Source organism: Vipera berus (genome assembly GCF_964194415.1).
Source record: "Vipera berus genome assembly, chromosome: W".
NCBI classification, from domain to species: Eukaryota; Metazoa; Chordata; class Lepidosauria; order Squamata; family Viperidae; genus Vipera; species Vipera berus.
This window is the reverse complement of record NC_138210.1, coordinates 58,480,036-58,552,124: the sequence shown is the minus strand read 5'-3', so window position 1 is coordinate 58,552,124 and position 72,089 is coordinate 58,480,036. Positions and strand designations below refer to the sequence as shown.

Below are 72,089 nucleotides of genomic sequence, written 5' to 3'. Positions count from 1 at the left end.
TAAATTATTCAAATTGCTAATTAAGAATATTTGTATCATGATTTATATTAATTTTTTATTTAGTATCCTAGTATGTTTCTCTTCTATTGAGCTGCCTCACTATCAGCCCCCTCTACCACAAAGATCCTGCAGGAGAAGGGCAGTATGGACGTGGGATCTGGTAGGGTGAGAGCCGTCAACCACAAACACAAAGCTTTCGCTGTCTCCCTGCATAACAGGTACAGTGCCCTTGCTGACATTAACAGGGATACTAAGGTGGCAGGTCAAGCTGATTGTGATGAAGATGATAACTCAAATGAGCAGGAGATGGTGGTCTGAGATGAATTCACAGATGTTCTGGATAGGAGAAAGTGTGAATCAGGTATTACACATCAGTCAGGCAAGAAGAGCAAGGCATGTAAAAAGAGAAGCCACCTTCTGGTTGTTGATTCAATTGTAAGGGAAATCAATTTAGGAAAGGATGCAAAGCTATGGTAGGATTCAGCCAGCTTGTACCAGTTCAGTAGAACTGGTAGCTATTTTTTTGTTGCCCAGGCCCAGAATGAACTTCCGGAAGTGGTATCCACATAAAAACTGGTTATTTACATATCTGAATCCCACCACTGATGCAGAGGTTTGAAAGAGGTCACATGTCTGCCAGGTGCTTCTGCCAGCAGGGACAAGAGGCATATTTTTAAGATAGTTAAGAATGCCAGTACGGTTTGTGATATTGATGCTGTTGTACATCCTGATACAAATGATCTGTCCCAAAAAGATGTACTCTCTGTGCAGAATGATTTCCAGAGCTTGGGGCAGGAATTTAGTAGGATAGATTGTAGGCTTACTTTTTCAGAGGTTTTGCCTGTATATAAAGAAGAAAACTGCCGACTGAGCTTGTCGATCAGAAGGTCGGCAGTTTGGCGGGTCGAATCCCAAGTGCCGCATAGCAGAGTGAGCGCCTGTTACTTGTCCCAGCTTCTGCCAACCTAGCAGTTCGAAAGCACGTAAAAATGCAAGTAGAAAAATAGAGACCACTACAGTGGGAAGGTAACAGTGTTCCGTGCGCCTTTGACCATGGAGACGTCCTCGGACAAGCGCTGGCTCTTCGGCTTTGAAACAGAGATGAGCACTGGCCCCTAGAGTTGGAAATGACTAGCACGTATGTGCAGGGGAACCTTTACCTTTACCTTAAAGAAGAAAAAGAAAAAGGCCAGTGTATAGCAGAGTTCAATGTGTGTCTAAAAGAGTGGTGTAAAGTGGAAGACTTTGGTTATATTAGTCACAATGTTTGCACCTGGTCTGTTGAAAAACTGTACAAAAGAGATAGTTTGCATCCATCAAAGAAAGGGATTGAGTTACTTGGCATTAAATTCACAGATTTTCTGGAAAAACATTTAAACTAAACAATGGGGACAGAGAGTTAATTGATACAGAATATTTCTGTCTCCAGCAATCTAAAACTAATAGAATTGTCAGTGCTTATAATGTAGATGTTTGTGAGGGTAAGAATATCAACCTTGCTGTCAAGGAAAATCAAGCTTTTGATAGTGTGCCATACCACGGATACTAATTAAACAGGTGGTAAGGAAGTAGGGGAACTTAGGCACAAAACAGGTTATGTAGGATCAGTCAAAAAGAATTCAAATGTCTATATACCAATGCACAGAGTATGAGGAATAAACAGGGTGAATTAGAAATTCAAGTAAATGAAGGCAGATATGATATTGTTGCCATTACGGAAACTTGGTGGGTTAAACCCACAAATGGAATATACAGCTAAGGGATTTAAATTGTTTAAAAGAAATAGACCAAATAAAAGAGGAAGTGGAGTTGCACTATATATAGGAAATAACATCTCTGCACAAACAGAGCACAACAATGATGAAAACTATCTTGAATGCATTTGGGACAATATAAAAGGGGGGGGAGGAATGGCATTGCCATAGGTGTGTACTGTAAGCCATCCAAACAAACAGAGGAAATAGATGATCTTTTTGCTAGTCAGTTAACTAAGGTATATAGGAAGCACATCACAATAGTAATGTGGGACTTTAACTCCCCTAACATCAGCTGGGAGACAAACTCTGCACCAAGTAGAGGATTAAACAGTTTCCTGACAAACCTAGCAGACTACTTTGTCTCCCCAAAAGTAGAGAAGGGAACTAGGGGATCAGCCATATTGGACTTAAGTCTCACTAACAGAGATGAAATGATAGAAGTTGTTGAAGCTATAGGATCCTTGGGAATTGAGAGTGATCATGCAATATTGGGATTCAACATTATGCAAGCACAACAATAGAACAAAGTCAAACTAGACTTTAAGAGACCTAATTTCAATTAGCTTAGAGAGAGCTTGGGAAGGATTCCATGGATGAGAATCTTCAAGGGGAAAACAACCCAAGAAGCTTGGGAAACTTTGAAAAATGAGATTATAAAAGTCCAGTCCAGCACAATACTAATGAAGAAAAAAAATAATAGCTCTCAAAAGAAACCAGCATGGCTGCATAAAGAACTCTCTGATAAATTGAAAGACAAAAAAGACATGTATAAAAAGTGGAAACAGGGGCACATAACTAAGGCAGAATATCAGCAAACAGCCCAAGCCTGCAAAGATGAAGTGAGGAAAGCTAAGGCTCAAAATGAACTAAGGCTTGCGACAAAATTCAAAAATAGCAAAAAGGAAAAAAAAGAAAGCTTTTTCAACATGTAAAAAACAAGAAAAAGATCAAGGAAATGATTGATCCATTAATGGGAGAAGGTGGCAAGATGACAAGCAACAGGGAGAAAGCAAAACTGTGTCAGGACCCACCTCAATCCACATCTTAGGAAATAAGAACTCTTGGATGCAAGTTTAGTCCAAAAGGAAAATGTTTACTAGGATGGAATCGATTGTGGCAATACAAGATGGAATCTAACAAAGTTACATTTCAATCCTATATAAAGCATTCCCATTTCAGCCCCTCTCCTCATCCATTTGGTCAGATGTCAGGCCCTTCCATGGGAAAGGGAACTCTCCTTGGTTTTATGGTTATTGCTTCCTTTTTTGTTCAAATGTTCCCTGTTGTTTGAAGATGCCTAAAGTCTATCCTCTCCCCCCCCCTTCGGAGAGATGGCAGAATCCCCAGATTAAGCACATTGTTCTACCTATACATTTATGAAATGTGATATAGATGGATTCTGACAAACTGCTTAACTTGTTTTTTGCATCTGTCTTCACACAAAAGGAAAAAAAAGTCCAACCTATCAAAACAGTACCGTAAAAAACAGATTAGGACTACAAGTTAAAATACGCAAGAAAATGATAAGTGAGCACCTGTCCACCCTAGATGAGTTCAAATCACCAGGACCAGATGGATTACACCTCAAGATTTTGAAGAAACTGGCAGACGTGATCTCAGAACTGCTGAACTATATCTTTCAAAGATCCTGGAGCATCAGGGAACTACCAGAGGACTGGAAAAGAGCTGATGTAGTTTCCATCTTCAAAAAAAAAATGGGGGGGGGGGGTTTTGAATAGATCCAGGAAACTACAAACCTATCAACCTGATCTGAATACCTGGGAAGATTCTGGAAAAGAAAAGCCGCCCTGAGTCTTCGGAGAAGGGCAGGATATAAATGGAATTAAAATAAATAAATAAATAAAATCAGCGAACATCTAGAGGCAAACAAAGTCATAACCAAAAAGCCAACATGGGCTTGTCATAAACAGATCATGCCAGACAAATCTTATTGGCTGCATAAAGAACTCTCTGATAAACTGAAAGATAAAAAGGACAAGTATAAGAAGTGGAAAGAGGGGCACATAGCTAAGGCAGAATATCAGCAAACAGCCCGTGCCTGCAAAGATGAAGTGAGGGAAGCTAAGGCTCAAAATGAACTAAGGCTTGCAACCAAAGTCAAAAATAACAAAAAAAGCTTCTTTCAATATATAAGAAACAAGAAAAAAGTTAAGGAAATGATTGGTCCATTAGTGGGGGAAAGTGCCAAGAAGGTGACAAGCAACAGGGAGAAAGCAGAACTATTTAACTCGTTTTTTGCATCTGTCTTTACACAAAGGGAAAAAACAGACCAACCTACCAAAACCAGTGCCATAAAAAACAGAATAGAAACGCAAGTTAAGATAGGCAAGAAAATGGTAAGTGAGCACCTGTCCAGCCTAGACGAGTTCAAATCACCAGGACCAGATGGATTACACCCCAAGGTTCTCAAGGAACTGGCAGACGTGATCTCAGAACCACTGAACTATATTTTTCAAAGATCCTGGAGCACTGGGGAACTACCAGAGGACTGGAAGAGAGCTGATGTAGTTCCTATATTCAAAAAAGGGAAAAAAATAGATCCAGGACACTACAGACCTATCAGCCTGACCTCAATACCTGGGAAGATTCTGGAAAAGATAATCAAACAACAAATCAGTGAACACCTTGATGCGAACAAAGTTATCACTACATGGGTTTGTCAAAAACAGATCATGCCAGACAAACCTTATTGCATTCTTTGACCAAGTGACAAAACTAGTGGACCAGAGGAATGCTGTAGATATAATTTACTTGGACTTCAGTAAGGCATTTGATAAAGTAGATCACAACCTACTACTTGATAAGATAGAAAAATGTGGGTTAGATAGCATCACCACCAGATGGATTCGTAGCTGGCTGACAGGCCGTACTCAGCGTGTGGTCCTCAATGGAACTGCATCTACATGGAAGGAAGTGTGTAGTGGGGTGCCCCAGGGCTCTGTTCTGGGCCCAGTGCTCTTCAACATCTTCATCAATTATTTGGATGAGGGGATAGATGGGGAACTCATCAAATTTGCAGATGACACCAAGCTGGCAGGCATAGCCAATACTCCAGAAGATAGACTTAAGATACAGGAGGATCTGGACAGACTCGAACACTGGGCACTATCTAACAAAATGAAATTCAATTGTGAAAGCTGAAAGCTTGGGCGGCTGAAGGATTGAACTCCCCCGTAGCCTGGGTTGCTCCCAGCTGCTTAGCGTCTCTGCTCCGGGATTTTTGGAGCGGAGCCAGGCGTTTGCGACCACCCCTCCCAGAAGGAAAGACTTTGGAGTAAAAGGAGCAGGCAGAGCGGTACAGGAGGTTAAGGTGAAGAGGACTTTTATTCTTACTCTCTAGCTTAATGGACTTTATAAACTTAAAGTGAAAGTGCGCAACAAGCGAAAGTGAAGAAAGATGGCGGCTAAATCTTCCTCTAAAGTTCTTCGGAGTGCGGGAACTTCCCCGGTGCAACAGACATCGTTGCAAGCTCTGCTTCCTCCTGCACCTCCTGTGGCATTGACGCTTAAGGACTTACAAGATGCCTTTGCAAAGCAATCCCAGGTAATGTCAGAAATGCTGGATGATAAGATGGTAAAGTTGGAGGAGAAACTGGAGAAATTGGAGGAGAGGATGGAAGAGAAGTTTAACGAGAAGTTTAGTGCAATGAGGGTAGACATCTTGTCTACAGTGGAAAGCGTGGCTGAATGTGTGCAATGTTTGGAAGAAAAAATGGAGGATCTTAGTCAAAAGAACACTATATTAGAAGTAAAGGTACTGGAGAATGAAAATTTAAGGGATAAAATGGACGGAGAATTGAGTCTTGTCCAGTATCCGGGTAAGGTTCAAGGTTTTGGTTATGATCTTTAAGTCCCTACATGGCATGGGTCCGCGATACCTCGAGGACCACCTGCTGCCGGCGTCGACTCCCCTCCGCCCTGTGCGCGCCCACAGAGAGGGCCTCCTCAGGGTGCCTCCTGTCAGGGAATGTCGACTGGTGGCCCCCAGGGGGAGGGCCTTCTCTGTGGGTGCTCCGGCGTTATGGAACCAACTGCCGGTTGAGCTCCGGATGGCATCAGACCTCCGATCCTTCCGTCGCGGGTTGAAGACCCATTTATTTGAACTAGCGGGTCTGGCCTGATGGGGGTACTTGGGTTTTTTATAGGTTTGTTTTATTATTCTGGTTTTAACTTGGGCATTAATTTAATTATCTTTTAATGTTTGTACTGTTGTTTATATTTATGCCCTGTGAACCGCCCCGAGTCCCTTTGGGAGAAGGGCGGTATAAAAATCTCAATAAATCTAAATCTAAATCTAAATCATCAGATGCAGTATGCTATTAGAATCAGGGGCTTAAAAGAGAATCCTAAAGAAGACCTAAAGCAGCTGATTTCTGAGGCTTTGGAAGCAGTATTGGGCCAGCCAGCATCTGAAATAGAGGGATGTATGGATAAAGTTTTTCGTGTAAATTCATGGATTGCAAGGCAGAGGAAGTTACCTAGAGATGTGGTGGTCTATTTTACAAAGAGAGCAACTAGAGATGAAGTTATTCAAGCTGCTTATGATACTAAAGTTGTGGTTGCTGAGCAAGAAGTGCTGGTTCTAAAAGAAATTCCTCCAAAGATTTTAAGGAGAAGGAAGGATTTTGCATTTCTCGTACAGGAACTTAAGCAACGTGATATTAAGTTTAGATGGGAGATTCCAGTTGGATTGGTGGTGATGCACGAAGGTAAAAGATATCGTCTGGTTACTGTGACTCAGGCGCGTGATTTCTACAATAATGTTTTAAAAGCAACCCCTCTATCACTCCTGGAAGCTGCAAAGGGATCTGGAGAGGGAAAACCTCAAGAGGATGAAGGTGGACAGACAGAGGAGAATGGTGCTGGAGGGGATCAAATTACAGCTTCATCGGCTGCTGCTGGAGAGCAGAGGTTGACGCGCGTCGCTGTAAAACGAGCAAGACAAGTACACGAGCAAGACCAGCAGAAGTTTATGAAACTCTCAAAGCGTACTTATAGTGAAGCTGTGGGAGGAGCGCGGCCCAAAGAAAATATAGGGGCTATTAAAGATGTGCTCCAAAAGCTTCGGGATGCCACGCATGGCGACTAAATTTCTAACCTGGAATGTTAATGGATTAAACTCACCACAGAAGAGAAAGAAAGTTTTTCAATATTTAAAACAATTTAAGATTGATGTTATATGTTTGCAAGAAACGCATATTAGGGTTATGGACCAAAAGTATTTATCGAACTCAAGGTTGGGCACGCAATTTGTTGCTTCTGCGATGAATAAGAAAAATGGAGTGGTTGTCTACGTTAAAAGTACTCTAACAGCGGAATTAATTGAAGCAGATAAGCAAGGAAGATATGTTATGATAGATTTGTTGTTAGAAGGTAAAAAAACGCTCTTAGTTGGACTGTATGCTCCTAATCAACAACAAGCTGATTTTTTTAGTTCACTTCATACAAAGCTTACTCAATTGGATTACAAATCGTTTATTTTTATGGGGGACTGGAATGGTGTTTTGGATGTACAGATGGACAAGGCTGGTTCTTTTAAGCGTGCTCCGAGTCATGCCAGATTGCCTAAATCTTTTTTTGAAATGAAGGACGACTTGGAATTGCGAGATATTTGGCGTGACATACACCTACATGAAAAGGATTATACTTTTTTTTCTGACAGACATCAATCTTTTTCTAGGATTGATTTTATTTTGCTGACTAATGATTTTTTTTCTAGGATTAAGAAGGTAAAGATTTGTGCAAGAACTATTTCGGACCATAGTCCAGTTTGGTTAGAGATCAATAAGGACAATAGGGATAGGCGCTCGTGGCGCGTAAATGAGAATTTGTTTAGAAATCAGAGAAATGTGGAAGAATGTAAACAGCGGATGAAGGATTTTTTTGAAATTAATATGAATAAGGATACTTCTATGGACATGGTTTGGGATGCTAGCAAGGCCTACATGAGAGGGGTGTTGATATATATGAATAATAAATACAGACGTACTTTGGAAGCCAGAAGGAAAGAATTGGAGAATGAAATTAGGGAAAAAGAAAAGGTCTTAATTTTGAACCCATCGGATGTGAAGACTAAGGAGGTTATTAAGCTATTAAGAGGACAATTTGATAAATTGATGGCTGATCAAGTGGCAACCAACTTGCGGTTTGCTAGGCATAATACTTTTTGCAATGCTAATAAGCCAGGTAGATGGCTAGCTTATAGACTAAGGAAAAAGCAAAGGGCTTCTAATATAGATAAAATTGAACATAAGGGAAAGGTTGTGTTTCAACAGGATCTTATTAAGGAAGCCTTTGTGGATTTTTATTCTAAATTATATGCTAAGGAGAAGATTAATGAAAAAGACATTGATGTATATTTGGAGAATGCTAGCATCCCGGTTCTTACGCAAGCACAAAAAGAGGAGATTAACCAGTTGATAAGAGAAGAAGAAATTCTCATAGCAATTAAGGAATTGAAGTTGGATAAAGCGCCAGGTACGGATGGTTTGCCTGCGGTTTACTATAAGAATTTACAAATGGAGTTGATAAAGCCGTTAAAGGAACTGTTTCAGACAATTCAGAGAGGGGGAAAGGTGCCTCCGTCTTGGAGAACTGCTTTTATCTCTTTGATTCCGAAGGAAGATCAAGATGCTACTCAAGTTAAAAACTATAGACCGATATCACTTTTAAATACAGATTATAAAATATTTGCTAAGGTGTTGGCTAACAGATTGATGAGGATTTTGCAACAGGTGATTCATGGGGATCAAACTGGGTTTATTAGTGGTAGGCAAATGAAAAATAATGTGAGGCATATAGTTGATGTGTTAGAGTTTTTGGAAAGGAACAACCAGATCCCTGCGGCGCTAATTTTTTTAGATGCTGAAAAAGCTTTTGATCAATTGAATTGGCAATTTTTGATGAAAGTTTTAGATAAAATGAATTTTGGGGATAAATTTTTGCAACCAATTAGGGCATTATATCAAAAACAAACTGCCCGAATAATAGTTAACAATAGTTTGACTGAAGCATGTAATATTGAGAAGGGCACAAGGCAAGGGTGTCCGTTATCGCCTTTACTATTTGTGTTAACATTGGAGATATTACTAGTAAAAATACGGAGTTCGGAAAGAATTAAGGGTATACAAATTAGAGATCAGGATTATAGATTGAGGGCGTTCGCAGACGATCTGGTTGTTACAGTGACCCAGCCAGAAAATTCTGTTGTGGACCTGATGGAGATAATAATGCAATATGGGAGGGTTTCTGGATTTAAAGTTAATGCACAAAAAACTAAAATTCTGGCCAAAAATATGACAGTACCGCAAAAGGCTCTTTTAGAAGGTTTAACTGGATTTGAGATTGCTAAAAGGGTCAAATATTTGGGGGTGGTTTTGTCACCCTCTAATACAAAGTTATATAAAAATAACTATGAAAAACTATGGGGAAAAATTCAAAAAGAAATGGAGAGTTGGGAAAAATTGCAATTGTCTTTGTTGGGAAGAATCGCAGCAGTGAAAATGAATGTCCTGCCTAAATTTTTATTCTTATTTCAAATGATACCGGTTCTTAAGAAAGATTCTAATTTGGAAGAATGGCAACGGGGTATCAATAAATTTGTTTGGGCAGGGAAAAGGCCACGAGTTAAACTTAAGATTATGCAGGATACTCGTGAAAGAGGTGGTCTTAAAATGCCCAATCTTAAATTATACTATGAAGCTGCTGCGTTAGCAGGGATAAGTGATTGGATTAATTTGACACAAGAGAGATTATTAAATCTTGAGGGCCACGACTTGTTATTTGGCTGGCATGCATATTTGTTGTATGATAAGAAGGTAGATAATGTGTTTAAAGTGCATATTTTAAGACAGGCATTGTTGAGAGTTTGGAAGAAGTATAGATACAAGTTAGACTGTAAGATGCCATTGTGGGCAATTCCAAAACACGCAATAGAAAACATAAATGTTGGTTTCAAACATGACGTGACCACGTATAAGGAGATTTTAAGCTTGGAAAGAAGTGTATGGTGTTTAAAATCGTATAATCTCTTGCGAGATGAGAAGATTGTTCAAACCTGGTTTCAATATACTCAGTTACGGGCCAGGTGGAAAGAAGATCAGAAAACTGGTTTTGCAATGACTGATGAAAATTTGATAAAGCAAATTAGAAATCAGGGTCCAGCACATATCAAACGGATATATCTTGCATTGATAGAAATTGATTCAGAAACAGAACTGGTTAAAGATTGTATGATAAAATGGGCCCAGAACATCCAAGAAGTTATTACAATGGACACGTGGGAAAAGATCTGGGTGAGGAACGTAAAATTTACACAAGCTCAAAACTTAAGAGAGAACTTTTATAAAATGTTTTATAGATGGCATTTAGATCCTAAAAAGCTTGCAAGTATGTATCCGAATTATCAGCCAAAATGCTGGAGGTGTGGTGGTGAAGATGCAACATATTTTCATATATGGTGGACTTGTAAAAAGGTCAAGGCTTTTTGGATAAAAATTTGGTGGAATATGCAGAAGATCTTCAAGCAAAAGATAAAGTTTTGTCCGCAATTCTTTTTGTTGGGTATAATTACAGATGCTACTGTTGTGGACACTAAGTTGATGTTAAATTTAATTACACCAGCAAGACTTTTAATAGGTCAGTATTGGAAGAAGGAGGAACTGCCGACTATAGAAGAATGGACTTTAAAGGTTTCTGACCTGGCAGAAATGGCAAAGATCTCGGCTTATTTGAAAGATCATTCGCAAGAACGCTATATGATGGAGTGGAAAAAATGGATTGAATATATCCAGAAGAAATATGGGACTAAAAAGTTTCATTTAGCATTTGAATAAGTCTTCCTTTCTATTTTCTTTTTTTTTTCTATATGAAATATTAGTATTGTCTGTAGTTATCTTATATGAGCTAGAGAGTGACAGATTTAAGAATTTATTGTTGGTAGCATATGGATGTTTATGATTGTTCTTTGTTTTTATACCCTGTACTTAGCTCTGGGAAGTCGGGGGGGGGGGGTAGGGGTAGGGAGGGATAGGTAGGGGAGGGGGAGGGGGGGATTGTTAAAGATAAAATGTATTTTAAAACTTTTCAATAAGAAAAAAAGAAATTCAATTGTGAAAAAAGTAAGGTTCTTCATTTAGGCAGGAAAAATCAAATGCACAGGTATAGTATAGGTGGTACCTTGCTCGATAGTAGTAACTGTGAGAGAGATCTTGGAGTCCTAGTGGACAATCACTTAAATATGAGCCAGCAGTGTGCTGCAGCTGCCAAAAAAGCCAACACAGTGCTAGGCTGCATTAACAGAGGGATAGAATCAAGATCACGTGAAGTACTAATACCACTTTACAATGCCTTGGTAAGGCCACACCTGGAATACTGCATCCAGTTTTGGTCACCACGATGTAAAAAAGATGTCGAGACTCTAGAAAAAGTACAGAGAAGAGCAACAAAGATGATTGGGGGACTGGAGGCTAAAACATATAGGGAACGGTTGCTGGAATTGTGTATGTGTAGTTTAATGAAGAGAAGGGTGAGGGGTGACATGATAGCAGTGTTCCAATATCTCAGGGACTGCCACAAAGAAGAGGGAGTCAAGCTATTCTCCAAAGCACCTGAGGGCAGGACAAGAAGCAATTGATGGAAACTAATCAAGGAGAAAAGTAACCTAGAACTAAGGAGAAATTTCCTAACTGTTAGAACAATTAATCAGTAGAACAACTTGCCTCCAGAAGTTGTGAATGCTCCAAAACTGGAAGTTTTTAACAAGAGATTGGACAACCATTTGTCTGAAATGGTATAGGGTTACCTGCCTGAGCAGGGGGTTGGACTAGAAGACCTCCCAAGTCCCTTCCACCTCTGTTATTTTGTTCTGTCGTATGATTTACGTTGATTGTTTTTTTAGTATCCTATGACTATCACTGAGTGTTGTATCTTATGATTTATGATGAATGTCTTTTATGATTATGATCACAATTTATCACTTGTTTATTTATTTATTTATTTATTTTTGGGACTTATATGCCGCCCTATCTCCCGAAGGACTCAGGGCAGCTAACAACAATAAAAAACAACAATACAAAAATTAAAAAAGAATTAAATAACAGCCCCAAAATAAATTAACTACACAGTTAAAAATTAAAACATATTTAAAAGCCCATCATCAATCCAGGTCAGCCTGATGGAAGAAGAAAGTTTTGATGTCGCGGCGAAAGGACCGGAGGTCCGGGGCCATCCAAAGCTCAAGGGGGAGTTGGTTCCAAAGGGCTGGTGAGAGCTTATGCACCAGAGACAAATTCCTTGTTTGTTCAATCACACTTGGCAAATAACGAATTCTAATTCTAAATAGAAGAGAGAAAAATACACATGTATACATAGGGGAGATCAATTACACAATGAACATTGTGTGATAAAAATGTCTTCATGCTGAATCTGTTTTATATTTTAACTTTTACAGAACTCCTAAAGAGGGTACTTTTTATCATTTCTGACGGATTTGTGATAAGACAAAGAAATATTAGGATCCAATTTTTACTTTAACTCAAAAGATTCCTAAAATAAGTGTAAAACTGAAGCCAGGAGAGATTTAGATTTGATGGACAAAGAACTTGACAGAAAATTTGGTACTTTGTTATTATATATGTTGGCAGCAGGGAGAATCTTATATGCATCAAGATGGAAAGACACAACAATTCCCACTATGGAAGAGTGGATGATGAAGGTGGTGAGGTTGGCAGAAATGGCAAAAATGATTGTTTTAATTAAAGAAAAGAACTTATCTAGTTTTGTTTCTAGTTGGAAATCTATTCTGGACTTATTGCTCAAAACAAAAAAATAGAATGTTGATTTTAGGTTTTGATGATTAGAATTACTTTGTAATTATAGAAATACTTGAGCTGCTGTGAAATGTAAAGCAAAAAGTTGAAGTTGTGTTATTTTTGTAATCTACTGCACTGAAGAAAATGTCAGGGGTCATTACTTTCTTTTCTCTCGTTGCACTTTTTTCTCTCTTTTTCTTATTTTCCTAACTGTTATTTCTTCTATGTTTTATCTTATAGGTAAAGGTAAACGTTCCCCTGCACATGCGTGCTAGTCATTTCCAACTCTAGGGGCTGGTGCTCATCTCCGTTTCAAAGCCGAAGAGCCAGCGCTTGTCCGAGGACGTCTCCGTGGTCATGTGGCTGGCATGACTAGACGCCAAAGGCGCACAGAACGCTGTTACCTTCCCACTGTAGTGGTCCCTATTTTTCTACTTGCATTTTTACGTGCTTTCGAACTGCTAGGTTGGCAGAAGCTGGGACGAGTAACAGGCGCTCAGTCTGTTACATGGCACTCAGGATTCGACCCGCCAAACTGCCGACCTTCCGATCGACAAGCTCAGCATCCTAACCCACTGAGCCACCGTGTCCCATTTTATCTTATAATGAAACTTAATTTAAAAACCTTATTTTTAAAAAAAAAAACTTTTAACAGAACTCTATACAGTATACAAATCATGCTGATACCTATCTCTAAGTATTGATTGCTTCAGACCAAGCTTTGTGGAGCTGTGCTGTGAAACCCAGAAGGGGGCGCGATAGAACAAAAATAGAAGTCTCCGCAGCTTTAAAGGTCTGCCATCCCTTAATCTGCACCAATCTCTATGTTGCTTCCAGGCCAGAAAAACAAGAATGATCTCTACATATCCTTCATTGAAATAGGTAATTGTTTCCAGCAGCTATTCCCTTAATGCTTTCAAAAGCAGCCTGAAACCTAGAGTTTAACAGGGTGAGACTTACTTTGCTGGTCCCTTGCCGTGCCAAATTATGCCAACTTCAGTTCTCCAGTTTCTGGCGTGGGCTCTTCAAGATGTAAACCAGATTAAAGTCTCCCTTAGCATGGAACTATTTTCTCAGAGAAACCAACCAGATATTTGCAGGGAACTCTGTATGTCCTAACTATTGCTTCTGAGCAATGTGTATTTTGGTGTGTGCCATCTTTCTGTCTGGCTCTCCTCTCTTCAATAAACTGCAACCTTCTTTCTAAAACAGTTTCCATTTTGATTAGTCCCGGCTTGGACTGGACCCTGATGAAGATTTTTCTTTCAACAGGTGGATGAGTTGGCAGGACTTGTACCAAATCATAAACTAACCAAATACAGGTAGTCCTTGAACTGAGCCCCAGATTTCTGTTGCTAAGTGAGAAATTTGTTAAGCAGGCTTTGCCCCATTTCACGACCTTTTTTACCACAGTTGTTACAAGAATCACTGCAGTTGTTAAGTGAATCTGGATTCCTCATTGTCTTTGCTTGACAGAAGGTTGCAAAAGGGGATCACGTGACCTCGGGACACTGCAGCCGTCATAAATATGAGTCAGTTGCCAAGTGTCTGAATTTTGATCACATGACCGTGGGGATGCTGCAATGGTTATAAGTGTGAAAAACAGTCCTAAGTCACCTTTTTCAGTGATGTTGTAAATTTGAATGACCACTAAATGAACTGTTGTAAGTTGAGGACTACCTGTACCCAACTATTGTGCTTTATCAGCTGGTTTTTCAGTCTCTTTAGTGCGACACTAAAAGCTAGATTGACTAACCCAAGAAAGGGCAATTGGTGTTCCCCAAAACCCCGTTTGTGCCCCCTGCCCCCTAGAGCTCCTCAACCACCATTACTAGAAATCAGTGGCATGACTACTCACCGTTCTGAGACAGGGAATGTTTTAAAGCTTAATAACTTGTAATTTAGACACTAATGCATACTTGATAAAAATAAAAACCCCTACCCCTTTACCAAACCAAACATCTGCGCCATCCCTTTGATATCCAAGCTTCACACTGTAGCTCTTGGGGGGGTCTGTCCCTCCCCCACAGCCAAAGTTTGCCTGCTCCTGGAGTAAACTATTGTTAAATGTTCTGTGGATAGACTTATCCATGTTACATAGATATGTAACAAAGCGAGTGACATCTGCCACAAAATCCTGGAACACCGGGTCCGGCTTTTTCAAGTACCTGCTAGCTAGCCAGTCAGTCCTGTTTCGTTCAAAGATACAACCTATTTTATCTTCCTCAATCTGGGGCTTTTGTGCTAGAATTCATCCTCAGTAAACTCCCACTCTGCATAGCCAGTGCTGAACGTTCACAAAAGGCTAATCATAGCTAGCAGTGGTGGGATTCAGCCAGTTTGCACCACTTACAGTAGCTAATTTTTTGTTGCCCAGGCCCAGAATGGACTTCCAGAAGCAGCATCCACACAGAGAACCAGTTGTTCACATATTTGAATCCCACCACTGATAACTAGGGTATATGACTTCCGTTGTTTTTTATTGTTTTGTTGGTGTTTTTTTTTTACTATTGATATAGGTAAGGGTAAAGGTTCCCCCGCACATGCGTGCTAGTCATTTCCAACTCTAGGGACCGGTGCTCCTCTCTGTTTCAAAGCCGAAGAGCTAGCGCTTGTCTGAGGACGTCTCCGTGGTCATGTGGCCAGCATGACTAGACGCCAAAGGTGCACGGAACGCTGTTACCTTCCCACCGTAGTGGTCCCTGTTTTTCTACTTGCATTTTTACGTGCTTTCGAACTGCTAGGTTGGCAGAAGCTGGGACGAGTAACAGGTGCTCACTCTCTTACGCGGCACTTAGGATTCAACCTGCCGACCTTCTGATTGACAAGCTCAGCGTCCTAACCCACTGAGCCACCGCGTCCCTACTATTGATATATTTACCTTTAAAAAATAATAATTATTATGCTTTGCTTGTAAGTGTAAGCTGCCCAGAGTAGCTCAGGGAGAGATGGGTGGCAAATAAATAAATAAATAAATGAGTTGCATTGCTTAGGCCATTCTCTCTTGCACTTCCTCTTTATCCAGGTTCTTCACATACACACACACACACACACACACACACAGACACACACAAACACACACACCACTCAAGATGGTTTCCCACATTGTTCTAAACCATAATATGGTTTATTCATAGCATGGTGTGAGTGAATCCAGCAAATGAGGGCAGCTAGTCCACAACAGTTTCCACCATGACAGTGGTGTTGGTCTTTAAGGTATCACAACATCCCTTTGTTGTTGTTTTTAATCAGGGACAGATTAATAAAACTACTTTTCTGCTGGTGACCATTTTTTAGGAGGAAGATTTTTGTCTATATATTCTCCAAATAAATGGTGGAGGAGGAGGAGGGCCAAGCCTCTTGTTCTCTAGTGTCACATCAACAACAGTGCTAAGGTATTTTTACAGAACTCACACCGTTTTCTTTGTATGAAAAAGGAGAAGAGGGAGTGACAGCTTTATTCAACTGCAATTGTAGCCAGGGCTTTTTTTTGTCATAGAACGCTCAGAACGGAGTTCCGGCACCTTTTTTGGATGGAATCTTGCAGGGTAGGCAAGGCGGGTTGTATGACATGTGTGAGTTCCAGCACCTTTTTCTTTTACAAAAAAAGCACTGATTGTAGCACTAGCAAACTCTCCTTCTCAGAACAGGGGCTGGCTACTCTCTCACCACACACTCAGAAATGCAATGGAAGAAGCCACTGGTGTGAGGAGGCTGCGAACACTTGCTTGTCAGCACTGCTGACCAACCACAAAACCGCAGAGGTTCTCTGAAGGATTCCAGCCAAGGAACAAGCAGTCCCTGGATGCAGATCCCATTCTGAGATAACGTGCTCTAGTGGAAAAATTAGTCTAGATCAAACACCCATGAACACATACAGCTGTCTCCCCAGAAAAGTAAATCTCAGCTAAATGACTCAAGGAATTTATTGAGTGCATAAAGAGGACAAACTACTACTGAATTTCCATATTGTACTAGCCATAATTCATTAAAGGACTGTTGGCTGTTTCACTTAACATACTGTAGTATGTTAAACTCTCGTTTACAAGTCACAATAGCTGAATTCACACAGACATGTTATACCTAGAATCTCTTTATTTTCCCTCAAGCTGTTTGTATGTGTGTGTGTGTGTGTGTGTGTGTGTGTGTGTGTGTGTGTGTGTGTGTGTGAGAGAGAGAGAGAGAGAGAGAGAGAGAGAACAGAAAGAAAAAGAAAAAGAGAGATAGAGATTGTATTATATAAAGCCCTCAAATATGACATTGTACATATCTGTAAAATATATCTTATACAGGTAGGTAATTTACACTTAGCCATGTGTTCAAACTTAAGATGGAATCCCCAAAAGATACTTATGACCCAGTTCCAACCAGCCCATAGTTACATGATGTCAGAAATAAACAATGAGATCCACAAGTGAATTCAATTAGCTATTTTATTACTCATGTCTATAACACAGGAATGTTCTCAGACTGGTGGTTTGCACTTGGGCTAGACCAGTGGTGGTGAACCTATGGCACACGTGCCAGAGGCGACACTGGGAGCCCTGTCTGTGGGCACATGCACCGTTGCCCCAGCCCCTCCTCCCACGGCCCCCTCCTCAGCAGCAGCCTCTCCAGAGGAGAGTCATCCCCGGGCATGGCCCACACAAAGCAGCGCAGCCAAGGACATGGTAGCCAAACAGTAGGGACAAGACTCCGCCCTTGCGTCCCATTGCGTGCAGATGATGCAGCAGAGGGCATGGCTGCCATGGGGCTGCTGGGCTGCCTGGGTGATCTGTGGCAGGCTGTGGAGGTGGTGGGTGGCCCAGCGAGCAGGGCGGAACGGGGACAGGGATGGGGGGAGGTTTTGGAGCACTCAGTCTTTAAAAGGTTCGCTATCACTGGGCTAGAGCTAGACTATATAAGGTTCAATATGATTCAAAAAGGGACGCGGTGGCTCAGTGGGTTAGGACGCTGAGCTTGTCGATCAGATGGTCGGCAGTTTGGCGGGTTGAATCCCGAGTGCCGCGTAACAGAGTGAGCACCTGTTACTCGTCCCAGCTTCTGCCAACCTAGCAGTTCGAAAGCACATAAAAATGCAAGTAGAAAAATAGGGACCACTACGGTGGGAAGGTAACAGCGTTCTGTGCGCCTTTGGCGTCTAGTCATGCCAGCCACATGACCACAGAGACGTCCTCGGACAAGCGCTGGCTCTTCGGCTTTGAAACGGAGATGAGCCCCTAGAGTTGGAAACGACTAGCACGCATGTGCGGGGGAACCTTTACCTTTACCTTTACCTTTATGATTCAAAGATGGGGGTCAGACCTTGCCCTCTTGTGCCTACATAAACATTCCAGACTAATTCCCCACTTGACTCCTCCCACTAGCTTGCCCAGTCTCTCTCCGACACATGACTGCATATTGGGTGATCAGCAGTCAGCTCACATTTACGGCTGTTGGCAGTTATCATTTCCATACAGTATATGATAGTTTTGCCAGAAACCAGCATGTACTTCTGGTTTAGCAAAAACCAGTGTGTACTTCCTGTTTGTAGCAAAAAAAACAACAACAACCACCCATAATGAGCAATGGGCTTGTTTAACAACCACCAGAAAAAAGTCATATAATCAGGTCTGGTCATGTAAAGACTCACTTTACAACTGTTATGACTTACAACTGTAATTGCCAGGCCCAAATATGGTTGTAACTTGAAGACAACCTGTATATCTCTTTCTCTGTCAGTCTAAGATAAGATAGAGAACAAGCATGTTATCATACAAACTTGGTTCCTCGATCCTTAGGTTTGACTCAGCTCCAAATACTGACTCACACTGTGCTCTCAGTTGATAGTGATTCAGCCAAGTTGTATTTTTCTCTCCTTTCAGGTTTTTAAAAAAATATCTTAGAGTAATTACATGGATTTGCCAATGTATTTGTGGTATAGATGTCATCTTTTTGTCAGAAACGGGAGGCAAATGGACTCATAAGAATCTGAATAAATATAAAATCCGTGTCTAAATAAAGAGAAAAATTAAAAATAATTTTTAAACAATAAACACACATCAGTGAAAAGAAACCTAGATCCAATAAAAAAATACTTAGCAACTACAGTAAAACAAAGAACCCTGTCAAAACAGAAAAAGATATTTTTCTATGGACAAAAAGATAACAGAAAGAAGAAAATGTCATGCTCACCTTTTCAGCTGCTCAAGTTGCCAAATTTAAGTTATAGAAAGGGATCTTAGAAGATATATAGTCCAATGAATGAAACTACAATATGCCTGACAGATAGTCCTTCAGTCTCTACCTCAATATCTTCAGGAAAGAAACCACCCACCAGTTCTTGATGCTATCTGATCCTCTTTCAAAATATTGAGAAAGTTTTCAGTAATAATTTCCTCCAAATTCTCTTTCTTGCAGTTTTCAGGAATATGCTTGGTGCTCAGACAAATCAGCCATCAATAGACCCACAGAGATAAACAACATTTATGTCCCATTCAAAAGAGACAATAAAAAAGTTAAGAAGAAAACAAGCAGACCAGAACACATCCTGTCCAGCAGCCTTCACCTAGATAAGCAATGATTAACACCAGATGAACAATCAAGTAGAAAACAATACCTCAGTCAAGGAACTACCATGGAGGAAACGACATCCCCACCAACACTGGTGGGCAAGCTACTGTACATAAACAAGGAGCAAACCCTATATCCACTGTGTTGATGTTGGGTAATGAAATGTCTGCAAGCAAACAACCCAGCTCAGCGAGCGAGCAATGCCTCCACAGTTCACACCTGGGCTACCTACATGCTCTTCTATTAAAATTAGGTATGGCAAATGTACCCTCCTTTCATCTGTCAAAATTAGGGATATGATTTGCCAGATCAAACCCAAACATGACAGAGAAGAAAGTACACACACACACACACACGTATGTATATCAGTGAACTTTATTTCTAATTTTTTAGAGTGGCCACTATAACCAGAAAAGGATTGGCTTGACTTATTTTTGTGGTTTTAGTAGACATTCTGATATGCAGAAACTAACAGATGCTTTTCATGAAAAGAAGATAAGCAGAATGATCACCTACAAATGCCTAGGACAGACCTAAGTGACAAACTGTGCTCCAAAGTTAAAATATTGGGAATCCGATCAGAAATATTCAGGAATAGAGGAGGTAGATCATCATTTCAAAATTTCCTCAGGAAGTTTCCCACAAGCTACTGTCCCTCAGTTGTGTTGGATTTCAGCTCCAATTGTTTTTTCCAGAATGCATATTAATGGATGACGCTGGGAATCTGAAGTAAAAATAACCTTGTGGAGAACAGATTAGTAAAAGAATAATGAGCTTTGTTGTTGTATTATCCGCCTTGCTCTGGTTCACACATGCCCATTCATGTCACTTTCAATAATCTGATCCAATTCAGAAAAACTATGGCTTGTTTAATGTATTAAATAAGCTGAAACTGGTGGGTTTCGTACAACTGACTATTAAACGTATTGTGCAAGACTGCCCACGATGTGGGTTCCTTAGAAGATCTGCATGAAGCAACACCAGAGGCAACAGCCTGGACAGCTGAATTGGACATGCAGTTATAAGACCACTGCTGTATCCTCATAGAAGTTACAGATATAATTACGTGGATTGTGTGTATACGTTTACTTCTCTTTGTCAAAATCTCACCATACACTAAATAAATAATACAACTCACTATTTTTTTAAACATGGTTTAGGGCACGGGTGTCAAACTTGCCATATCACATGACGTGTCGTGACGTATCGCGACTCTTTTTGCATTGCTGGCAATGGGGTGGGTGCGGCTTTGGTATGATGAAACCGGCCCGCGGGCCAGCAGTTTGACACCCCTGGTTTAGGGTGACTGGCTTTCCCCCCACATATTTAAGGAAACAAAGCACATCATTGCTTAAGAATGTTTTGTGAAGCTATCCTATATTTTATATGGTTGCTTACGTCTGGTTTAGCATATTGTGCAATAGCCACCACAGTAATTTGTATTTGATTTAATTGTAGGTGTGTTACCAGATCATAAAGAACAAATTTGCCACCAACCATAATTAATGAATGAGATAAGCCGTGTGTGTGTTCATGTTAACCAGCCAGAGTGCTTACTGTGATGTCAAACCTTGAGGAACCAAATCTATGAAGGGCAACTGGAGATAATTTTTATTTTATTTTAATCCCATTTATATCCCGCCCTTCTCCGAAGACTCAGGGCGGCTTACAATCTAAAGCACAAATCAATGTGCTTAGCAATAGCCTTCATTCTATGCATATGCCTGCTTATTAGGGCTTTCGGGGGGGCCCCAAGCGGCATTATTACAGAGTCAGCTTATTGCCCCCAACAATCTGGGTCCTCATTTTACCTACCTCGGAAGGATGGAAGGCTGAGTCAACCTTGAGCCTGGTGGGACGCGAACCTGCACTAATTGCAGGCAGCTGGTGTTACTTAAGGAGGCATTAGCCCACTGCTCCACCAAGGCTCTTGGTGCTCCACCAAGGCTCTATCTAGAGGCTCAAGAGGAGAGGGTATAAGAGAGACTGTAACTTGAAATATCCAAGATGAAGAAATACAAATATTCCTGGATTTCCAGAATTGCTCAACTAGTCTGATCTACTATCCAGTTCTTGGTCGAAAATTTGTATTTCTCAAAGGACTGGATTTACTCTAGAGCAGACACAGATTTCTCATCTCTGCTGTTCTTCTCAAGTGGTCTTCTATAGGACTCTGTTACAGGTAGTCCTCGACTTATGACCAAAATTGACCCAACATTTTGGTTGCTAAGTGAGACATTTGTTAAGTGAGTTTTGCCCCATTTTACGACCTTTCTTGCCACAGTTGTTAAGTGAATCACTGCAATTGTTAAGTTTGTAACATGGTTGTTAAGTGACTCTGGTTTCCCTATTAATTTGGGGCACAGCAACCATCCTAAATGAGTCAGTTGCCAAGTGTCTGAATTTTGATCACCTGACTACGGGGATGCTGCAACGGTTGTAAGTGTGAAAAATGGTCCTAATGGTCACTTTTATCTGTGTCGTCGTAACTTCAAATGGCCACTAAATGAACTCTTGTAAGTTGAGGACTACCTGTACTAAAGGACACGAATTAACCTGTGAAATGAAAGAGAGCTATGCTGTGTGTCTATGAAATGAAGAGGAGGAGAAAGGATGTAATTAGTGTGGTGTCCTTGTGTGAAAAAAAGGTTGAGGGATGCAGGCATGAAAGTGAAGTTGTATTTTTCATTATAAATGAAAGAATTAAAATAGTTTTGTAGATCAGGGGTCTCCAACCCCCAGTCCATGGACAGGCACCAGTCCGCGCCATGCCAGCAAGCAGGCGGCACAAACAAGCAAAGCTCCATCCTCAGGATACCTGCAGTATTGAAAATCGCACCCCCTCTGGTCTGCAGAAAAACTTTTCTCCATGGCACTGGTCCCTGATACCCAAAAGGTTGGGAACCTCCGTTGTAGATTGTTTTCAATATTAATGAAAGTAGGAATTAACTGATGGCTGATGGTTTCCTGTTGTGCTGTAGGGTAGGGGCCCTAAACCCACGGCCCACTAACGGGCAGTGACTTATTTGGAACCGGGCCACATGAGAGGCGGGCCGGTGCGCACACATATGCAACTCCATTCGCACAAGCAGCAGGTCCACCACTCGCACGAGTGCTGCTCATGTGGCCCACTTTCCCTCTCCCTGCCCCAGCCAGGTTGCCAGGCCGCAAAGTTTGCAGGCCGCTGCTTTAGGGAAAAGTAATAACAGAAGAACCAGGGATCAGTCTGAAGACAAAAACGTACAAGGTGATTGCTGGGGAGGAAACCTTCAGTTACATGATACAAATGGATCAGCGAGAACAAGATGAAAGAATACAAAAAGTGATCAAGAATGATATTTGTTTGAAGGGCCTCTGTTTAGGAAAAGATCTATTTCAAATATTCCATTTAAGCATGAGCCCATTCATAAGCATATGTGGAAAATTAATCAAAAAGCATAATTAGATTTTCTGCAATGAGAGGTTCTGGATGAAAATCATGGCTTTTTTATATTATTTAGTGCCGATCTAAAGAAAAAATAAATATGGAAATAGAGTGAGGATATGCACAAGGTGGATTGGTGTAGTAATGCTTCAAGCATCAAACTAGAAAACTGTCAGTTCCAGTTCTTCTTTAGGCACAAAGCCAGGTGGGTGATCTTGGGCCAGTCTCTCTCTCTCTCTCGCTCTCTCGCTCACTCTCAACTCTAGGAAGGAGGCAATGGCAAACTATTTCTGAAATCTCACCAAGATAACTTCAGGGACTTGCCTGACTTCAAGATACAAGAATCACTCACTCAAAAGAAACAAAAACAAAACTGAAAATCTGTTTTATTTTGGACCTGAAACCAGCACATTGTTTTCTGGAAATTCTAACAAACCATTCCAGATAGATTGCAGCTCGGCAGAAAGGAGACAAATCTTTGTCCCAGTTAATTAAATGGCTCGATTACTTTGTGATATGTATACCTATCATACAAATGTATTTAATTTTTAGGCATCGTGGTATCACCTCTGGCTTATGGAAGGCTACATGTCTTATTTGTTTGTTTGTTTGTTTTAATCAGATTTATATACCGTAGCTGCCCATCTCAAAATACAACTCTCGTTTAAATACACATGCAAACATTGCTACCTGACAACTGAAGGAATGCCATTATTGTTCTCTTAAGCAAAGGGAAAGATCGTAAGAATGAATATAAAATCTACAAAGGAATCAGGTGGTTAAATGTACCTGGAAAGATCTGTGACAGAATGCTGATTGAAAAGATATGAGAGGAAACAGTGAAGAAATTTGAAGAGTGTAGTGGTACCTCAATACTCATCATTAATTGGTTAATTGCTTCTGAGAGGTGTGATGAATACAAAAAACAATGAGTACCAAACAATTTTTTCCCACGTCATAAGGCAGCCAACACTGACAAGTTCTAGCTTGTGCATTGAGTATCAAACAAAGGATGATTACAGGGACAAAATTTTCACTTCAAAATGCGTTGAGTACCAAATTCGATGAGTTTCAAACCAGTTGAGTATCAAGGTACCTACCACTGTATGTATTTATACCAGGCAGGCTTTGCAGAACAATTGGTTCCAGGAGACACAATGAGTATCAAAAACAATGAGTGAAAAACTCAATCTCCTGCTTGAGCAGGGGGCTTGGACTGGAAGATTTTCAGGCTCCCTTCCAGCTCTGTTCTCACTGAGGTCAGTAAAATGAGGACCCAGATTGTTGGGGGCGATATACAAACAATGCTTACATTGTAAACCACCCTGAGATTGCTATAAAGCTCTATGGGGCAACATATAAGTCTAAATGCTATTGTTATAGAGAAAAGGGTGGAGCTGAAATGGTGAAGCCATACCCAGCATCTTGCAGATTTGGATCCCCACTTGAAGATGCCACTTAATCACAAAGCAAAGATACGAATAGCTCAGGATGAAGGGGAAGACTAGCAAGAACATTGTCTGAAGGGAGTTTAAAGAATAAAAGGCATTCTTTTTTTTTATTGAAAAGTTTTACAATACATTTTATCAAAACAAAACCCCTCCCAACCCTCTCCCCTCCCACCCCCTTCCCACTCCCCAGCCCTCCCCAGCCCCTCCCTCCCTTTCCCCTCCCCCCCCACTTCCCAGAGCTGAGTACAGGGTATAAAAATACAAACAATCATAATCTACCTTATGCAAACAATCCTAGACTATTAAAACTATCGCACTTTAACTCATATAGATAAACTCCAAATGTATAAATATCAGATCAATAATTATTCAATAATTAAAAACTTTACAGTCCATTCTTCTATAATCAGTAGTTCTACCTCTTTACTAGAAATCTTACTGCCATAATTAAATTCAACATCCACTTGATATCCGCCACAATAGTGTCAATAAAAATACCCAATAAAAACAATTACAGGCAAAACAATTTTACATCAATCATTAAAAACTATTCTTCTTTCCAGCTGGGCTTTAAATTTCCATACTAAAACCAAGTTTATGCAATCTTTCCTTCTCCTAATATATTATACAGCTTCAAGTACCATACATTACTTTCCAAACTTAAAATTTTTTTATATAGTCACCTCATTCTTATGTTTTCTATTACGTGTTTCATTATTGCCCATAAAAATATTACAAGTTAGAATAAAAGGCATTCTATGAGGAGCATATAGATGTGACGAAAGCAAACATGATTTGCAAGAATAGAAAAGGCCTGATGAGATACAATGGTGTTACTGTTTATTTCCCTTTCTTTTATTTATCTCATGCCTCTAGTTCCTTAGGCATACTTTTTATTGCTACTTCTGCTTATTACTACGTTTGCTTATCCCCCCAAAACAGTGCATTATACATGGAACCTTGGTACTCATCGTCAATTGGTTCCAGGAGAAACAATGAGTATCAAAAACAATGAGTGAAAAACTATTTTTTTCCCTTAAGGAATAATGTAGTTTAGCTTGTGTATCAACTACCAAACAAATGATGAGTACCAGGACAAAAATTTGGTGTCAAAATGCATTGAGCTCTAAATTCAATGAGTTTCAAAGCAGTTGAGTATCAAGGTATCACTGCATTTATCTTGTGTGTTTGTATAATTTAGATAGCACTTGGTATTAGTTTATTTATTTAACTCTGATTACCAGTTATACAAATTACTTTAAGTTTGCTGTGTTTGTAAGTGCTTAATTAGGATGGAAATACATTGCTTAAATGATAACAAGAACTTAGTATTACAATATTATAATACTCTTTAACTTTTGTTGTTGTTGTTAGTTGCGAAGTCGTGTCCGACCCATCGCGACCCTATGGACATTGTTCTTCCAGGCCTTCCTGTCCTCTACCATCTTCTGGAGTCCATCTAGGCTCACACCTACTGCTTCAGTGACTCCATCCAGCCACCTCATTCTCTGTCGTCCCCTTCTTCTATTGCCCTCAATCTTTCCCAGCATTAGGCTCTTCTCCAGTGAGTCCTTCCTTCTCATTAGGTGGCCAAAGTATTTGAGTTTTAGCTTCAGGATCTGGCCTTCTAAAGAGCAGTCAGGGTTGATCTCCTCTAGGACTGACCGGTTTGATCGCCTTGCAGTCCAAGGGACTCGCAGGAGTCTTCTCCAGCACCATAGTTCAAAGGCCTCAATTCTTTGGCGCTCAGCCTTTCTGATGGTCCAACTTTCACTGCCATACATTGCAACTGGGAAGACCATAGCCTTGACTATACGCACTTTTGTTGGCAGGGTGATGTCTCTGCTTTTTAGTGTGCTGTCTAGATTTGCCATGGCTTTCCTCCCGAGGAGCAAGCGTCTTTTAATTTCTTGGCTACAGTCCCCATCTGCAGTGATCTTGGAGCCCAGGAAAATAAAATCTGTCACTACCTCCATTTCTTCCCCATCTATTTGCCAGGAGTTGAGAGGGCCGGATGCCATGATCTTGGTTTTCTTAATGTTTAGTTTCAACCCAAGTTTTGCACTCTCCTTCTTCACCTGCAACAAGAGACTCTTTAGTTCTTCTTTACTTTCTGCCATTAGAGTGGTATCATCTGCATATCTTAGGTTGTTGATGTTTCTTCCGGCAATCTTAATTCCAACATTTGATTCATCTAGCCCTGCCTTTCTCATGATGTGCTCTGCATATAAGTTAAATAGGCAAGGCGACAGTATACAGCCTTGCCGGACTCCTTTCCCAATTTTGAACCAATCAGTGGTTCCGTGTCCAGTTCTCACTGTTGCTTCTTGGCCCGCATATAGATTTCTCAAGAGACAAATAAGATGGTCTGGTATGCCCATCTCTTTAAGGACTTGCCAGAGTTTGTTATGATCCACACAATCAAAGGCTTTAGCATAGTCAATGAAGCAGAAGTAGATGTTTTTCTGGAACTCTCTAGCTTTCTCCATGATCCAGCGTATGTTAGCAATTTGATCTCTAGTTCCTCTGCCTCTTCGAAATCCTGCCTGTACTTCTGGTAGTTCTCGATCCACATACTGCTGGAGTCTAGCTTGTAGAATTTTAAGCATAACTTTACTAGCATGAGAAATGAGTGCAATGGTGCGATAGTTTGAACATTCTTTGGCACTGCCTTTCTTTGGAATTGGAATGTAAACTGATCTTTTCCAATCCTGTGGCCACTGTTGAGTTTTCCAAATTTGCTGGCAAGTTGAGTGTAGCACTTTTACTGCATCGTCTTTTAAGATTTTGAATAGCTTAGCTGGAATACTGTCACCTCCACTAGCTTTGTTGTTGCTCAGCTTTTCTAAGGCCCACTTCACTTCACATTCTAGGATGTCTGGCTCGAGGTCAGTGACCACCTCATTGTGATTATCAGGGACGTTAAGCTCATTCTTGTATAGTTCTTCTGTGTAATTTTGCCACCTCTTCTTAATCTCTTCTGCCTCTGTTAGGTCCCTGCCATTTTGGTCCTTTATCATGCCCATTTTTGCATGAAACGTTCCTTTCATCTCTCCAATTTTCTTGAAAAGATCTCTGGTCCTCCCTATTCTATTGTTTTCTTCTATTTCTTTGCATTGTTCATTTAAGAAGGCATTCTTATCTCTTCTAGCTATTCTTTGGAATTCTGCATTTAATTGGGTGTATCTTTCTTTTTCTCCCTTGCCTTTCGCTTCCCTCCTTTCCTCAGCTATTTGCAAAGCTTCCTCAGACAGCCATTTTGCTTTCTTGCATTTCTTTTTCTTTGGGATGGTTTTGGTTGCTACCTGTTGTACAATGTTGCGAACCTCTGTCCATAGTTCTTCAGGCACTCTGTCTATCAGATCTAATTCCTTAAATCTATTTGTCACCTCTACTGTATATTCAACAGGGATATGATTTAATTCATACCTGACTGGCCTAGCGCTTTTCCCTACTTTCTTTAATTTAAGCCTAAACTTTGCAACAGGAAGCTCATGGTCTGAGCCACAGTCAGCTCCTGGTCTTGTTTTTACTGACTGTATAGAGCTTCTCCATCTTTGGCTGCAGAGCATATAGTCAATCAGATTTCTGTGTTGACCGTCTGGTGATGTCCATGTGTAAAGCCGTCTCTTGGGTTGTTGGAAAAGAGTGTTTGCTATGACCATCGTATTCTCTTGACAAAATTCTATCAGCCTGTGCCCTGCTTCATTTTGTACTCCAAGGCCAAACTTGCCTGTTATTCCGGTTATCTTTTGGCTTCCTACTTTAGCATTCCAATCCCCCATGATGATAAGGACATCATTTTTGGGTGTTAGTTCTATAAGGTGCTGTAGGGCTTCATAGAACCGGTCAATTTCATCCTCTTCAGCACTGGTGGTTGGGGCATAGACTTGGACTACTGTGATATTGAATGGTTTGCCTTGGATTCGAACTGAGATCATTCTGTCATTTTGAGGATTGTATCCCAGTACTGCTTTTCCTATTTTTTTATTGACTATGAAGGCTACTCCATTTCTTCTGAGGGATTCTTGCCCGCAGTAGTATACCTGATGGTCATCTGAATTAAATTCACCCATTCCAGTCCATTTTAGTTCGCTGATACCTAAGATGTCGATGTTTAGTCTTGTCATCTCTTGTTTGACCACGTCCAGCTTTCCTTGATTCATGGATCTTACATTCCAGGTTCCTATGGAGAAAAAATCTTTACAGCATCGGACTTTCCTTTCACCACCAGACATATCCACAGCTGAGCGTCCTTTCGGCTTTGGCCCAGTCGCTTCATTCTTTCTGGCGCTACTAGTACTAGTCCTCTGCTCTTCCCCAGTAGCATATTGGACGCCTTCCGACCTGAGGGGCTCATCTTCCAGCGTCATATCATTTTGCCTTTTAGTACTGTCCATAGGGTTTTCATGGCAAAGATACTGGAGTGGTTTGCCATTTCCTTCTCCAGTGGATCACGTTTTGTCAGAACTCTCTGCTATGACCTTTCCGTCTTGGGTGGCCCTGCACGGCATAGCTCATAGCTTCATTGAATTACGCAAGCCCCTTCGCCACGACAAGGCAGTAATCCATGAAGGGGACTCTTTAACTGTATGGTGCCAATATTTTTAATTAACATTCCAATTAAAAACAAAATGATGACATTATAATAGCACACCCATCACAGAATGTTTTGAATAGTGGTCAGCTCATCTGCCCCATATGTTTAGGACTGTGTACTTTTAAAAACTGAGAACAGCATTCAGGATATCTATGCCTAAAGAAATTGCACTGTTTTGAGATGTTTGCAAGCAAGTAAGAGTTCATCGGCATGAAAAAAAAACCACAGAGAAGAATGACAGATACGCAAATTGTGGGTAAAGGTAAATAATCCAGGTAAAGTAATTCCATATTTTAAAATATAATAGCATACAACAGGGGTTTCAGGCTGCTGAATCTGATACAGATAGTACTTGACTTATGTCCATAATGCAGCCTGTCAATTACAGTTATGAGTCATAAAGGTCCTAAAACAGGTCACCAAGTAAATGCCAATTTCCAGCAAAAATGTCATAAATTGTAATCACGTGACCGTGGGTACTGCAAATGGCTATAAATGCTGGCCAGTTTCCAAGCAGCCAAAATGCAGGGGGGGAGGGGTGACATTGGAACTTTGGAACTGGGTCTTAAGTAGTTTTTTTGGGTCTGTTGTAATCTCTAAAGATTGCTAAGCAACTTTAGACTACCTATAGTTTTTTTAAAAAAAAACTGCAGATCCCCTGACCTCTAGAGCAGTTTTTCTCAACTTTGGCAACTTGAAGGTGTGTGGACTTTCAACTTCATTCTGGCTGGGGGATTCTGGGAGCTGAAGTCCATCCATCTTCAAGTTGCCAAGGTTTAAAAAATACCACCTCTCTAGGGATAAAAAATTGTTTCCCTTTGAGTGAACTTTTTTTTGCCCTTATTCTCTCACAGAACCCATCAAATTTGTTTTCAGTTTTATGAAAACCAGTTTGAAAAACCCTGGGGTAGAAAGCCATTGTGAAGAAAGGATTTGGGTCAGCATTTCATGACCACCAACCTGGTCAGTTTTCCAGGGAACCCTCGGGGAGGGTTCCCTGGAAAACTGGAAAACTGTCATTCTTCTCTGTGGTTTTTTTTTCATGCCGATGAACTCTTACTTGCTTGCAAACATCTCAAAACAGTGCAATTTCTTTAGGCATAGATATCCTGAATGCTGTTCTCAGTTTTTAAAAGTACACAGTCCTAAACATATGGGGCAGATGAGCTGACCACTATTCAAAACATTCTGTGATGGGTGTGCTATTATAATGTCATCATTTTGTTTTTAATTGGAATGTTAATTAAAAATATTGGCACCATACAGTTAAAGAGTCCCCTTCATGGATTACTGCCTTGTCGTGGCGAAGGGGCTTGCGTAATTCAATGAAGCTATGAGCTATGCCGTGCAGGGCCACCCAAGACGGAAAGGTCATAGCAGAGAGTTCTGACAAAACGTGATCCACTGGAGAAGGAAATGGCAAACCACTCCAGTATCTTTGCCATGAAAACCCTATGGACAGTACTAAAAGGCAAAATGATATGACGCTGGAAGATGAGCCCCTCAGGTCGGAAGGCGTCCAATATGCTACTGGGGAAGAGCAGAGGACTAGTACTAGTAGCGCCAGAAAGAATGAAGCGACTGGGCCAAAGCCGAAAGGACGCTCAGCTGTGGATATGTCTGGTGGTGAAAGGAAAGTCCGATGCTGTAAAGATTTTTTCTCCATAGGAACCTGGAATGTAAGATCCATGAATCAAGGAAAGCTGGACGTGGTCAAACAAGAGATGACAAGACTAAACATCGACATCTTAGGTATCAGCGAACTAAAATGGACTGGAATGGGTGAATTTAATTCAGATGACCATCAGGTATACTACTGCGGGCAAGAATCCCTCAGAAGAAATGGAGTAGCCTTCATAGTCAATAAAAAAATAGGAAAAGCAGTACTGGGATACAATCCTCAAAATGACAGAATGATCTCAGTTCGAATCCAAGGCAAACCATTCAATATCACAGTAGTCCAAGTCTATGCCCCAACCACCAGTGCTGAAGAGGATGAAATTGACCGGTTCTATGAAGCCCTACAGCACCTTATAGAACTAACACCCAAAAATGATGTCCTTATCATCATGGGGGATTGGAATGCTAAAGTAGGAAGCCAAAAGATAACCGGAATAACAGGCAAGTTTGGCCTTGGAGTACAAAATGAAGCAGGGCACAGGCTGATAGAATTTTGTCAAGAGAATACGATGGTCATAGCAAACACTCTTTTCCAACAACCCAAGAGACGGCTTTACACATGGACATCACCAGACGGTCAACACAGAAATCTGATTGACTATATGCTCTGCAGCCAAAGATGGAGAAGCTCTATACAGTCAGTAAAAACAAGACCAGGAGCTGACTGTGGCTCAGACCATGAGCTTCCTGTTGCAAAGTTTAGGCTTAAATTAAAGAAAGTAGGGAAAAGCGCTAGGCCAGTCAGGTATGAATTAAATCATATCCCTGTTGAATATACAGTAGAGGTGACAAATAGATTTAAGGAATTAGATCTGATAGACAGAGTGCCTGAAGAACTATGGACAGAGGTTCGCAACATTGTACAACAGGTAGCAACCAAAACCATCCCAAAGAAAAAGAAATGCAAGAAAGCAAAATGGCTGTCTGAGGAAGCTTTGCAAATAGCTGAGGAAAGGAGGGAAGCGAAAGGCAAGGGAGAAAAAGAAAGATACACCCAATTAAATGCAGAATTCCAAAGAATAGCTAGAAGAGATAAGAATGCCTTCTTAAATGAACAATGCAAAGAAATAGAAGAAAACAATAGAATAGGGAGGACCAGAGATCTTTTCAAGAAAATTGGAGAGATGAAAGGAACGTTTCATGCAAAAATGGGCATGATAAAGGACCAAAATGGCAGGGACCTAACAGAGGCAGAAGAGATTAAGAAGAGGTGGCAAAATTACACAGAAGAACTATACAAGAATGAGCTTAACGTCCCTGATAATCACAATGAGGTGGTCACTGACCTCGAGCCAGACATCCTAGAATGTGAAGTGAAGTGGGCCTTAGAAAAGCTGAGCAACAACAAAGCTAGTGGAGGTGACAGTATTCCAGCTAAGCTATTCAAAATCTTAAAAGACGATGCAGTAAAAGTGCTACACTCAACTTGCCAGCAAATTTGGAAAACTCAACAGTGGCCACAGGATTGGAAAAGATCAGTTTACATTCCAATTCCAAAGAAAGGCAGTGCCAAAGAATGTTCAAACTATCGCACCATTGCACTCATTTCTCATGCTAGTAAAGTTATGCTTAAAATTCTACAAGCTAGACTCCAGCAGTATGTGGATCGAGAACTACCAGAAGTACAGGCAGGATTTCGAAGAGGCAGAGGAACTAGAGATCAAATTGCTAACATACGCTGGATCATGGAGAAAGCTAGAGAGTTCCAGAAAAACATCTACTTCTGCTTCATTGACTATGCTAAAGCCTTTGATTGTGTGGATCATAACAAACTCTGGCAAGTCCTTAAAGAGATGGGCATACCAGACCATCTTATTTGTCTCTTGAGAAATCTATATGCGGGCCAAGAAGCAACAGTGAGAACTGGACACGGAACCACTGATTGGTTCAAAATTGGGAAAGGAGTCCGGCAAGGCTGTATACTGTCGCCTTGCCTATTTAACTTATATGCAGAGCACATCATGAGAAAGGCAGGGCTAGATGAATCAAATGTTGGAATTAAGATTGCCGGAAGAAACATCAACAACCTAAGATATGCAGATGATACCACTCTAATGGCAGAAAGTAAAGAAGAACTAAAGAGTCTCTTGTTGCAGGTGAAGAAGGAGAGTGCAAAACTTGGGTTGAAACTAAACATTAAGAAAACCAAGATCATGGCATCCGGCCCTCTCAACTCCTGGCAAATAGATGGGGAAGAAATGGAGGTAGTGACAGATTTTATTTTCCTGGGCTCCAAGATCACTGCAGATGGGGACTGTAGCCAAGAAATTAAAAGACGCTTGCTCCTCGGGAGGAAAGCCATGGCAAATCTAGACAGCACACTAAAAAGCAGAGACATCACCCTGCCAACAAAAGTGCGTATAGTCAAGGCTATGGTCTTCCCAGTTGCAATGTATGGCAGTGAAAGTTGGACCATCAGAAAGGCTGAGCGCCAAAGAATTGAGGCCTTTGAACTATGGTGCTGGAGAAGACTCCTGCGAGTCCCTTGGACTGCAAGGCGATCAAACCGGTCAGTCCTAGAGGAGATCAACCCTGACTGCTCTTTAGAAGGCCAGATCCTGAAGCTAAAACTCAAATACTTTGGCCACCTAATGAGAAGGAAGGACTCACTGGAGAAGAGCCTAATGCTGGGAAAGATTGAGGGCAATAGAAGAAGGGGACGACAGAGAATGAGGTGGCTGGATGGAGTCACTGAAGCAGTAGGTGTGAGCCTAGATGGACTCCAGAAGATGGTAGAGGACAGGAAGGCCTGGAAGAACAATGTCCATAGGGTCGCGATGGGTCGGACACGACTTCGCAACTAACAACAACAACAAAAGTTAAAGAGTATTATAATATTGTAATACTAAGTTCTTGTTATCATTTAAGCAATGTATTTCCATCCTAATTAAGCACTTACAAACACAGCAAACTTAAAGTAATTTGTATAACTGGTAATCAGAGTTAAATAAATAAACTAATACCAAGTGCTATCTAAATTATACAAACACACAAGATAAATGCAGTGATACCTTGATACTCAACTGCTTTGAAACTCATTGAATTTAGAGCTCAATGCATTTTGACACCAAATTTTTGTCCTGGTACTCATCATTTGTTTGGTAGTTGATACACAAGCTAAACTACATTATTCCTTAAGGGAAAAAAATAGTTTTTCACTCATTGTTTTTGATACTCATTGTTTCTCCTGGAACCAATTGACGATGAGTACCAAGGTTCCATGTATAATGCACTGTTTTGGGGGGATAAGCAAACGTAGTAATAAGCAGAAGTAGCAATAAAAAGTATGCCTAAGGAACTAGAGGCATGAGATAAATAAAAGAAAGGGAAATAAACAGTAACACCATTGTATCTCATCAGGCCTTTTCTATTCTTGCAAATCATGTTTGCTTTCGTCACATCTATATGCTCCTCATAGAATGCCTTTTATTCTAACTTGTAATATTTTTATGGGCAATAATGAAACACGTAATAGAAAACATAAGAATGAGGTGACTATATAAAAAAATTTTAAGTTTGGAAAGTAATGTATGGTACTTGAAGCTGTATAATATATTAGGAGAAGGAAAGATTGCATAAACTTGGTTTTAGTATGGAAATTTAAAGCCCAGCTGGAAAGAAGAATAGTTTTTAATGATTGATGTAAAATTGTTTTGCCTGTAATTGTTTTTATTGGGTATTTTTATTGACACTATTGTGGCGGATATCAAGTGGATGTTGAATTTAATTATGGCAGTAAGATTTCTAGTAAAGAGGTAGAACTACTGATTATAGAAGAATGGACTGTAAAGTTTTTAATTATTGAATAATTATTGATCTGATATTTATACATTTGGAGTTTATCTATATGAGTTAAAGTGCGATAGTTTTAATAGTCTAGGATTGTTTGCATAAGGTAGATTATGATTGTTTGTATTTTTATACCCTGTACTCAGCTCTGGGAAGTGGGGGGGGAGGGGAAAGGGAGGGAGGGGCTGGGGAGGGCTGGGGAGTGGGAAGGGGGTGGGAGGGGAGAGGGTTGGGAGGGGTTTTGTTTTGATAAAATGTATTGTAAAACTTTTCAATAAAAAAAAAGAATGCCTTTTATTCTTTAAACTCCCTTCAGACAATGTTCTTGCTAGTCTTCCCCTTCATCCTGAGCTATTCGTATCTTTGCTTTGTGATTAAGTGGCATCTTCAAGTGGGGATCCAAATCTGCAAGATGCTGGGTATGGCTTCACCATTTCAGCTCCACCCTTTTCTCTATAACAATAGCATTTAGACTTATATGTTGCCCCATAGAGCTTTATAGCAATCTCAGGGTGGTTTACAATGTAAGCATTGTTTGTATATCGCCCCCAACAATCTGGGTCCTCATTTTACTGACCTCAGTGAGAACAGAGCTGGAAGGGAGCCTGAAAATCTTCCAGTCCAAGCCCCCTGCTCAAGCAGGAGATTGAGTTTTTCACTCATTGTTTTTGATACTCATTGTGTCTCCTGGAACCAATTGTTCTGCAAAGCCTGCCTGGTATAAATACATACAGTGGTAGGTACCTTGATACTCAACTGGTTTGAAACTCATCGAATTTGGTACTCAACGCATTTTGAAGTGAAAATTTTGTCCCTGTAATCATCCTTTGTTTGATACTCAATGCACAAGCTAGAACTTGTCAGTGTTGGCTGCCTTATGACGTGGGAAAAATGATGGCTTTGTTTGTGATGCAAACTCAGGGGTATTATTTTTGCTATGGCAATTAATATGGACACATTCCACATGACCTTTTCTTCACAAACAAAATTTGATGTACTTAAAATCTTGCCACAAAACAGAAAATAAAACTTGGTCTCAGGAACAATAGAAAAGCTAAATTTAGCTACAGTATACCACAGTTCATGAGAAAAACAAAGTGTAGAGTTAAGGCAATGAACAGTTTAGGACTAACAACACATTACAAAAGAACATAATTCTCCTGTCATCTTTTATTACCCTTGATGGTGAACTATGAAAAAATGCAAGTTATTTCAGTATCCTGAGGAACTTTAGTTGGTTTTTACCATTGCCCAAACGTACTGTGGGTGTTAGGAAATTTCCCTTTGTTGATTTTCTTTAGGATGCTGTTGTTAAACCACCAGACATACCACAGCTCATTCTCTGAACAGCTTTCACTTTTCTGTTCCTCCTCCTCCTCCTCCCTTTTCCCATCCCAGAAATGAAAGGGCAGGATCTCTTAGATGTATCCATTTGCAGCATCCATTGTCATGCCCCAAAAGGGGGCAGTTTTACACCCACCAGGGGGTTATTCAACTCCTCTGTGTGCATGCATGCTCTTGTGTATGTATGTGCACACTTATATGCACCCTTCCTTGTTCTTCAGATATCTAACCCCAAGAAACTGACAGACTGGCTTGCATCCCGATCAAAGCCACAGTGCTACCTTTAACAAACCTAACTTTACCACAGATACCACAAATAAATTCATAAATAAAGGATCCAGTGTTGAATCAACATAACATTAAGACAGGATTTGCACATTCATTCCATGCTAAAGCCAAACAAAACCACGTTGTGGTTCAGCCGAATGAGGAAACACAATCACAATTGGTACCCCTAAAGTCCTTAGGCACTTCTCAAAGGAAGGGATACGTAATGTCACTCCCAAATCAAGAAAAGGAGCTTCATATATGCTCAAAAGCATTTGAGTCATCAAGTGTCCACGTATGTTTTAACCTGCATATAGCTCCTTGATCTGTTGTTTGTTCCTCCCAAAAAGGATTTGGACTCCCAGCCCCCAACCTTCTTGTTCACTTCCTTGTTGTCCCAGAAACTCAGGAATGTAGATCTCCAGTGGTCTCCAGGTTAACTCCTCTTTGTGTTCCTAAGCACACTTGAAGAATGAAGTCCCTTTGCAGTTCAAAAGAGCAAACTGCTGGGGACACAGCTTTAGGATTGCTCTCATATTTTCAGAATCTGCTGCCTCAAATGAAGGCTTTACCTGCTTTGATGCCTTTTAAAGTTGGGGGGGCGGGGGGGCTTCCAGCTACTTAAGGTAAAACTCCAGGTTTGAACTTCTAAGCACAAGGTTTTTTTAGGAACTATGGAGCCTTCCGGAAGGGCTTGATTGGCCATGGATGTTGGGTCAGATGGATTTTTGCCTGGTTTGGCAGAAGTTGTTTTTAGGTTCTTATAAAAGAGAAGGCGGAAGGGAAATTTCTTTTCCCCCCCCAGAGGTTGCATTCCTTTGTGCAAACCTACGGAAAATGGCATACCAATAGGAGGGAGGAGTTACTGACACTGACCATTCACTTACCCCTTCATACTTCAGCACACATCCAGGCAAGACCTGCAAAAGATATTTTGCTGCCTGAAGCAAAAGCAAAGCACCCACTCACCCAACTCATACATAAAAGCTGACACCAACAGTCAAATCTTACTTTGACATAACAAGTGGGCTGCCCATGAGAAATCAGCTGGCTACCTGAGGGGACATTGAGAGGGCACAGGAGAGGCAGGCTACATTGCTTTGTCCCCCAATTTCTTATTCCAGGTCCCTGAACCCCCATTACAGGCAGTCCTCAACTTACGACAGTTCATTTACTGACTGTTCAAAGTTGCGACGACACTGAAGAAAGGTGACTTAGGAGCATTTTCCACAGTTACGACACTTGCAGCATCCCCGTGGTCATGTGACCCAAATTCAGATGCTTGGCAACTGGCTCATATTTATGACCATGGCTGTGTCCCAAGGTCATGGGATCAACTTTTGCGACCTTCTGACAAGCAGAGTCAGTGGGGAAGCCAGATTCACTTAACAGCTGGGAGACTAACTTCTCAACTGCAAGTGATTCACTTAACACCTGTGGCAAGAGAAAGTTGTAAAACCGGGGAAAACCCACTTAGCAAATGTCTCACTCAACAACAGAAATGCTGGGCTTAGTTGTGGTCATAAGTTGAGAACCACCTGTATCGGTCAGTAAAAATAACTGTCCCACTTTGTCCAATGGTAAGGCCGGCACTGATGACTTTCATGCAAACATTGTTATTATAGAGAGTTTGAATTTGAAACACAAATCCATACCGTTGAAAACCGCCCCCCCGGCAACTCTCATATATACCTCTGTTCAGTCCTACCATGACTGAATAACAGTTCCTCTGAGCGCATGAAGAGAACAGGAACTATTAGAAATGCTGAATTCCAAATCTTTTCTGTGCGATGTTAACCTGAGATACAGCAGTAGCAATAATGTAGTGCCGTTTCTGGGCGGGAGTTGCTGGAGCCTTCAGATTAATTTTTGAGTCTGGGCAACTGCCTGGACAAAATTCTGCAGTTTTTCTTGGCAAGGCTTTTTGGAAGGGTTTCCCACTGGCTCCTTCCTAAATCTGAGAGAGATTGACTGGTCCAATGTCATCTCACTGGTTTTCTACTTAAGGCAGGACTTGAACTCACAGTCCCCCAGTTTCTATATCCTGATGTCTTAACTACTACATCAGTGATGGCGAACCTTTTAGAGACCCAGCGCCCAAACTGCAACCCAAAACCCACTTATTTATCACCGGGTGCCAGATGGGTGTGACCACGGTGGTCATGGCAGACTGGGTGGGCAGGGCCAGGACGGCGGGGACCAGTCCCTCGCCATCTCCGGGACATGGCATGCATGCCCACAGAGAGGGCTCTGAGTGCCGCCTCTGGCACACATGCCATAGGTTCACCACCACTGTACTACATCAAACTAGCTCTCTCCTTTTCTTTAATTCTTCTTTCTAAATGTTCTATCTGCATTATCAAGGTTTTTTTGTTTGTGTTTCCCCCACAACCAGGGCTTTTTTTCTCATAGAACGCTCAGAACAGAGTTCCGGCACCTTTTTTGGATGGAACCTTGTAGGGTAGGCAAGGCGGGTTGTATGACATGTGTGAGTTCCGGCACCTTTTTCTTTTACAAAAAAAGCACTGCCCACAACCATCCTGTAAAACAGGCCAATACTAGTACCCTCATACCACAGACTGGAGAAACTGAGGCTGGAACAGTGACTTGCTTGTCTGTGTATTCAGGAACCTAATTTGAAGCCTTGGATAAGGGGGCAGAAGTCCTTCTCTCATCAGGTGTAGAAAGCAGTTTACCAAAACTCAATCCAAGGTCCTCTGACTGAAGGTCTCTTTGTCACTTTGTAAAAAAAAATACAGAAAGCTTTGCAAATAAATCAATGAAATAACAGGACAAAGTCCTGAGTGCCATTTATGGAATGAGTAAGGAGGAGAGGCATGTTAGTCTATGGTGACAAAAAGACAAAAAATATCAGGAGGTGCCAGTAGTACTTTTTTTTCCAGCCAATAAACTTTATTAAGAGGTATAAGGTATTATAAGGGACGCGGTGGCTCAGTGGGTTAGGACGCTGAGCTTGTCGATCAGAAGATCGGCAGTTTGGCGGGTTGAATCCCAAGTGTCACGTAACAGAGTGAGCGCCTGTTACTCATCCCAGCTTCTGCCCACCTAGCAGTTCGAATGTACGTAAAAATGCAAGTAGAAAAATAGGGACCACTACGGTGGGAAGGTAACAGCGTTCCGTGCGCCTTTGGCGTCTAGTCATGCCGGCCACATGACCACGGAGACGTCCTCGGACAAGCGCTGGCTCTTCGGCTTTGAAACAGAGATGAGCACCGGCCCCTAGAGTCGGAAACGACTACCACGCACGTGCGGGGGAACCTTTACCTTTACCTTATAAGGTATTATGAGCTGCAATTCACAAAAAGCTATACCTTTTATTAGCCTTTGCTAGTTAGAAAAGGTGCTGCCGAACTTCTGATTTTATGGAGAGAAACACCCCTTCTGATTTAATGGGTGGATGATTAGATAGGTAGGTAGGTAGGTAGGTAGGTAGGTAGATAGATATGGGATGAGATGGGATGGGATGGGATGGGATAGACCGATGGCTGGTTGGACGGACGGACGGACAGAAAGACAAATAAAGAGCAGAGGTCATCTCAAAGGAAGAGGAGCACTCCAAACCATTTTTAAATTTGTTGTTGTTGTTACTTGCGAAGTTGTGTCCGACCCATGGCGACCCCATGGACAACGTTCCTCCAGGCCTTCCTGTCCTCTACCATCTTCTGGAGTCCCTTTAGGCTCACGCCTACAGCTTCAGTGACTCCATCCAGCCACCTCATTCTCTGTGGTCCCCTTCTTCCCTTGCCCTCAATCTTTCCCATTTTTAAATGAGGACCATCAGAACCCTGGATCTTCAGAGTGGCCATATTAACCTCGTGCGTCCAGTCGTGGTTTGCTTAACCTCAGCTTATAAATAAAGGGAACTCGCTATGTTCCTGCAAAGAAAACAGAGGAAGTTCTGATGCAAGTGCGGATCCAGTTCCTAGAAACGTCCCTGCTGACTGTTCACTTCTCCCTTTTAAATCTCTTCCTGCTAGGTTTTGACAAGTCACACTGAAACCCGGGATCTCGTCCTTCGACCCCAGTCAACATGAGAAAGCGCAATATTAGTCAAAGCGTGTTTGGATCTGGTTTCTCTCCAAACTGCCGGTCCTCCCCCTCCCCGCTCGCTTTGGGGTCTTTTTTTCTCCTCCCGCGTCCTGTCCCAAGTCGCCAGTTTCACCTGTCGGTGACGTCATCACGGGATGGGAGGGGTGTGGTCTGGGGAGGGATGAGGGGGACGAGAGGGATATATAGCCGGCCCCATATGGAAAACTGCGTGCCTTTTGTCCTTTGCAGCGTCGTATCCGGCTGTGGAAGCTAACCTGCAAGTTTACCTCCAACTGAACAGGTAAGAGTCGGGTCTTGATGAGGGAGACGGAATACTTGGCTTTTATGGTATAAACGGATGTATATGTATACACACACACACACATACATATATATGAATGCATATATAGATATTGCAGCGTTGAGGATCATCTAGCGATATCAAAGCTGAGTTTTATCAGTCTTGAAAACTTGTGGATCGGGGTGGTGTGTGTGTGTGTGTGTAGAAGTGGCGCCAAGACGTCTCTGCCGTGTCCTCAAATTTAAGAGGCTTTAGAGGAGACGGGTGAGACTCGAACCCGACACCTGATTTTTTTGTTCTAGCTCAGACGAGCCTCGTGTTACTAGCGGAGCGTTTGGAACAACCTGCTGTTTTCAGAGCCAGGGAGCGCTCAGCCGCACCGGCGCCTAATGGACCTGGGTTGGTTTCTACGGATCCCAAATCTACTTTGCGGGATGGGGGGGGGGGCGGATTTAGCCGCAACTTCTAACCAGCTGTACTGATTACAGTGATCGTTGATCTGCATTTATTTATTTGCTTCGTTGTCTATTGGATTTATACGGCCTCCCACCCATCTCTTAATTCCTGACTTTGGGCGGCTAGCAATATTCAAGATAATAAAAAGTCTGCCGTTAAAAAAAAACAACACGCAGCCGCCGAGATTCGGGAATTGAAACTTGAAAGCGCTCTTCCTTCTATAAGGGGGGGGGAAACCACACCCGGTTTTAATCCCACCTACTGGATTTCGGACAACAGATCCCGATTATTATTATTTTTTCCTCTCCTATGCTTGGGTTCCTTTTCTTTCTTTTTCTTTTCTTTTCTTTTTTTCTTTTAAGCGGAACCTACCATAGCGTGGGAATAACGCTAGGAAGAAGAAGAAAACCTTTTCTTTTTTTTGCCCCCTTTCCTTTTTTCCTTCCCGAGTAAGAAACAGCAGGTGTACAATATATATAATGGATAAGCCTTGAGACAGGCCAATACAGGAATGAAAGAGTTAATTAGCAAGGTGCTTTCAAAAAGCCTTGACAAATACTTAACATATATTTGCCTTGCTTTCTAGCTAATAAAAAGAGAGAGAGAACCTGTGGCTCAGCAAGTTAAAAACAACTGCCTAAGATACAATCAGCCCAGGTTCGAATCTCAGATAAAGGGTATGACTGACTGATGAGAACATAAAGAGTTCGAAATGGCCATATCAGCCTCCCAAAATTCTTTATTAGCAATTTGAATAATTTGCACAAATTTGGGCAATTGCGTTTAGCCCTGTTCTCAACGCTCTCTTCTCTTTCCTTTCTTGATGCGAGCGAGGATTGGGTGGCGCCCTGAAGTTTTGACGGCGCGCGTTAGTTTTTGCAGGAACCCCCCCCCTCTCCCCTTTCGCCCTAGAGATGGGGAGGAGGCGGGCGAGTTTCGGTTGAAGGGCACGGGGGGGGTGGGAAAAGCCCGCAGGGTGTCCCCGCCCTCTTGCCGTCACCTCCACCTAAGCCCAGCCCGAAATCGTGCGTGAATCACAGGGGAAAAAAAAAAACTTTTGTTCTCTGGAGCGTAGCCGCTCGGTGACCGCGTGGTCCCTTTTGCCTGGAAAGTTGGGTTAGATGAACTGGTGAGATCGGGGTGACGGTTGGCGAAGGTTCCCTTCCCTCCCTAAAAAAAAAAGGGAAAAAATGATGCCTAAAGCTAAGGATGAAATTTGAAGTGTTCCTTTAGTTGCCTCCACACCACACAAGGCGCCAACAGGCACTCATTCTCATTCTCTTATTCTCATAACTTATTCCGAGTAAGACTATTCTGAGTAAGCAAAGGCCAGGCTCAATCAGCTACCTGCTGTAGTTGCACAACCTATTGGGGAAACCATGTCAGGTAGTTTGTTTGTTTGTTTAAAAAAAAAGGGGGGGTGTTTGTTTAATTGAGTGAATTCTGGCTAAATGCGTCTTGCAACTGCGCTCCCCAGGGCCTGTTTCAAGTGAACTTAAAACATTCCTTTTCCATCAGGCTGACCTGGACTGACGATAGGGATTTTTAAAATCTTTTAAAATTTTAATTTATTAATTTTAATTATTTTATTGGGGCTGTTAGTTTAATTCTTTTTAACTTTTGCATTGCTGTATTTTTATTGTTGTTAGCCGCCCTGAGTCCTTCGGGAGATAGGGCGGCATATAAGTCCCATAAATAAATAAATAATAAATAGAACTGTAGACCTGGCTTCAGAAAGTGAATGTCTTTCTGAGACAAGTTGGGGAGGAACGCAAACTGAAACTCCAGGGAACAAATATTTCAGGCTCCTAATCAAGGAATCCAGAGATGTGTTTTGCAGTTATTTATTTATTTAGCGGATGGCAGATCATACATGGACTAAGCAGTGTATGTTAACCTCTCATCTAGATTAATAAAAACTTTTTTGTCTGTTTTGCAGTTTCTCTGGTTCCTAGAGGGATTAGAAAAGAGAGGAGGCATAAGCTCATATGCTATACAGAAAAATTGCAACAGGTGAATTCCTATACATTCGTAGCTTTAAGCAATGGCACACCTGTCTGAATAGCCATCCTGCCTCTGAACCCTGAGCTAGATGGAAGACTTGGCCCAGGGCAGTAACTGTATAGCAGTAATGGTCTTCCCATCAGAAATATCATAGCCCCTCCTAACTGAACTAGACTTTCTTCTTGGATAAAGAATGGTGACCATCTCTCTTTGTTACAAGCAATGGCTACGAAGATGATTCTGACCAGGACTAGTTAAAACCAACTGAGATGGTTTCATCTGTTGAATGAGCTTTAGCCAATGAATGATATCCCATTCTACTTTTGAATTTTATCTTTTGAATTTTTTAACAATTGACCTTGCTCATAGATACAATGTGGAACTGATCCTGCTACCATGATGTAGAATGATATAATCTTGTAGCCTTAACTGAATTTTGCATTGACTATTAATTTGACTTCCTGAACTTGAGACACAATATGAAACAGCGATTAAAGGACTGGTCCATGGTTCAAGTCTCCATTTAAACACTAAGCACTGAATAACTAGTATGGCTAAGAAAAAGGTCGGGTATAAATATAATACAGTGGCAAAAGCAGTGATTGTGTTGACACAACACACTGAGGCACAGGTTAGCCAACCACTTTGTAGCATAGTATGTTGTGCAAATTGAAACCCATGTGATTAGTTTATGGCACAGTTCATGAATTCAAAAATGAGATTAATTGCCTAAATCATTGTTCAGTTAATTGTGAGTATAAGCATATTGTGAGAACACAGCCAGTGAGGAAGCTATCATCTTTTGGATGGACAGCATTCAGTCTCTTCTCAGATTAATAATGGGGAGCCATTTTGAACTCTATAACTTGATGTCTGCTTGCCTTTATACTTCTGTCTCATTTTCCATCTTCTTCGAAGACTACCTGTACATGAATACACAAATATAATTACTAGGAGGAACCACTTCAGTATATAAGCAGCCTGAACAGAAAGCAGAGCACAGTTAAGCAGCAGCATTAGCTCTGGTTAGGACTTGGATGGGGCTGTTAAGTAAACAGAAAAGCTCCTGGAAGAAAACTGAGGCAAATCGCTTTTGTATCATTGCCCAGAAAACTGCATTTGCATTGCTGTCACAGAGTTGAGCTTGATCAGAGAGAAAACTTGACGATATCTTAATATATAAGAAACTTGTCTCCAGCATAAATTATTTTACAGATTTTTTTTATTTAAAAAGTTTTACAATACATTTTAACTTTAATCCCCCCCTCCCCCACCCCCATCTAACCCTCCCTATCCCTCTCCCCCATTCCCACCTCCCCCCCCCCCCCCGACTTCCCAGAGCTAAATACAGGGTATAAAAACGAAAAACAAACATAAGCATCCATATGCTATCAACAATAAACTATTAATTCTATCACCCTCTGGCTCATGTAAGATGATTACAAACAGTAATAATATTACAGATAAGAAAAAAAAGGAAGAAAACAGAAAAGGAATTTTACTCAAATGCTAAATAAAATTTCTTAATCCCAATCCTTATTCATATTAATTTCAAAGAAAAAACTTTCATCTACTATTTACATTCTCCCACATTTCTCTAATCTCTAGACAAATTCTCAATTACGCACCAAAAGCGCCTATCTCTATTAACCTTATTAATCTCCAACCAAACTGAACTATAATCAAAAATAGTTCTTGCATATATCACGCCAAATATCTCGCAGTTCCAGATCATCCATCTATACGTCTAGAACACCATTCCAATCTCCAATAAGAATAAAATAAACAATTTAAAAAAATTATAATCCAATTAGGTAACCTTTGTTTATAGTAAGTTAAGAAAAATCAACTTGTTGATTAGAAGCTTGCGTACAAATACTTTTAGTCCACAACCCTAATATACGTTTCTTGCAAACAGATAACATCAGTCTTAAATTGTTTTAAATATTAAAAAGCTTTCTTTCTCCTCTATGATGAATTCAATCCATTGACATTCTAATTAGAAATTTAGTCACCAATCTTGACACTCCAAAGCTTTTGGAGCATATCTGAAATGACCCCTTCAACTTCTTTAGACCGCGCCCCTCCCACAGCTTCACTGTAAGTACACTTTGGAGGTTCCATAACTTTCTGCTGGTCTTGCTCTTGCTCTCGTCTCGCTCGTCTTAGGGCGGCACGCGTCATCCTCTGCTCTCCTGCAGCAACCGATGAGACTGTAACTTGATCCCCTCCAGCACCATTCTCCTCTGTCTGTCTATCTGCAACTTCTTGAAGCTTTCCCTCACCATATCCCTTTGCAGCTTCCAGAAGTGGTAGGGGGATTGCTTTTAACACATTGCTATAAAAATCACGTGCCTGGGCCACAGTAACCAAACGATGTCTTTTACCTTCATGCATCACCACCAGTCCAACTGGAATCTCCCATCTGAACTTAATATCACATTTCTTAAGTTCCTGTACAAGAAATGCAAAATCTTTCCTTCTCTTTAAAATCTTTGGAGGAATCTCTTTTAAAACCAAGACTTCTTGGTCAGCAACTACCAATTTAGTGTCATAAGCAGCTTGAATGACTTCATCTCTAATTACTCTCTTTGTAAAATAGACCACCACATCTCTGGGTAACTTCCTCTGTCTTGCAATCCATGAATTAACACGAAAAATTTTATCCATACTTCCCTCAATTTCAGATGCTGGCTGGCCCAATACCGCTTCCAAAGCTTCAGAGATCAGCTGCTTTAAATCTTCTTTAGAATTCTCCTTTAAGCCCCTAATTCTAATAGCATACTGCATCTGATGATACTGAGCGAGGCTCAATTCTCCGTCCACTTTATCCCTTATATTTTCATTCTCTAATACCTTTGCTTCTAATATAGAGTTCTTTTGACTGAGATCCTCCACTTTTGCATCCAGCTGTTGCACACATTCAGCTACACTTTCAATCATAGACAACATGTCTACCCTCATTGCTCTAAACTTCTCTTCCATCTTCTTCTCCAACTTCTCCTCCAGCTTTTTCAACTTTTCATCCATCATATCAGATATTAATTGTGAATGCTTTTCAAGGGCATCTTGTAAATCCTTAAGCGTCAACGCCGGAGGAGGTACAGGAGGAAGCAAAGCTTGCAACGAGGTCTGTTGCACCGGGGAAAACCCCGCATTCCGAAGAGCTTTAGAAGTTTTGGCTGCCATCTTTCGTCACTTTCACTTATTGCACACTTTCACTTTAAAGCTATAAAATCCGTTGAGCTAGAGAGTAAAAATAAAAGTCCACATCAACTTGACCTCCTGTACCGCTCTGCCTGCATCTTTATACTCAAAAGTATTCCTTCTGGCAGGGGTGGTTGCTAACGCCTGGCTCTGCTCCAAAAATCACGGAGCAGAGACACTGCACAGCTCGGAGCAACCCAGGCTTCGGGGGGGCTCAATCCTTCAGCCGCCCAAACTCTCAGTTCAGGCGGCCCCGGAGAGCTCAACCCCTACCTGGGGCCTCACCCCCTCCTCTTCTCCCGAGGAGGGGGCTTCAAATCCATCTAAACAGCTGATCGGCGCTGTTTACGATGGAAAAACACAGCTGCGGAGCGGACAGCCCGGAGGCGGCTGTCTTCGGCGCCGCGTCGCCACCGGAAGTCCATTATTTTACAGATTTTAAGGGCTGCTTATGTGCATGGAAGCCTATAAACACTTTAGACCCTTATAGTCAGACCAAAGTATGCAGAAATTGGGAGGAAGACTCCACCACCACCACCACTTCCGATGAGGTGCAAGATACTGTCGAGTACAGTGTGTCTCAACTTTGGCGTCTTGAGGTTGTGTGGAGTTCAACTTTTTTGAAATTCTCCAGCCAGCCATGAATTCTGAGAGTTGAATTCCATACATCTTCAAGCCGCCAAGGTTGAGAAATGCTGATCTGGTAAATAAGCAATATCACTGAAATGAAACAGTGCTGTTATTGGTCTTTTCACCCAGGGACTAAAAGCTTCAGTGGGAGCATGAGCCTTCAACGAGGCAATCCATTTGTGTTCTTTTTCTTTACCTCATAAAAAAAACAAACCCTGTTTTTAAAAAAGTCATTCCGCCCGTTGATTTGAGGCAACCTGATCTTGGAGTGCTGTTTGTCCTGCCTATGGATTGCAAAGCCTTGGAACAAAGAAAACAATGAGGAAAATCACCCAAACTAAAAAAAAGCAACAGGTGATTTTGCTCTAATAAAACATAAACATAGCCTGCTATACAGGGATGAAACAAATGGAATTGACAATGTAGACGTTTGTTGCTGATAAAGGAGAATATTTGTAGACGTTTGTTGGTTTTAACATTTCAGGGTTCAAGGATGTCTTATCTGTAGGCTTTCTTTAAATATGTACTGTTTGTCTTCATCCTACAGGAGTTTTATAAAAACAAAAAAGGTGATAACAGGTGGACATTTTAAGGTGGGAGTTATTTTTGTTTTCCAGCCTAAATCTCTTTTTTTTTCCTGTTTTCTCTACCTCACCTGATACTAATTTTACTGCCAAATGAATTAGGAGAACTACAGAAAGTGCTTCAAGCCCAGGGTTTACTTGCGTGGATGGGGAGCTTCTAGAAACCAACCCCATCCTGGTTCTTTTGCAATTTTATTATTTTAAGCATATGAAGAGTGTATTGTTCCAGATACAGTCCAACATGGCAGCTTTAAAGTAAAATAAAAATCTTCAGTGCTCCACTTCTGGGACCCTCTGTTCTGGACACTTGGACCAATACATTTCTAGGGATGTCATTTGCATAGGTTACCAGGAAGAATTTGCTTGTTATCCACTCTTAATCCCAGAAAATTCATCCATGTCTCTGTGTATTGTTTTCATAAAATCTTGGGTGAGTTTTTTGTTGCACAGGGAAGGGCTTTTGACTTGCAGGATCTTTTTTCTTATTTATCTACATCCCTGATACCAATGTCAAAAGCAAAGCAAAACTCACAACAGCCAATGTGGAGAAGCAGAACAAAAGTGTTCGGAGAACAAGCTCAGCCTTAATCAGGTTTTCCTTCACTTAGTGTCATCCTGAAATGTTCAGGATGATCTTAAGAATTACACCAAACATACACACCTTAAAGAGGTTAGAGGAATTATTCCCTGAAAATTCATATTTCTATATGAAAAATTAAAACCTGAGGCAAATCTAATTCTTTGTCTTCCCCTGCTCTTTGGTCTAGGTTTCAGCAGCCTGCAGTAGGGCAATTTACCTGGGATTGATGAGGCTGGAGGTTCACACGTTGGGCTAAGCCTTGCTTTGTTTAACATTAGTTTTTGAATAAGCCCCCCAGTTGCCTGGATTCACAGTAATTACAGGCCCATCAGCCTGATTGACATTGTAGCAAAAATATATGCTAGGTACCTTTTGAACAGAATTGAAATCTGGGTAGAGGAAAACAATATCCTCACAGAAGAACAAGCAGGTTTTAGACAAAACAGATCTACTATTGATAACTGCTTTGTCTTGAACCATCTAATTGCCAAATATGCCTATAAGAGGAGACCCCTATTTGCTGCTTTCATAGACCTTACAGGAGCATTTGATATGGTAAATAGAGAAGTACTATGGAGTAAATTGACATCTCTTAAAATAGAACCCAGACTCCTGGCTTTGATTAAAGCCCTTTACACAAGTACCTGTTTGAGGGTGCAGTATGGGGTTAATGGGGCCCTGACTAACAGGATTCACACAAATAAAGGGATAAGGCAAGGGTGTATCCTGGCCCCATTATTATTTAATTTATACATCAATGACTTGCCAGGGTTAATGAAGGATACCATGGTACACCTGCCGATGATCCTAAATACTTACTGTAACAGTTTGCTTTATGCTGATATGATTTTATTATCATACTCACAAGTAGGATTACATAGGCTATTAAGAAGATTCAGCTCTTATTGCCAGGATAACTCCCTAATCATTAGCAAATCTAAATCCGCCCTGTGCGTTCCCATAGAGAGGGCCTCCTCAGGGTGCCTCCGGTCAGAGAATGCCGGCTGGTGGCCCCCAGGGGGAGGGCCTTCTCTGTGGGCGCCCCGGCTTTGTGGAATCAACTGCCAGTTGAGCTCCGGATGGCACCGGATCTCCGCTCCTTCCGGCGCGGGTTAAAGACCCATTTATTCGAACAAGCTGGCCTGGCCTGATGGGGAGTTAACTCAGGGTTTTAATATTTGTATATTTTTACTGTTTTACTTTGGGCAATAATTTAATTCTTTTTTAACTTTTGTACTTGTGTATTTTTATTTATGCCCTGTTCACCGCCCTGAGTCCTTCGGGAGAAGGGCGGTATAAAAATTTAATAAACTTAAACTTAAATCAAAAATAATGGTGTATGGAAGAAACCATCAGAGACATAAGTGGCAATTAGATGGTGAACCAATTGAACAGGTTAACACCTTTGTATATTTGGGCATAACTTTTTCCAAGACTGGATCTTGGGCCTGCCATCATCAACGGAGTACATTTAGAGTAAAAGCCCATTTGAATTTACTGCTCAAACTAAAGAACCATAGTTACCCAGGGTCCCTAGCCCCATTAATCAAGGTTTATAAGGCTAAGGTTACCACAATGCTCTTGTATGGAGCAGAAATTTGGGGTCTTTATTCAACCACAGTCCTAGAACAAACACAGTCCCAGCATTTGAGATGTATTTTGGGTGTAGATTCAAGAACATCTGCTGCAGCAGTTAGAGCTGAATTGGGAATTCATAGAATTCATGCATTATCTAAAATTAGAGCTTATAACTACTGGTAAAAAATTAATGAAATGGAGACTGATAGACTCCCCAAGTTATGCCTACTAGAGCAAATAAAACTACAATCACAAATCTCCTGGATCACCAAACTAACAAATTTTGTAAGAAGCTGTGGCCTTCCTGTCTCTTGCATAACAGGAGAACAATCCAAAAAAGAGCTGCCCAAAGAATTATGGATATAGAAGCACAAAATGATATAGATATCCTTGGTAAGGTGGGTAACTTGAAATGGCTGAGTAAATACAAACGTACTTTTCAAGTAGACAGTTATTTGAAGTTACAACTGCCAAAACATCTTAGGGAGATATTTACGTGAGTGAGATTCGAACAGCTTGACACAATGGTCAGATATGGGAGATTTCATGCTATACGCTACAATGAGCATCTCTGCATTTGCGGAGTGGCAGAGGTAGAAGACCTGGTTCACATCCTATTTGACTGTTGCCTGTATAAGAGGGTGAGAGACAAGTATCTTGGTCTATATACCAAATGAATGACCCATTGGGTTCCCCATATCAAAACAACTTACCTTATGTCCGGCCAGAACTTGAAAATAACATTTAACGTAGCACAGTACTTAAACAAAATGGTTTGGTTGAGATCTGCATATGTGGGACTGATTGGGGTAGATTGCAAGGGTGACTCCAAAATATAATTTTATCAGATTTTATATCTTAAATCATTGTACACTACTACAATTTCATTTTAGATTGTATTTTATTCCCATTTCATTTTAAATTGTATTTTATTCTAATTCCATTTTAAATTGTATTTTATCAAATTCCATTTTAAATTGCTTTTATCAAATTTTAGTAACAATTTGTTGCTGGAACTTTGCACTTTGATATGGCCCAAGGGCTAATCATTAAAGACTTATTATTAGTAGTAGTACACTAAACCCAAACCAAGCCAATTATATATCAGGACATTTGGGTGAAAGAGGTTTTAGGGTTGAGGGAGCAGTTTGGAAGTCAAGGGCCAAACTTAAGCAGGATTGACTATTTTTAGGAAAGGAAATGGAGAAAGCTCCCGGCTGGGTGTGTCTCTCTTGTCTAATAGCCAGTTCAACAGTTGACAAATACCTGTTATTTCCTCTGCTTAATGTTGCCAAAGAACTCCAGATGACTCCCATACAGCCCTGGGGGCAAGGGATGATGCAGTTACTGAGACAACTCACAATGCAACTATCTTTGACCTGTTGCATACAAAATGTGTACAGGGAAAGAAGCTAATTGCACAAGAGCCATTTATATAGATACCTGACTAATTGGAGGAAGATTTGAAAAGCTCCTATTCAAGATGAGATAAAGGAAAAAAAAGTGACTGGTCTGGTCTTGGAACAATTGTATGAGTGATGAGTGGGGGTAAACCTTGTATTTGAAGCCAAACCACTTCTTTCGCTTCCACCCTTAACCTGAGTCAGGCTTAGGCTGATTTTTTTCTGAGTCAAATGTCAACATCATTTAAAAAAAAAACAAATTTTCCTCCTTCAGGAAAAAGAAAGATTCAGCCACCTGACTATCTTCCCTGCCTATGTAAATAAATTATTCCAAGTTTGTTTGGCTTTTGTTTCCTATCACGTATGACTCTTGTCATGGTGATTTATATCATAAACTTAAAAGAAGTCACAATTTGTGTGTAATCCTAGTGATCTCTCCATTTTCTTCCATTAACAATTGTAGCAAGTGTTAATTACTATTTCCCACTTGGTCAGTGATGATAGTAAAATATCCAAACGTCATATCTCAAATATTTAATTCTTCCTTTGCAGCAAACCTATGACCTACATAATTTGAGATCCTAATACTGTAGTGAAAAAAAACATTCCTTTCTGAATTACAATTGACCATGGTCTAGAATGTTGAAATTCTTATATCTAAGGAATTACAATTAATAAAGATGCTGGAGCAGGAGCAGAAAAACCTGAATCCTAATTCTCCCACGGGACGAAACTAATTGTGCAACTATGGGCCAATCACTCTTTGAGCCCTAGGAGGAAGATGATTGGAAACCACTTCTTAGCCAAAAAAAACATCAGATAGTGGGTGGACTTGAAAGACTAGTAAAAAACAGCAAAAATAACTTCTAAGCTCAATCAAAATTAGTAAAAGAAAGTGCATAAGAGAAAGATATTTTACTTTTCCAAAAGAATTCATCAAGCAGGACGTTTTTGAAAATCAGGAGATTCTAAACTCTTGAAAGTATACTTATAGCTATTTGGTAATTTGGACATCATTCTGAGACAGTATGATTCATGGGGAAAGTGTGAGCACAGCCTTGAAGAATTTAACAGATACTTAGCAAAATGACAAAATTAGCTTTTCAAATCATCAGCTGTAGGACATAATGCCAATTCAGAGAAAGGAGAATGATACTGTGATGGGAAACCCTTATATTCACATAACACCCTAAGTCCTTTCACGATCTGGCTTTTAAACACATTTTAGTTTGCAATTGGCCTGGCTGGGTGGTGGAAGAATTTTTAAAAAGCAGCATTTGTGGCTAGGGTGCAATTACAGATTCATTTGCAAATTAAAGAGGAGGTGAATTGTTAAATTGGAGCACAGGGTTTGCTCAAAGAATGGTAGAACAATCACTTTGCATGGCATGTGATCAACCCAATCCCCCCAAATTTTGCAGTCTTACTGTAGAGTGAAAAGTCTAAGCCTTAATTAGTAGTGGTTAAAATGTTGACCTTTAACTGGGAAAACTAAGTTCAAATCCCACTTGACTCAGCCATTAATCTCTGCCATTGTTAGATTTACTTTTGGATCGAGGGCCACAGGAGGTGACTGTTAAATTTTCAGGAATTTTGAGAGCAGTAATTCTGAGCCACAAAGCCTAGAGTGCCAGTCAGCTGTTTGGTGACTTGCAGCCTAGTGGTGGCAATGGAGCCCACTGAGCCAACTGTTATACGTTTCTTAGCACACCACTGTTCATATCCCTCCTTTCCTTTGGCAGCACAAGCAGCATTATGCATAGTGTGCCCTCCCCCAATTTTCTGCATAACAACAACCCAGTGAGGTAGGTTGGGCTGAGTGATGGAGTGAATTTCCATGCTGAGGTGGGAGAACTTGAACCTGGGACTTTCTAATCCATGGTTTGCGAATGCCATTGTGGCTTTATGTGGCTAAGACTATTTATTTACAGTTGCTACCCGAGTGGCTCCAGGTGGTATACTGTACACATCTACCCCCAAGCCCCAATAACACAATTAACATAAATAAACACCCAGAAACAATGATGAAACACATGCACAACTAACAACATGGGGGTCGAATGCAGCCGCTGGATATTCCAACATGGTCTTGTCTCACTTAACATCTTTTCTTAAGTTACAGATGCCAGAAACTGCATCTTGAGGTCTTTTACATATAAAATGTACTCCCTGTGAATGGGAATGGTTCCTCTCTCGAGGGCATATTGTCCGAATGGGACTTCTTCTACTAATGCTGAGAAAAATTCATTTAATGGTTCGGTTGCCATAGAAAAGTTTATCAAGTATGTTTTCCAGGCTTGCTAAATGCCTACATTTAGGCATTTAAAAGCTATCCAGCTTTTAACCAGAAGTGACTGGATCTTGAGTTGATCTCCAGAGAGCAAGGCAAGAACTCTCCAGTTCCTTATTTAATTTAGATGTCCTATTCCACAGGAGGAAAAACCAATCTGCAATTTGGTGAACAAAATGCAATCTGAAATTTGGTGAATACAGGTAGTCCTCAGCTTACAACAGTTCATTTAATGACCATTGTTACAACGGCACTGAAAAAAAAGTGACCTATGACCATTTTACACACGTATGACCATTGCAGTCACGTGACTTGCATTTGGATGCTTGACAACCGGTTCATATTTATGACCGTTGCAGTGTCCCAAAGTCACGTGATCATCATTTGCAGCCTTCTGACAAGCAAAATCAGTGGGGAAGGCCAGATTCACTTCACAACCGTTATTACGTGGTTCACTCAACAAATGTGGCAAGAAAGGTGGTAAAATGGGACAAGACTCACTTAACAAATTTCTCACTTAGCAACATAAATTCCGGGCTCAGTTGTGGTTGTAAGTTGAGGACAACCTGTAAATACTATTTTTTTTTAAAAAAGAGAGAGTGCCTCCCCCTCCCTCTAATTACTTAAGCCCCTGTCAAGGGTAAGCAACCGGATGAGTGAGAGATTCTTAGTTTGCTTGGGAAACAGGTTATATAATGCACCCAGCTAATCCTTAACCAACTGGGGGTGGGGGCTTGGCCAGGGAAAACCTGCTCTGCAAGAGGGAGCCTGTAACCTCAGCACAATGGGCTCTGTAACTTCCACACTGGTTGGCTCTGATGATCTCATCCGTACCTTTTTGTTTGTCTGTTGGTGTTTGCTTCCATTCGAGGACGTGTATTGACAGTCTGAAGTATAGATTTGCTGTCTTCAGTTTTACTATGTTTGTATAGAGCAGTGTTTTTCAACCTCAGCCATTTTAAAATTAGGTGGACTTCACCTCCCAGAAACCACCACCACCACCCCAGCATACATTTATTTATTTATTTATTTAATTAGTTTTATATACCGCCCTATTCCCGAAGGACTCAGGGTGGTTTACAGGGCAAAATTTAAAAGATAATATAAAAGTTAAAATAGAGATAGAATTAAAATGAATTAAATTAATTAATAGCCCAACGAATTAAAACAAAGTTTAAAAACTTAAGTCCAGGCCAGATAGATAAAAAAACCAGGTTTTCAGGTCCCGGCGAAACGAACGTAGGTTGGGGGCGGTCCGGAGTTCCACAGGCAGATCATTCCATAGGGCAGGCGTGCCCACAGAGAACGCCCTCCCTCTGGGGATCACCCGCTGGCACTCCCTGACCGGCGGCACCCTAAGGAGGCGCTCCCTATAGGAGCGCACAGGACGATGGGAAGTTGATGCTGGCAGCAGGTGCTCCCTAAGATAATCCGGGCCCATGCCATTTAGGGCTTTATAGGTCATCACCAGCACCTTGAATCTCATCCTGGGGAATAGAATAAAGTAGAGCTGGAAGGGGCCCCTACTCAAGCAGGAGACCCTATACCATTTCAGACAAGTTATTGTCCAGTCCTGTCTTAAAAACCTCCAGTGATGAATCACCCATAATGTCTCAAGGCAAGTTGTTCCACTGGTTAACTGTCCTCACTGTCAGCAAGTTTCTCTTTTAATTCCAGGTGGCTTCTCTCCTTGATTAGTTTCCATCCATTGTTTCTTGTCTTGCCTTTTGGTGCTTTGGAAAGTAGGTTTACCCCCTCCTCTTTGTGGCAGCCCCTCAGATACTGGAATACTGGTGTCATGTCCCCCCCTAGTCCTTCTTTTCTCTAGACTGGCGAAACCCAAATCCTGCAACCATTCTTTATATGTTTTGGTCTCCAGGCCTTTAATCATCATAGTTGCTCTTCTTTGCACTTTTTCCAAAGTCTCAACATCTTTTTTATAATGTAGCAACCAAAACTGGATGCAGTATTCCAGATATGGTCTTTGTTGTTGTTAGCTGCGAAGTCGTGTCCGACCCATCGCGACCCTATGGACAACGTTCCTCCAGGCCTTCCTGTCCTCTACCATCTTCTGGAGTCCATTTAAGCTCACGCCTACTGCTTCAGTGACTCCATCCAGCCACCTCATTCTCTGTTGTCCCCTTCTTCTATTGCCCTCAATCTTTCCCAGCATTAGGCTCTTCTCCAGTGAGTCCTTCCTTCTCATTAGATGGCCAAAGTATTTGAGTTTTAGCTTCAGGATCTCGCCTTCTAAAGAGCAGTCAGGGTCCTCTAGGACTGACCGGTTTGATCGCCTTGCAGTCCAAGGGACTCGCAGGAGTCTTCTACAGCACCATAGTTCAAAGGCTTCAATTCTTTGGCGCTCAGCCTTTCTTATGGTCCAGCTTTCACTGCCATACATTGCAACTGGGAAGACCATAGCCTTGACTATACGCACTTTTGTTGACAGGGTGATGTCTCTGCTTTTTAGTGTGCTGTCTAGATTTGCCATGGCTTTCCTCCCCAGGAGCAAGCGTCTTTTAATTTCTTGGCTACAGTCCCCATCTGCAGTGATCTTGGAGCCCAGGAAAATAAAATCTGTCACTACCTCCATTTCTTCCCCATCTATTTGCCAGGAATTGAGAGGGCCAGATGCCATGATCTTCGTTTTCTTAATGTTTACTTTCAACCCAAGTTTTGCACTCTCCTTCTTCACCCGCAACAAGAGGCTCTTTAGTTCCTCTTCACTTTCTGCCATTAGAGTGGTATCATCTGCATATCTTAGGTTGTTGATGTTTCTTCCGGCAATCTTAATTCCAGCTTTTGATTCATCTAGCCCTGCCTTTCTCATGATGTGTTCTGCATATAAATTAAATAGGCAAGGCGACAGTATACAGCCTTGCCGGACTCCTTTCCCAATTTTGAACCAATCAGTGGTTCCGTGTCCAGTTCTCACTGTTGCTTCTTGACCCGCATATAGGTTTCTCAAGAGACAAATAAGATGGTCTGGTATGCCCATCTCTTTAAGGACTTGCCACAGTTTGTTATGATCCACACAATCAAAGGCTTTAGCATAGTCAATGAAGCAGAAGTAGATGTTTTTCTGGAACTCTCTAGCTTTCTCCATGATCCAGCGTATGTTAGCAATTTGATCTCTAGTTCCTCTGCCTCTTCGAAATCCTGCCTGTACTTCTGGTAGTTCTCGATCCACATACTGCTGGAGTCTAGCTTGTAGAATTTTAAGCATAACTTTACTAGCATGAGAAATGAGTGCAATAGTGCGATAGTTTGAACATTCTTTGGCACTGCCTTTCTTACTGAGGCTTTATAATAATATAATATAATATAATAAATATAATATAATATAATATAATATAATATAATATAATATAATATAATATAATATAATATAATATAATATACAATACAATACAATACAATACAATACAATACAATACAATACAATACAATACAATACTTTACTCTCCTACCATCGGGCAGGAGATACAGGAGTGTAGCCAGCCGTACCAACAGGCTGAAGAACAGCTTTTATCCACGGGCTGTCAGGCTCTTGAACGGGAAATAATTTTATAAACTTTATGTATGATTGACTTGCGAGGCCAGTGTGTTGTGCAATTAGCTCACATAGTGTAACAAGATGGTGGGTTTGTTGTCACTGTGAGTTGTGGTATGGGGGGTCATGAAGGGAGGCTCAGCCAATCTCAATGTATACATGATTGTACTTTGACAATAAAGGTTCATTCATTTTAATACAATACAATACAATAAATACTGTGAGATGGTCCACCTATCTTAAACCTTCTCAACCTTCACAATTGAGAAACACTACTCTAGCCTCTCAAAGGTTTGCCACAAAGAAACTTTAATGGATTAGAACAAGGATTTATTTATTTTTAACCTGGATTTAGGTCTGCCTCCTCTATCTCATGCCCTCCAAATATATCTAGAAGCCAAATCCTCCTTTCTCTCTAGCAGCAAAAAAAGTGGAACTGTCCTCCTACTTAACACAAAGTTTTGGTCTTACCTCTTGCAGTTCATAGTAATTGTGGACTTGGATCCTCAGATGAATCCATGCTAACTTGCATTATTCTGACCTTTGACCCTGCTGCTGGGAAGTATAGTAATGGGAGTTACTGTATACTCCAGTAACGCCTGTTACAGGATTACTTGATCTAATCCCCCTCCAAAACTCTTGCTAAATTAGCATCCATCAGCAAATCTGGGATTTTTTTTATTAAATCAGGTACTGTATAGAGAAATCTGTAGGTACCAAAGGAAATGTGTCTTGGTCTCTACAGCAGAACTAAATGACTTTTTATGGGGGCTAACACTTAACAAACTACAAGAGGCAATGATCACAAATAACAGCACTTCCAGACTGGGAAAGTCAGTGACATTAAAATGACAGGTTTGACTGGGCCACTGAAACACAACCCTTGCACTAGATGCAAAATAGGTGGGTTACATTCTGAAAATAAATTTGAACAAGTTTTCTTGTGTTTTTTTTCACCCTTTGTTTGCCTAAGATTATTTTGGATTCCTGTTAAGGGCTTTATGTGTTTCCTGTTTTAAAATGGCAGGAAATCAATCGATAGTTCTGGCTGCATCCTTGGCAAATATCAAATGTAGTGATCTGATGCACTGTTACATTAGAATAACTTTTCACAAAATTCTAATCCCACACTGTTATTTCTCTCCAGGACTGCCTACCCTGAAACATGGTCTCCGTTGCTTTTCAAATCATGGGCATGGCCCTGTCTCTAGTGGGATGGATTGGGGCCATCATCACATGTGCCTTGCCTATGTGGAAAGTGACAGCTTTCATTGGTAACAACATTGTGACAGCCCAGATCACCTGGGAGGGGCTGTGGATGAGCTGTGTGGTGCAGAGCACTGGCCAGATGCAATGCAAGGTCTATGACTCCATGCTGGCTCTGCCTCAGGATATACAAACTGCCCGGGCTCTCATGGTCATCTCCGTGCTTCTGGCTCTCTTAGGCCTGATGGTTGGCACTGTGGGCGCCAAATGCACCAACTGTGTGGAGGAGGAAGACGTCAAGGCACGTATTGTCATTGTCGCCGGGGCCATCTTTGTGGTATCAGGAATTCTTTGCCTCATCCCAGTCTGTTGGACAGCCAACACTACAATCCGGGAGTTCTACAGCCCATTAGTTGTGGAGGCTCAGAAGAGAGAGCTGGGCTCATCCCTCTACCTTGGCTGGGCAGCGGCTGCTTTGATGATCCTTGGAGGAGCATTGCTGTGTTGCACTTGCCCCAAGAAAGAGAGCAACAACTACAGTGCTCGATACACAGCTGCTGTCTCTCAACCCCGCAGCGATTACCCCAGCAAGAACTATGTTTAAGCGAATCACATCGTAATGATGCTGTTGCCATCCTGAAAGCTCATTACTGGTGGAGTCCCTGAGAGCAGCAGAACTGTATAATGAACATCCCTATGGAGAGCATCCTGCTCCACCACAACTTCTCAACATTTCTGGCCCATCAGTATTTTTTCTCACTATTACCACTAGATAGATTTATTCTTACCTGTTTCAGCTCTTCTTTTGAAGAGAATCCTTGATTTGTGGTAGAAGAATTCAGTATAGGTAGATAGGTATTGAATCAATGTCCTATTTTCAAGTGGTTTGTGATAAATGCCTTTGTGTGTTCTTGCCCTCTCCTCTCCATTACACAATCCCATAATAGCCCGTAATGGCTCAGAGATCACATCCTGTTCAATGGGATGATGTGGGGTGGGGGTGGAAATAGTTACTCTACATTTTTGAAGCTGTGATATGTTGTACAGTATTTTATGAAGAAAGGGGATGTGGCCTTTTAGACCTGTTGTCGTTTTTAATTATTTTGCAATTGCTCTTGCATGCATTTCATACTGGAAGCCAGTTTTTTCCTCTCTTTTTTTTAAAAAAAAATATAACCTGAATAAAATGAATGCTTTTGTATATAGCAGCTTGCCTTAGTCGTTTGTGTATGTGTGTCTGTAACTGTGGTGTTAACCTGAGAATCTACTACTGGGGGGGAAAAGTCTTTTTTCAGGGTCATGGACTCAAAGCTTTCATCGTGTAGTTCTTTCTATTTTATTGAAGCTGAATGCAAGGGTGGATGGTTTTTCACAATAGGGCATTCCCAAAGTAGCAAGACATGCACAGCAGAAGGGCAGAATAGAAAGAATGATCTGTGTGGGAGGATTACACTCATAATAACTACATTTCTTTGTAGAAAAGAAGGCAGGAAACCATGATGGTGAATGGTTGAATGGGGACACCCCCCCACACACAAACTTTGTTGTGGTTATTATTGCTGGGTTCACAGATAAGTCATAATGTAATTTACAGGGTTTCGATTTAGAACAATATTCCTCAACCGTGACAACTTAGGTTGCCAGGGCTGACTAGGGAATTCTGCAATCCACATATCTAAGTTGCCAAGGTTGAGAAACACTGATCTAGAGTGCTGTAGGAACTTATGATAGCTGAAGCTTATTCACTCACCATCCCAGCCCAGTTAGGTGCAGCACCCAACCAACTTCAGTTTAGCTCAAAGAGCTAAATGAGATTGATTCTGATCAGTAGAACTCTACACTAGATTGGAATGATTTTCTCTACTATGGTCAATAAAAGAACTAGTGGTTTATGAATATACCCCGAGCTCAGACTAACATAACCTTTACAGTATGTGCCTAGTCTTCCTCAAATCTGGGGTTATTTAGAAATGGTGATTCGAACTCCCAGAATTTGTTAAGCAATATGGCCATTCCTGAGAATTATGGGAATTTTAAATCCATAATATGGAGGGTGCTCAAATGGGAGATAGCTGCAATATATCATAAGTAGGCAAGCTGTTACTACTACATATGAACCCGGTTTGAATCTGTTTATATGTTTATCCATTGTTTGTTTACTCAGTAAACTACAACTAACTAGGTTCATATCTGCTGTACTCTGTGCTGAGTTTGCACAACACATTGCCACAAAGCCAAATAAACCACCATGATGCTAAAATACCGATGTGTAATGATATCGTTGTGAAAATGTATATTTTACATTAGATATCATGTATGGTATTTGCCTTTCTTTATTCCCTTGAACTCATTCATGACCATGGATGTCTACAAAGTGGCATCCCATTCATCATGATATTAACCAAGCAATTCAAATTGTAGAATTTGTGGGGTGGCACTGTGATGCCATGGCATCATCGTCTCTTCTACCAGTTTGCCCATGGCTACAGCTCTACTCATCCAGCACAATCATTGAAGGTCTGGAGGTGATGGAAAGTATATAATGAAGACCCACTGTGTTGGAGAAAGACATTTGTAGGTTACATTATCAGCTCTGACTGAAAGATGCATTTTTTTGTAAAGGTAAATGTTTCTGCTGTCCAGTCTTTTCTGACTCTAGTGGGCAGTGCTCATCTCTGTTTTTTAGCTGAGGGAGCCAGCATTGTCCAAAGATACTTCCATGGTCACGTGGCCAGCATGGCTACATGCCGAGGTGCACAGAATGCTATTATCTTCCCACCAAAGTGATACCTATTTATTTACTTGGATTTGTATGCTTTTGAACTGTTAGCTATGCAGGAGCTAGGACCAGTAATGGGTGGTCACCTCATCATGCAGCACTTCGATCTCAAACCTGGACAATGAACTTTCCAACCGACAAGCCCAGCCTCTAACTGCTGAGTCCTCGCACCCTCTTTTTTTCGTACGTGGCACCCATTTTTTGTTCTGTCTCCATCAAAGTAATATTGGGTTTTCAGAACTTTTTACAAAACTCCTTCCAGAATAGCTAAATATTATCTATCAGGGGCATCTAGAGAGATTCAGGTTGAAAAAGGCTGATGGAGACTCCAAATGAGGCAAAGCTTCTCTCGTGCTTCAATCCCAAGTCTCATCTCTCTGCAAGAGAAATGGGATGAGCAAAAATCTGTTCTAAACTGTATAACATGAGTTTCCAACCTTTTGGCTTGCCTGGGCTACATTGAGTAAAGAGCATAATATTGCTAAAGTATGGAAACATCTCTAAAAATCACAGAGCAATGTTAAAGGTTTACAATCTTGTAAAGCATTAAAAGCTGCCCAGGGCGCATGCAGACCATGGGCCATGGGCTGGATATGTCTGCTGTATAACTTAGGATATCTGAAAATCATCATGTTGCAGGAAGTTGAATTACAGTAGTGGCCAAAATTGTGGAAAACTTTTGGGAAAAGTGTACAATAGAAATGCCACCTTTGGTTAAGTTTCCACCAATTTTTCTTCTAATTTCTTTATAACTGTAGCCTTGTTCACTTAATAATACTATTTTACATCACTTTCTGGGCAACCAGTCAAGTGTTTGCACCATTACTTTAATTTTATTACGTTTTACAAGCTCACTAAATGAAAGAGAGAAAAAAAACCCAACCAACTTGATAGCGATCACATAACACACTGACAAATGTCCTCCTCTCATCTTCAATATGATGACATCAATAACTGAATCCTACTGCGATCTGATTGGCTCATTGCCAAAACAAGATGACACCTGATTGGCTCTCTAAACACTCATGCTCATTGGCTACAATCAGTTGAAGGAAAGCTAACTGATATCATCAACCTCAGCAAGTTGTGCTTCCTTTTTCTGGTTATTTGGCTATAACTTTTCATAGAATAAAAAGGGACACTGTCAGAATCCATTTATATCACATTCATAAATGTATGTTTAAAACATTATTTTCCCCCCCCATGGATTCTGCCATCTCCTGAGGAAGGAGGAGCGCATGTGGATTCAGCCTGCCTTAGGTTATTTCAAAGGCCAAGGGAACCTTTTGAACTGGGGGGAACAAAAGGGAGGGTTAGAGAAGAAGGCATCTGGACTGTGTCTTTTAATTCTGGAGAGGAAGAAAGCAATAACCATAAAGATTCGAAGTTCCTTTTTTCCCCCCAGGAAAGGGATGACACAGGGATGACACGAAGTAGAAGGATGGGGGCTGACCAAATGGGGTTGAGGGAAGGGGGGTTGAACCAGGTACCCTTTATAAAATTTCAATTTGTAAAACAATACTAAGTCCTGTCTTGTATTCCCACAACCAAGCATGTCCTAGTAAAGATTCCTTTTGGACTAGAACTGACTCCAAGAGTTTTTGTTTTCCTAAGACATGGATTGGGGTGGGTCCTGACAGACACAGTGGCTCAGTGGGTTAGGATGCTGAACTTGTTGATCAGAAGGTCAGCAGTTTGGCAGGTTGAATCCCGAGTGCCGCGTAACAGAGTGAGCGCCTGTTACTCATCCCAGCTTCCGCCAACCTAGCAGTTCAAAAGCATGTAAAAAATGCAAGTAGAAGAATAGGGACCACTATGGTGGGAAGGTAACAGCGTTCCATCCACCTTTGGCATCTAGTCATGCCGGCCACATGACCACGGAGATGTCCTCGGACAAGCGCTGGCTCTTCGTCTTTGAAACGGAGATGAGCACCGGCCCCTAGAGTTGGAAACGACTAGCACGCATGTGCGGGGGAACCTTTACCTATACCTTTTTCATAAAATACAGTACAGACAATTGAACAAACTATGTTGCATTACATTCTTGATTAAATTATCTTTTCATTGATATATAATTTTATGGTACTACTGCAAAAAAAAGTGGTGTTATTAGCTATCAAACCTCAGAAATACACTTTTCCCAAAATGTTTCCACAATTTTGGCCACTACTGTAAGTATTTTTTTTTAGTTCCGTCCACTAGTTTTAATGGAAGGAGCTTGCAAATTAGTAGAATAGATCCTAGGGCTGGGAATTGTCCAGAATCAATTCCCTAGATAATTGTGGTTTAATTAATTATTTAATAATTAATTATTAATGAATGAATTTTGATTAAACAGTTATATACTAGGACAGGATGTTAACCCAAGAGAGCTTGGGTTTGGTGTAGTGGTTAACTCAGCAGGTTAGAAACAAGAGATTGTGAGTTCTAGTTTTGCCAAAGGCACGAAATCAACTATATGATCCTGGGACAGTCACTCTCTCTCAACCCTAGGAAGGAGGCAATGGCAAAACCACCTCCCAAAAATCTTGCTGTGGAAGCTGCAGAGAGTAGTTCAGGCAGTCAGCAGGAATCAACACTGCCTTGTAGGCACAATTCAAAAAAAAAAATTAACCCAATCATTGTGTACAAGCTTTGGGCAACAAGGAGTCATGGCCGGGTTGCTTACATGAAAAGAAGATCTTTATCTTTAGGCTTCAAACATTCAAGTTTAGGGTAATGATTCCATTTCTCCTCCCATCTGCCCCAGGCTAAGAATTTGGAAAGCAATTTTTTGAAACAGTAAACAAGGTCTCCACACAAGGGAATGAGAGAAGGGCAAATTTGGAAAAGGATACATAAGAGTTACACTTGCATGCTCAGTCAACATGAAATCACCTGCCCAATATTTTATTTTCCATCCGGTAACTTCTAAACTTTTTCTCTCAGATCCATTGACAAATTCCCAAGTTTACAGGTTTTTCCTTTATCTTGCAAAACAGTCCCATAGCGTTAATACTAGACTCCCCAAGGAGATATCCTTACTTCTTATTCTTTAATTCTCAGCAATCAATATCCCAAGGAGATATTGTTCTATAGAAGAAGGCGTTACTCTTTAAATTCTCAGCATGTGGTGATGGAGATAGTAAAGCCCTTTACACATATTCAGAAGTTCCTGTGGTATAGGTTTGGGTTCAAATGAAGCTGTGCACAGCATCTCACCCAGATGTTTCATTCAACAAGCCTTTCTCAAAGAGATAATTCTACCAATTAGGGCTTCAGAACTGTAGTATGGAGGAAGCAGGAGCAAAAGAAGATAAGCAATCACATTGCCCCAAGGAACTATGTACATTCCTAATGAAGATACTAAAGTACAGTATGTACCAAAACCACAGGAATCCATTGCCTGGAGGCAAGGCTAGTTCTTGGAAGAATTTAGGTTTTCCCCCAACATATTTTCACTAAAGTCATACTACTGACCAAGCAGAGGTACCAGCATAAAGTGATGATACGCAGGAATAGCAATAGAGCTAGCATGCACAAAATAGTTTGATTCTCAGGAAATTGCTGATCCTGCAAGTGCAAAGCAAATTCAAGGAGCAAAGTCAAGCTAGAGAACTAGGAATTGGCTAAAGTTGAGGATAGGCAGGAAGGGACACACCAGAAGCAACTTGAAGGAAAGAAGTTGGCAACAGTGATGGGGTTAAAGTAGGAACTTAAGTGTTGAAGACAGCAGTCCTGCACATAGATATCACAGAACTGGGTGATTGCTGAGAGAAGATGAGAGAAAGATTAAATACCGAGAAAAGGAAAATATAGTACAGAACTGAATAGTTGGGGGCTTGTGGGGAGAGATTTTAAGCCATGCTAAAACTACCACTAATGCAGCAGTTTTAAGCAACTGATTTTAGATGCCAAGAAAGGGCAGCACACGGTTAATTGTTTAACTAGCGGTTGTGTTTTTACTGCCAGGGAAGTGAAGCACTTAGAGATTTCTTGCCTCAAATCCCACAATGCCACAAGTGCTACACACTTGAATTAGTAGAGATTGAATTTTCTAGTCTGCTTCCAGCAATAAAATGACTTGGTCTAACCCCATGCTTTGGAATTGGAGAAGATAAAGAAAATGGCTTTTAACTTTTGATGTGAACCTTCTCTTCTGCCAAAAAACGTGAGGTTCAGTGCCTCTCGTTTTATCCTCAAAGAAATGCTATAAAGTAGATGAGGCTGAAAGAGAGATCTTGCCAGGTTGCCCAGTAGGTTGGGTGGAGTTACAGACTTGGGATGTTCAAATACTTCATTGTTGTTGTGCTTTCGAGTCAGTCTGACTCCTGGCGACCGCCTGGACGGGTCCCTGCTGTTTTCTTGGCAAGATTTCAGAAGCAGTTTGCCATTGCCCTCCTTCCTTGGGCTCAGCGAGTGAGCAACTGGCTCAAAGTCACCCAGCTGCTTTCATGCCTAAGGTGGGACTGGAGCTCGCAATCTCCCAATTTCTAGCCTGATACCTTAACCCAGGGGTAGGCAACCTCGGCTCTTTTATGACTCATGGACTTCAACTCCCAGAATTCCTGAGCCTGCTGGCTCAGGAATTCTGGGAGTTGAAGTCCATGAGTCATAAAAGAGCCGAGGTTGCCTACCCCTGCCTTAACCACTACACCAAACCGGGTCTCAGGCTAACATTGAGCATTGGTGCCATTGCCCATCATGAGAAAATTGTTTGGGTTTCAGCAGGTTAATTTAGGATGTAAATGTGACAAACGTCTTAGCCCAGCACCCCCAACCTGAGCACTCTCCAGAATGTGGACTTGAACTCCCAGAATAAGCAGCAGCTGGGGATACACAAGTACAGGTACTCCTTGACTTAGGACCACAGTTGAGCACAAAACTTCTGTTGCTAAGTGAAACATTTTTTAAGCGAATTTTGCCTCGCTTTATGGCCCTTCTTGCCACAGTTCTTAAGTGAATCACTGCACTTGTTCAATTAGTAACAAGGTTGTGAAGTGAATCTGGCTTCCCCATTGTGAGAAGGCTGCAAGAGCTGATCGCCTGGCCCTGGGACACTGCGACCGTCATAAATATGAGTCAGTTGCCAAGCCTCTGAATTTTGACCATGAGGATGCTGCAATGGCTGTAAGCGTGGAAAATGGTCATAAGTCGCTTTTTTCAATGACGTTGTAACTTTGAATGGTCACTAAATGAACTGTTGTAAGTGGAGGACTACCTGTATTAGTCTTGGGATTTGGCAAGCATAGGAGGTTTTCAACCTGCTACTACGTGCGGGACTTAGCGTAGCAGAAGAGGAAGACGGAATTAGAGGCAGTAATCCAACCATTGGTGTCTTGGGTGTAAACAACTAAGATGACATGGGATTTGCATTCCATCCCTCCCCCCCTGCCACCCTCCCCCCACCACCACACACAATTGTTTCTTGCTAGAGTTCCTCCCCTGGCAGTACCTTGTGCCTCAGAAACCAACGTAGATGGAGGAAGCTGTACTTCATGCCAGGGGGGCTGGCTTGTCCCTGACTGTGGAAAGCTCAGCCTGGCACTGGAATGTACTGGTACCACTCCAAGAAGCCAGGCAGGGATCTCGTCTTAAAAGGGTCGACTTCTGGGCCCACAGCCAAGAAACCTGAAGTATTCTGGCAGGGAGGGGGGGGAGCAAAACTATAGGTCTGCACTCCTGCATTCTGCTTAAAGCAAAGAGAAGCCAGTTAGCCAGGTTTTCTCCTCACGGCCCGGATTCCTAGCATTTGAGTTTCTTTGGCTGAAATACTTCCAACTTGCCATCCCGGGGACAGGTTTGAGCAGGAGAATGTTTGGTAGAAAAGAACCAGTCATTTGAACTGTGGTATGGTTGGATCTGGTTCTTCCTTGTATGTTTCTATTGCTTTCTCTACATTAGCTTTTTTTCATTTTGCCAACAAAGTGGAGGAGGAAATGGATCAAACTTTATAGGTAGCCCGCGACTTAGGGGCCACAACCGAACCTATTTTTTTGTTGTTGTTGTTAAGCAAGGCAGTTGTTCAGTTGAGTTTTGCCTCATTTGATGACTTTTTTTGCCACAGTTGTTAAACGAATCACTGCAGTTGCTACATGAATCATGTGGTCACTAAGCGAATCTGGCTTCCCTCATTGACATTGTTTGTTGGAAGCCATTTGGGAATGTTACAAATGGTGATCACACCATCCCGGGACAGTGGAACTGTCATGAATATATCCCAGTTGACAAATGCCAGAATTTTGATCAGGTGACCATGGGGATATTGTAATGGTCGCTTGTTGAAAAACAGTCATAAGACACTTTTTTCAATGCCAATTGTAACTTCAGACAGTCACTAAACGAATGGTTATAAGTCGAGGACTACCCGTACTTATTTACTTCAGGAACCATAACCTGACTTGCTGTTTGTTTCGTCATATGTCCTTTATTACAACAAAAAGGAAAAGGGTGAAGTGGAAGGCTAGGGAATTCTGGGAAGTGAAGTCCATACATTTTAAAGCTGTTGAAGCTGAGAAACACTGTTTTAACTAAGGGATAAGTCTCATTTCTCAGTCCTGGCAATGGAAACTGAAGAAAAAATTCAGTCCTGATTTGTGGGAAATGCAAATGTTCCTATAATTTACCACACTCTCCCTCCAGGATTTGAGGCTTACAAGATTTAGTTCAGACTCTATTTAGATTCCCATGTTGTGTGCTCTATACTCCAACTTGCTTGGTTTGGTTTAGACCATATGAACCACCTCTGTGTAAGTTAGTCATCCAACCAGGATTATACAAACCATGGCTAAGAGTGATGGAAAACCTGGCCACTCCCTATAAAGTAAACATTGCATTCTTTCATGCACATTTAATTTTTGATACTAGATTTAAATCTTTTTTTTTTACGAAGAACACAGGAGTTTGGCTGGATTTTCTCTCAATGGGGAAAACTATAGATGGATTCTTTTCCCTCTGTCATATATCAGGGAAATCCTTGGAATTCCCCAGTGTCTGATGCTAAAGAATAGGGTCTGCTTGTACCCCGGCTACTGGATGTATGAGAAAGCCATATAGAGACCAAGAGGCTTTGTGCCCCTTGGGAATTTGTGGAACAGGGAAGAGGTCGCTAACTGTCTACAAGTAATCTTCACTTAATGACTGGTCACTTAGCAACCATTCAAAGTTACAACGGACCCTGCCAAAAGTTAGTTATGACCTGGTTCTAGAGTTCTGTTGGCTGCATTCCCCCACAGTTCAATGAGCACATGTTGAGTGCTTGGCAACCAGTTCACCTTTATAGCTGGTTGTATCATTCCACAGTCACACATCCATAATTTACAACATTATTTTGCCAGTTTATGGCCTTTTCAGATAGTTTTCAGCAAAAAAAACTCCCATAGGAATACATCGATTCTCTTAACAGTCACAAAATGTTGTAAAATGGCGTTAGGTCATGTAGGTGGCTTGACTTACGACTGTCATGAGTTACAATAGAAATTACAGGCTCCCTTATGGCTGTACTGTAAGTTGTGGAGTAGGAAATGGCAAGATAAATGCTTTGATCTTAATTGCTGTGCCTTAGAACCAGCTTCAAATTTGAGCAAAATGCCTTTTGGTGAGCTCTTACCTCTGTTAACCCGTGCTATCAAATGTGACAAGCATCAGTTATGGTCTGCACAATGCCCTGTGGCTCTTTGGTAAGTACCTGCACACATACACACATATACACTCCATTATAATTTTCTATAATTATAATATAAGAGGACTCTCTTTTCAGGATTGTAGGGAACTGAAAGAGATGGAAAAGAAAGTGAAACATCCTAGGTAAGTATTAATGGGCAATTTTGTTTGAGGGGGTCATTGACAGCTATTCCAGTTGTTATTTATGGTATATCATATATGGACTAGCAACATATATTAATATTTCACCTAGATTAGTAAAACATAATAAAAATATACATTTTAAAAAGATCTATATTCAAATCCAATGGCTAGGTCATCTAACCATTGAAGCGCAGCATCATTTATGTGAAAATAAAAATCAGATACTAAACCAGTATATGCCCTCAGCTTACACAGCCAATTATGATGTGATCTACAATTTAATATAAAAAGGTAAAGGTTCCCCCGCACATGCGTGCTAGTCGTTTCCAACTCTAGGGGCCGGTGCTCATCTCCGTTTCAAAGCCGAAGAGCCAGCGCTTGTCCAAGGACGTCTCCATGGTCATGTGGCCGGCATGACTAGACGCCAAAGGTGCACGGAACGCTGTTACCTTCCCACCGGAGTGGTCCCTATTTTTCTACTTGCATTTTTACGTGCTTTCGAACTGCTAGGTTGGCAGAAGCCGGGACGAGTAACAGGCGCTCACTCTGTTACGCGGCACCCGGGATTCGACCCACCAAACTGCCGACCTTCTGATCAACAAGCTCAGCGTCCTAACCCACTGAGCCACCGTGTCCCTATACAGTTTGATATAGGAGCCTGCAATCACACTGAGGGGAGGATACTATGCCCCATTTATTCAGAGAGTCCCTGAAGACTCCATGTGAGGTGAGAATCCTATTCAGGATTGCCCATTGCTGACGTGGTAGTTCAAAGCCTGGCACCTTTTTTGTGGAGTCATTTATATGTCCTCGTATGTCTGGGCATTCAGCAACCCATTTGGCTTTCCATTGGAAATCAATGTTAAAGTTGTTGGGCAGATGTTGTGCATGTGCCAGCAGGGCCTTCCTGGATTCGAGTCTATTTGAGCTATTCCAATATGGCCATTCTGATGCCATCCATGACTTATTGAGGTGCTCTTGTGAAGGACCAACTGGGAACACCACACACTTCACATTGTATATCTTTTGCCTGTATTTTACACCTTGAACACACATGTAATTTGAGCTGGGGCTCAATCTCAAAAACCTGATATTTGATTAGCTCTACCACCCTTTTCCTTTGATAGCAGGGCTTTGGGCCGAAATATGTAAAGAATCAAAACGAATGAAGTGTGCCTAAGTATGCTTGAAATGTATACCTGCATTTTCCCCAAACTACCAGCCTCACTTTCTCTCTGTGGAATATAATATTTCTGTCTCCCTTTGCACCTGGGACCTTAGTCCCCCTCAAAGCACATGCTGGGAAGAAATGTGTTAGTTTTCAGGTGCCAAGGTTCTTCAGGTGCTTCACACTACCTACTCTGTACTTTCCCTCCTATATGCCAACTGACAAGGATACTATTCTCTGCACTCGCACAGTTTGGTTTGGACAAATTGCTTGCATATTTTTGTATATCACAGAGTGCAATCAATAATCTTGGCAATTTGATAACCTCTCATTATGATGCTTAATTTGAGGCTTGTTGCATTCTCTCTCTCTCCCTCATGATCAAGGAGCATGTTTTTTTTCCCCCTTTTTTAACACTTTCAATTCAGCTGAAAAGAAGAGTGCTTCTGCGTAGCTCCAGACTGGATCCAATTCTACTGAACAGTTTCAACAGATTCAGGATTAAGAATAGAGCCAGTTTCAAAACCAGCCACAAACTCCTGTATCTCTGTTGTTTTTAAAACACTTAAATGATTTTTACTTCCGATTACAAATGTGCAATTGCATTAGTGCATTAGCCTTACTGTACATCTCTGTTTTGATTCAAAACATTTGAGGTTGAAACTGTAGGAGAGCTTAACTGTAGATCCATTGTAGATACTCAAGATCAGGAACTACTGAGTCAAACAAGATTTGCCATGAAATAGTATTGTATTCTTATCAGTTGCACAACATCAGTTCTGTGTAAATGAAACACTGGAGAAAATTCTTAACATTGGATGATGCACTGCATTCTCATGACATACCTATGTCAAATATAGCCTTAAGGAGTTGCGTTGCCCAACATGTAATACTTGGCTAAATTTAATCTTGTTTTATTTTGTTTTGCTGTGGCTATCTTGTGCAGACTGGCCCATTTGATTCAATGACCTACTGTATGTGACTCTTAAACATGAGCTGATATAAGTTAGCAAAATTAAGTGTATTCTGCAAAGACTACCCTCCCCCCCCCCAACCTTTGACAGTTAGACATTTCCATTGATACTGCTTTTCAGAAATCCTTTACTCTCCTTCCCCACTTCAAAAAAAAAAGTCAGGCGCAAATCAGGTTACAGTTTTTTAAAAATTATCTGAATAACATAGTTGTCAGTTAACACTATACAAAACTCTGAGTGGGAGACCATGAAAACGATCCCCACGATGTTACTTCCAGCTTAAGGGAATTACAATAGTTCAGGACATCTTTGAAAAACAAAACACAGAGAGCAAAACAAAAGAGAAATAAGAATCTTTTTTTCCAGGGAAAAGTCAAATAGATTTACAAGCCAGAATATCTCTGTAAAAGGAATGGGGCTTAATGCATTTGTTCAAAGTCCTATTTCTTTCTGATGAATTTCTTTCTATCCCTGTCTGAGGCAGGTGGTTGTAATAGGTAAAGATCAATGGTCAGGGAAGAAACAGACCCCTTTGTTTACCCAGGCCTCTGAGAATAGCCAAAACCTCCACTAATTATTAACCAGAGAGCAAATAGCTCCAGTCCAAGGCAATTGTAGGGTCAGGGTTCTTTCCTACCCCCACCCCCCATCCACTCCAAACAACTTTTTTTACTAAATCCAAACTAGCTTCTTTGCTCCCTTCAGACTTTTTTCCCCCCTGCATTATCTTTGCAGGTAATTCTGGCCTTTGTCCAATATTCACATCTTTCATAAATCATGTGTTATTTATGCAGGTTTGGGTTGGTTACCTTTTCTCTTTCCAAGTCTCCTTGCATTCATTAAGTCCCCAATTTTTTCAGTCAGACATGCATTCCATTCCTCTTGCGTTCCTTGCAGAATGAAATTCACCTTTTTTCCCAACTCTGTCTCTCTCCTTATTCTGTAAGTTCAGATTTTGACCAAAAAATGGCTTTCGTTTCAGAGGAGCCAAAAGGATTTATACAACAGCCAGTTCTCTGTACCATTTTCTGTTCCTCTCATTATTTAATTTGTCTGCTTCTTGGTCTATTCTCATAGCCCCCTGCTCTTGGTACATTTGCTGATTGAGATAAAGGATGTTAGTTTGTTTGTTTGTTTATATAAGGGGGACATCTGAGCAGTTTACATTTTTTTTAAAAAAAGAAAACCATATAACAAAAAATAACCATGTACATTCAGGAAAAAAAATACCGAGGAAACAACTGTTGGGGCTCCACACCCATCCTGCCCCAAAGACTTCGAAATATTTTGGAACCTCATCAGAATGAGAGCCTTATCCCAAAGGTGCTTTTTTCACGAGGCAACTGGGCTTTGTTGTTTTTCTTGCAAATGACCAGTTGTCTTCAAGAAGTATAAATCCTGCCATCCAGTCAGAGCTGAAGAAGCTTCTTGGATGAGAAGCCAACCGTCTTCAAAGAAAAACAAGAAAGTCCAGTTGCCTCATGAAAAAAGCACCTTTGGGACAACCATGACTTGGATGACTGAGAACCTCCATAGACAATGAGACCCTTAGAGATTTCTGGATGGGATGCTGTTCCAGTGGACAGATACTGCAACAGAGAAGACATACTTCCTATTTTTCCATACTGCTTATTTAAAGGGATTTAGAATGCATCTCTTTGCCTAATCTTACCAGGTGGATAGAAAATATTAGAACAGGCAATTCTCAAATAAACAGGCCAATGAAGGGCTTCATAGGTAATAATCAGCACCTTAAATTACACCTGGAAACAGACTGGACACCAGTGCAGCTCCCACAGCAGCAATGATAAATGACCAAACTAGAGCATGAACATCATTGCCTGC

At 41.2% G+C, this 72,089-nt stretch overlaps 1 protein-coding gene across 1 annotated transcript; it reads left to right on the top strand.

Moving 5' to 3' along the window:
• Positions 1-39,977: 39,977 nt before the first annotated feature.
• LOC308676054 (claudin-6-like) lies at positions 39,978-58,737 on the top strand. Its single transcript, XM_081341762.1, has 2 exons — positions 39,978-40,047; positions 57,480-58,737. The coding sequence occupies exon 2, from the start codon at positions 57,498-57,500 to the stop codon at positions 58,140-58,142; it is 645 nt and encodes a 214-aa protein (XP_081197888.1). The 5' UTR covers positions 39,978-40,047; positions 57,480-57,497; the 3' UTR covers positions 58,143-58,737.
• The last annotated feature ends 13,352 nt before the right edge of the window (positions 58,738-72,089 follow it).

What these genes read in the sequence shown, in the direction of transcription:
- LOC308676054 (XM_081341762.1), top strand. Translation starts at nt 57,498, where the DNA reads ATGGTCTCCGTTGCTTTTCAAATCATGGGCATGGCCCTGTCTCTAGTG.